This window comes from Mesoplodon densirostris, chromosome 19 (assembly GCF_025265405.1).
Source record: "Mesoplodon densirostris isolate mMesDen1 chromosome 19, mMesDen1 primary haplotype, whole genome shotgun sequence".
Classification (NCBI taxonomy): Eukaryota; Metazoa; Chordata; class Mammalia; order Artiodactyla; family Ziphiidae; genus Mesoplodon; species Mesoplodon densirostris.
This window is the reverse complement of record NC_082679.1, coordinates 46,193,731-46,258,026: the sequence shown is the minus strand read 5'-3', so window position 1 is coordinate 46,258,026 and position 64,296 is coordinate 46,193,731. Positions and strand designations below refer to the sequence as shown.

General features: G+C 49.7%; 1 protein-coding gene across 1 annotated transcript; it reads right to left on the bottom strand.

Moving 5' to 3' along the window:
• Positions 1 to 10,427: 10,427 nt before the first annotated feature.
• CDH5 (cadherin 5) lies at positions 10,428 to 37,209 on the bottom strand. Its single transcript, XM_060084483.1, has 12 exons — positions 37,190 to 37,209; positions 33,051 to 33,294; positions 26,470 to 26,758; positions 25,415 to 25,531; positions 24,361 to 24,525; positions 23,118 to 23,305; positions 21,142 to 21,392; positions 17,501 to 17,643; positions 15,811 to 15,935; positions 15,345 to 15,453; positions 13,046 to 13,291; positions 10,428 to 10,942 (listed from the first exon to the last, which is right to left on the bottom strand). The coding sequence occupies exons 2-12, from the start codon at positions 33,249 to 33,251 to the stop codon at positions 10,428 to 10,430; spliced, it is 2,349 nt and encodes a 782-aa protein (XP_059940466.1). The 5' UTR covers positions 33,252 to 33,294; positions 37,190 to 37,209.
• Between the last annotated feature and the right edge of the window lie 27,087 nt (positions 37,210 to 64,296).

Below are 64,296 nucleotides of genomic sequence, written 5' to 3'. Positions count from 1 at the left end.
CTGAAGGAATAGAAAACTCTCCACACCTTTACTCCTTCATTTATTCGTCCACTCATTTGTTCTGGGCCAGGCTCTGCTGAGAACAGGGCCACCAAGGTGAGGCAGACCTGGCCCTGCCTAAGGGTCTCATGGTCGGGGGCGGGGAGTCATACAGTTATCATGAGAGCAGAGATATACATAGATGCCTTAGGAAGGATAGAGAGATGGGCAGGCAAGCTTTCTTTGAGGAGGGTATCTCTGAGGTTTGATTTGAGGAGTAGCTGGGCAAGTGAAGAAGCAGAGATGGTCATTTTTTACAGAGAGTAGCATGTGCAAAGGCCCAGGGGTCATCTGTTGATTCATTCACTTATTATATTTGTTCATTCTACAGATATGTATTGAGTGCCAGCCCTGTGTCTGTACTATGCATAGAGGTTCCAGAGTGAACAATTATGAAGCTTACATGGAGAGTTTTAGTCACCTTAGGCTAAATTATGCTTTGGTGACAACCTGAAAATCTCAGTGGCTTACAACAGTGAAGGTTTATTTTTCACTCAAGTTATGTGTTCATCGCTGGTGGAAGAGAGAAGAGAGGTGGTGGAACCATGAGCTGGCTCTTAAAGTTTCTGCTCCAAAGCGTCAAGTGTCTCTTGCATTCATATTTTATTTGAGAAAGTGCATCACCTGGCCGTTTGACATCAATGGGTTAGGGAATGTGTAATCCTCCCACAGAGAAGGGCTGTGCATATTTTGACCAGTAAGACAACCTACCAAATGTCTGAGGAAAGGTAGCTTAATATGACTGGAGGCTGGAGACAGGAAGAGCAATTGGGAAATTTTGGAAATACCATCATAGAGAGAATGAAGAAGGCCCCAACTAAGGTTGGAACAGTAAGAGGAGAGGAGGCGAGGGCTTCAAGAAATGTCAGGAGTAGAATGAAGGGAATTTGGCACATTGTTCAACAGATAACTTAGAGAGAAAGAAGGAACGAGTAAGTGTGTGTACCTGGACCTTGCACACCAGTGAAGTAACCAATAAATCGATCACTTATAAAGTGAGACAGACCTTGATCAAATGTCTCTCCATTAAAAAAATTGTTGATAATTAAAATTTTTTTAATATTTACATACAGTAACGTTCACTTTTTTGGAGTATAGTTCTATGATTTTGACAAATGCACATTGTGTAGCCCCTACCACAATTAAGATACTGAAAAGTCTCTCTCATGCAGCTTCTCTTTGTTAATCAAACCATCCCTCCTCCCCAACTCCTGGAAACCCTGATCTGTTTTCTGCTGCTGTAGTTTTGCCTTTTTCAGAATGTTGTATAAATGGAATCATACAGTATGTAGTCTTTTAAATCTATTCTCTTCCACTTAGTGTTATGCATTTGAGATTCACTCAAGTTGTTGCATGTATCAGTATTTCTATTACTCAATAGTATTTAATTGTATGGCTGTACCACGTGCATGGTTTAAAAAAAAAAAGCCCCTGGTCACATTTTGTTATTCTCTACACTCTGCAAAATGTTGGCTGCTTTATGTGATGCCCCAGGCAGGGTTTTTTCTGTTTCTTGCCGAGCACCCTATGCCTGTAGGTCTCCCTCTGCTCAGTCAGGAAAAGCCTTCTCTGGTTCCCTGGGCTCAAAGGTAGAGTTTCAGTTTTCTTCCTTTGATGTAAAGACTCACTTCCTGCTCAGAGTCCCATATGAAAACAAAACCCCTTTGCGCAGCTTCCTGTGTAACATCATCAAACATCCCACCAGCAGCCGTTACTCAGGAGCATCAGAGGTTAACGGCACTTCCTACACCTTATGCTACAAAAGCACATTGCAAAGTTCTGTGAAGTCCCTGAGAGTTGGTGGACACTCAGCTTTCTGAGACATCCCCAGATGGTCTCTGGATGGACTGTGGGAAATTGGTCTCAGCTTTTTCTCTTATATCTTTGAGTAATGTAGTATAAGAGTAATGTAGGATATTTTTCTTTTTAAAATTAATTAATTAATTAATTAATTTTGGCTGCATTGGGTCTTGGTTGCTGAGCACGGGCTTTTCTCTAGTGGTGAGTGGGGCTACTCTTTGTTGCGGTGCGTGGGCTTCTCATTGCAGTGGCTTCTCTTGTTGCAGAGCACAGGCTCTAGGCGCGTGGGCTTCAGTAGTTGTGGCACGTGGCCTCAGTAGTTGTGGCTCATGGGCTCTAGAGCACAGGTTCAGTAGTTGTGGTGTACGGGTGGGCTTAGTTGTTCCATGGCATGTAGAATCTTCCTGGACCAGGGCTTGAACTCGTGTCTGCTGCATTGGCAGGTGGATTCTTAAGTACTGCGCCATCAGGGAAGTCCCTTGGATATTTCTATGCATTGCAGAATCCTATGGGGTCACTTGGCTGGAAAACCAGGTTTTCCTCATCCCATGGACTATAATAGTTCTGATCCAGAAAGTTGCTGGAAATCTGGGGTTAAAAAACTCCAAAGGCTAAGAGATGAAGATCCCACAGGACCAAGTTCAAAGGAATGATTTTTTAAAAAGATCAACAACTTGTTTTGCTGGGTTCAAAAGCAATTAGTTAGTTTTAAAAAAAGTATCTGTTGCATTAATAGATAGTAAACCAAAAACCTTTTTTTTTTAAAAAAAAACAAATACTTTAAATGATAGGTGGGGACAAACTTTGCTTATCAAATTTACTGTTTTTCAATGAGAAGGAAGTATTTACAAGTTAACATTAAAATAACATTCTTTTCTGATTATAAACATAATGCATGCTGATTATAGAAAATTTGGAAAACACAGAATTAAAAAGAAAAATTATTCATAATTCCCAAGCCTGGAGATGGATATCTGCTAGAAAAAGTTGAGATCTGACTGTAAATAATGCATTGAGTTCAGCTTTTTTGTTTGACCTTGAGTTCAACTCAAGATCACCATGTCACATGACTTAATGGCTGCCAGTATTGTTTTATGGATCCTTCCATATTTTACCTTACGAGTCTTTTATTATTGGGCATTTCTGTTGTTTCCTATTTTTTGATTTGTATATATCTGAAATTAACACTGTGGCAGATACATGCTGTACTTGTCTCTTAGGCTATGTCCTTAGAAGGGGAATTACTGGGTGGTCTGGAGTTTTGGTTGTGAAGATCAGAGATTCAACCTATCATTTCGAGGACAGTAGAATTTATGGTAAGGATTCTTGACCTGGGCGATGCCTGGAACCAGGGTGCTCAAGCATGGCTGCTCTTTCTGGCCCAGAGTCAATGCTCCAGGATTGGCTTGGTGAAAGCAGGGTGTAGCAGAGCAGGAGGGCTGAGTGTGGACACTGAGGCAGGGACCCCTGGTGCAGGAAAGGATAATGGGGTGCACATGCCCAAGGATCCCACAGCCAGGACCAGCTGCTTCCTCTAGTTGAGATTCTGTTTGTCATCAGTGCTGCTGGAGGCCGCAGGTTCCTATGGGGAACTAGGTACCTGCCTTTCTTTTCCCTGTCAGAGACTGGCAGGAGGGGAGGTGCAGAGTGAGTTGTGGGGCCAGACCCCATGGTTGCCTCTCTGATCTGGGTTCTGCCAAGGTCCAGGCCCCTTGGAACCGGAGGTCTGTGTCAGGCTACCGTGGTGTTCCATCCCCGGGATGCTATCAAGTCCTGAGCATGTGTTGAGGCCGCGCACCCCCTAGTGGTCATTTTCTCCATGACTAACACTGGGCATGGATGATGTTTCCTGGTCCAGCCTCCAAGCCCCCAGGTCCCAGGAAGTCTCCCGCAGATGCACATTTTCCTGGGAGCCAGGAGGCGGGTGCTACTCCCAACTCTCTCTTTAACTTGCTGTGCGACTCTGGCCACTTTTTATTGCACAGAGCCTCAAGGTCACCCAGAGAAGAGAGCTTAGGGCCTTCCCAGAAAGGCAGAGTTCTAGAAAGATCCCTTTCTGGGTCTCACTTTAGTCATCTGTGAAATGAGGAAGGTCATGCTGGCTTCATAGGTTTGAACTGGGGAAGGGCTCAGAGCCTTTGCAGCTCCTGCCCACTTTGGCCAGGTCGGGGGCCCATGGAGCGAGCAGGTATGTGCAGTGTGGTAAGCAGATTCCAGGGAGCACTGGGTTTGTGCCCTTTCTCAGTGTCCACTAAAGGTTCCAAACTGAGAGGGGAGCCCTTAGCTTTCATGAGGATCACTCTTCCTGCCTCAGGGTAAACAGGAGTCAGAGAAGATGTGGCCAGGGTGGCAAAGTGCTCAGAGCTGGGCCCCTCTGGGAGGGTTGGAGGGAGAGGGACTGCCTGGGAGGCTTCTTGGGGGAGGAAGTAGTGAAGGGATCCCATGGGCTCCAGGGATTGGAAAACTGTGAGTTCAGAGGGCAGGCACTTCAGACAAGTAGGAAAATAGAACACAAAATCCAGCCTGAGGGGGTGACATCAGCAGAAATGGCAGAATAAGGAACTCCTCTCTTCCATAAGAGCAATGAGAACGCTGGAAAAAAATTATCAAAATCAACTTTTTCAGAACTCTGGAAATTAACTAAAGCTTGAAACAGTCCAAGGAGTATTCATTAAAAACAAGCAGCTAAATCTTGGTAAGAAGAGTGAACTTTGTAGTGTTTTAACTTTCCATAGTCCTATTCCCCTCTCTCCAGTCCTGTAGTAGCCTTGAAACCCAGTAGCTCCACAATTAACAGTGAAAATCAGCAGCCTGGAAGCCACTGGAAGGGGCAGGACAGAATTGGAACTCCTCCAAAGCTCACTTCCCAGATAACTGCCATCCTTTGACCCATTTGGTGGTTCCCTAGATGACCTCCCTTGAAAGGCTGTGTTTATTTGACCTGGCTTGAAGCTTGCTTAATGCAAGCAAGCCTTTTTACCTGGGGGCATTTGTTGAAAATAATCAATGGCATTCATTTAACATCACAGTTGCCTGAGGCAATGATAACAACTAGGGCAAACAAGAAGCCAACCGAAAGTCTTAAAGGAAAAGTTAGGGAATGAGCCGTCCACAGAAGGCTTTGAAAAACTTTGGCATATTCCTGGGAATCTAAAAGGCCACTCACATGTGCAGGGATGTGCACATTCTCAGAGAAGACCTGGGAAGGCCCTAAGCTCTCACCTCTGACTGACCTGGAGGCTCTGTGCAACAAAAAGTTAAGGCTAAGGCAGATTTGTAGACTGACTGCCTGAGTATCAAAGGAGTTCCCCCAAATACACACAGAACTCCTTGGCAAATGCTGAGAGACTTATTCATTCCAGGCATTTAAGGGACTCTGTCCAATTGCTAACTGACCACTACCAAACAGAGACTTCAGTGACTGCACACAACAAAGAGTACAAACTTTACACCATTAGTTTAGGAAAGTCACTAAACAAACTGCAGAAGCAACAAAACCCAGCAACAACAGACTCTGGGGGTCAGGGATCTGGTTTCTGCAGTTGCCATATTGTATTATTTAAATATCCAATTTTCTATAGAAATTATGAGACATGCCAAGAAATAAGAAAGAATGGCCCATTCACAAGAAAACAAGCAATCAATAGAAATTATCCCTAAAGAAACCCAAAGGTTGGACTTACTAGACAAATACTTTAAGCCAGTTATTTAAAATCTTTTCAAAGAACTAAAGGAAACCATGTCTAAAGAATGAAAGAGAAGTATGAGAATGGTGTGTCAACAAATAGAGAATATCAATAAAGAGGTATAAAAAATAACCAAATAGAAATTCTGGAGTTGAAGTACAATAAGTGAAAGGAAAATACACTAGAAGACCTCAAGAGCAAATGTGAGTTAGCTGAAGAAAGGGTCAGCAAACTTGAAGATAGGTTAACTGAGATAGTCTAGTCTGAGGAGCAGAAAAAAGAAAATTAATAGAGCCTTAGATACCCACTGGACATTAGCAAGCATCTTAATATATGCATAATGAGAGTCCCAGAGGAAAGGAGAGAGAGAAAGAGGCAGAATATTTGAAGAAATAATGGTCCCAAACTTCCCAAATTTGATAAAAATATTAATGTACACATCTAAAAAGTTTAATGAACTCCTAAGATCAACTCTAGACACATCATAATGAGACTGTTGAAAATCACAGACAGAGGGAATATTGAAAGCAGCAAGAGAGAAACAGCTTATCACATAAAACATTTCCTCAATAAGATTAACACTCAATTTCTCATCAGAAGCCAGGGAGGCCAGAAGGCAATGGGATGACATTCAAAGGGCTGAAAGAAAAAGCCTATCGACCAGTAATTCCATATCTAGCAAAACTATCCTGCAAAAAATAAAGGTTAAATCAAGACTTCCCAGATAAAATAGATTCCTCACTAGCAGACCTTCCCTACAAAATATACTAAAGGTCATTCAGGCTAAAATGAAAGAAAATAGACAGTAACTTGAATCCACATGAAAAAATAAAGATCAGCGATAAAGGTAACTGTATAGGTAAATATAAAAGACAGTATAGGGCTTCCCTGGTGGTGCAGTGGTTAAGAATCTGCTTGCCAATGCAGGGGACATGGGTTTGAGCCCTGGTCCAGGAAGATCCCACATGCCGTGGAGCAACTAAGCCCGTGCACCACAGCTACTGAGCCCGTGCTCTAGAGCCCGCGAGCCACAACTACTGAAGCTCGCGCGCCTAGAGCCCATGCTCCGCAACAAGAGAAGCCACCGCAATGAGAAGCCCCCACACTGCAATGAAGAAGAGCCCCCACTCGCCACAACTAGAGAAAGGACACACACAGCAACGAAGACCCAATGCAGCCAAAAATAAATAAATAAAATAAATACATTTATATAAAAAAAGGCAGTATATATATAGTTTGTAACTCTTTTCTTCCCTCCTATATGATTTAAAAGACAACTGCAGGGCCTCCCTGGTGGCGCAGTGGTTGAGAGTCCGCCTGCCGATGCAGGGGATACGGGTTCGTGCCCCGGTCTGAGAGGATCCCATATGCCGCGGAGCGGCTGGGCCCGTGAGCCATGGCCGCTGGGCCTGCGCATCCGGAGCCTGTGCTCCACAACGGGAGAGGCCACAACAGTGAGAGGCCCGCATACCGCAAAAAATAAAAAATAAAAAAATAAAAAAATAAAATAAAAGACAACTGCATAAAGCAATAATTATAAATCTATGTTGATGGGCATACAATGTATAAAAATGTAATATGTACAACAGTGATAGCACAAAGGAGGGGGGAGAGAGTGGATCTATTAAGGGCAAAGTTTTGTACACTACTTAAATTAAGTTGGTACAAATTCTAGCTGGATTGTTATAAGTTAAGATTTTAAGTATAATCCTTAGGAGAACCACTAAGAAAAAAACATAAAATATAGTAAAAGAAACGTCAAGAGAATTAAAATGGTACACTATAAAATATCTATTTTATTTAACATAAAAACGGCAATAAGGGGGTAATAGAGGAACAAAAAAAGACATAAGACAAAGAATACAAATAGGAAAATGACAGGCATAAACCCTCCCTTGTTGGTAATTACATTAAATGTAAAAGGATTAAACATTTCAATCAAAGAGAGATTGGTAGAATGGATAAACTGCCCTGATCCAACTATATTTTGTTCACAGAGGACACTCTTTATATTAAAAGACACAAATAGGTTGAAAAGAAAAGGATAGAAAAAGATGTACCATGTAAACAGTAACCAAAAGAGAGCTGGAGTGACTATACTAATATCAGACAAAATAGTCTTTAAGATAAAAATTGTGACTAAATGTAAAGAGGTACATTTTATAATGCTAAAAGGGTCAATCCATCAAGAAGATATAACAATTATAAGATGATATGCCCGTAACAACAGAGACTCAAAATATATGAAGCAAAATCTGACAAGAGTTGAAGGGAGAAATATACAATTCAGCAGTAATAGCTGGGGATTTTAGCATTAGACTTTCAATAATTGATAGACTAACTAGACAGAAGATCAGTGTGGAAATAAAAGTCTTGAACAACACTAACCACTATAGAACACTCCGTCACAACAGTAGAATACATATTCCTCTCTAGTGCACATGGAACATTCTTCAGGATAAAACATACGTTAGGGTATAAAACTAGTATCAGTAAAGTTACAAGGATTTAAATCATAAAACTTATGTTCTCTGACCACAATGGAATGAAATTAGAAATCAATAATGGAAGGAAATTTGGAAAATTCACAAATGTTTGGAAATTAAACAATATACTTCAAATAACCAATGGATCAAAAAAGAAATCCCAATGAAATTAGAGCAAAATTGGAATTAAGACAAATTGCCCCCTGAGAGCTCCAGGAAATAGTGTTTATCCAGAGCACAGTTTGCAAAATATCATCCCTAGGAGACACGCTGCCCAGGAAATCCTGCAGGAAATCAGGGAGCAGGGGCCTTGCTGAAGTGAGCTTCATCTCCCACCTACCCAATTCAAGTCCTAAGTCTGGCAAAGAGGCTTCCTGTTCTCATTTTTGATTGTGAGGTTTTCCAGGCAGGACCCCAATGCTGGGGTCCACACACCCCACTAAAGTGCCAGCTGCTCAATCACTGTTGGCAACCAGCTAATTAGATTGATTTCCTCCCTCACTGCTGATGTATATCACTCATCTGGTTCATTTGTCAGTTGGAAAAGGTGTGGCAGCTCCAGCTTCCAGAGGCCCTGTGTGCTGTGTAGAGTCGGGGTGGGATTGGGGGCCATGTACAGAGGCTGAGGGAAGGCATGGGGCTCTGAGAGGAGACCGGGATGGACTAGGTGTCCCTTGTTATTCTCTGCTGCAATCACTTTCCTGCAGTGTGTTTCTGAAATCCTGACTGCAAATGTTGCCTTGCACCCTGGGTTCCTCTGATGATAGTGGTGGTGTATGTGCTTGTGTTTCACATGAGCTCGCTCAGCTCTAGAAAGAGAGGTATTTCAAGATTTTTCTTTATTTAGTTATAAAAAAATACAGTATGTCCCATGCACCAGTGTAGCCAATATATATATAGTCATTATCACTAGAGCAATTACTACAATGATAGGAAATAGGAGGTTACAGGAATTTGTTTATCCAACTAAAAAACCTGAATTAAAATTGTTAACCTAAATAGCAACCTGCTTATTATGCAGAAACCCTTATTCTATATGTTTGTGAGAGCTAGAAATGTATAAGTATTATTAGTAAAAAAAAAAAAATGAAAAGCTCGTTATTGGTTAAAAATAAAAAGTCAGTGTTATCTACAATCCCCTGAATTGAGGGGCCTTGCCCAGAGCAGAAACCTTGGTCCATGACAAATGGTGAGTCAGAGAGTTTGCCTCCTTCCCCGCACCCACGTTGAGTGATGCCACTTCCCCAAGGTGTGTTTGCAGTGGAAAGTTCCGTACGTGGCTGAAAGTGGAAGAGGAACAGGTGACCGCTGGGCCTGAGCAGGGGCCTTGGCTTCTGTAGGGATGGGGCCCTGCTGGGGTTCCCTGAGATGTGGCAACAACGAGGTGTAAAGGCAAATGGCACAGCTGTGTTGCGCAGTCATGTTTGAGTTTGGACTTTGGCCAGAGTTGATGTGGGTCACACCTTAAGTGCCTCTAAGTCAAGAGATCAAGAGTAGATGGGGAGAAAGAAGAAAGAAAGAGACGGCATGAATGAGTGACCGGGCGAGGCAGGGAGAGGTCTCCTGCTCCGGGAACATCTGACCCGCTTCCCAGGCAAAACTGGAGGGGTGTCATGAGTCTCAAATTGGGGTCACAGCGACTCCTGGCCCTCTCTGGAGGGAGTGGGTGTGGAGGTGGCCCTCACCCTATGATCTGTGGTCTCGTTTGGTCTCCACTGTCCCTCCAGGATGAATTCACAGTTGCTTTAAAGTTCAACAAGCCATTTCCCTGACCTTGGATGAATTTTCAGTACACAGTACAGCATAGTTACAGGCATGGCAGGCCATCAAGGTCACCTCAAGACCCAAGGTTGGGAGATGTCAAGAGGCCCTTCCTCCCTTTTGACAGGCCTGGGGAGAGGCTGCAGAATGCTGGGGGTCTTGGGAGGGTGTGAGGAAGCTAAAGCAGGGCAGGCCTGGTGGGCGGTCCCAGTCTCCTGTGGGACTGGGCTACGGAGAGTCTTGTCCCACAGTCATGCCATCCAGCCCCTTGCCTCCAGGTGACAGGCACCAGGATCCCCCACCCCAGGGGTTCAGGGACCTCAGGGGAAGACCTCCCCCTGGCAGTTGAGCATAATCTGCTTTGAGAAGCCAGAGAAAGTCTTTGAGTTGGACCCGTAGTCGCAGGTGACAGGGTTATGTGGATGTCTCAGCCCAGACAGTACACCAGCCTGGTGTTTTCCAGTGTGTTGGGAGTAACCATCACTGAAATACATTCCTGGACATTTCAGGGACTTGGATTTTGCCATCCAAGGTGGTGAGGTCTCTGGGACCCAGGAGGAAGGGCTGTTAGGCTGGGACATGAGTGCTACGATTGGAGGGCTCAGTGCCCGTGTCCGACTAGCCTGAGCTACCCAGGCCCAGAGGCCCGCGGTCCCTAATACAACAGCTCCTCCCGGGGGTCCGAGCCGTACAGCTCGGCCAGCATCTTAAACCTGGGCCCCCAGTCATTGAGAAAGTCATAGTCGATGTCCGAGTCAGATGAATCGGTGCCCAGGGAGCTGAGGGACTCGGCGATGGACTCGGCACCCTCGTAGCCGTAGATGTGCAGCGTGTCGTAGGGTGGGCCGCCGCCGTCGTGGTCCGCCTCGTCCTTCTTCACCTCGATCATCGCGGCCATCTCCCCGGGCCCGTGCGCCCCGGGCGCGTGCCGCGGCGGCTTCTGCACCTGTGCGTAGAGGGACGGCCGCGTGTCCAGCGCCGGCCGTGGGGGCTTGGTCCCACCGTGGCGCACCGAGTTGAGCACCGACACGTCGTAGCTGGTGGTGTCCATCTCGCCGCCGCCCTCCTCGTCATAGGTGACCAGCTGCTCGTGGATCTCCGGCACGCTCTTGCCGTGGGCGCGGGCCTGCTTCCGGAGCCGTCGCCGCAGGATGATGAGGAGGGTGATCACTGCGAACGAGCGAGCCAGAGCTGGTCAGCCATGGCCCAGCAGACCGGGGGGACTCCCCCCAACCCACCCCCACCCCCGCCTTGAGGTTTACCTGCACCCTCCCCTCCTCCCTGGGAATCCCTGGGCCAGCCCAGCTCCCAGTGACAGCTGGGCCAACACAGAAGTTTTGGTTTGGTCTAGACACCTGGTGGGTCCACCCTCACTCCCACTCCAGAGTCATCTCCACCCCACCCCCACCCAGGATCCATCCTGTTGGTGTCCTGGCCACAGGAGGGGTGGGGGGAGAGCAACAGAGCGGGCCTCCCTCAAGTTCATTCTGTCCTGCCACCCTCCTCCCCATCTCCCCGCATCCTCAATTCCTCCCTCCTCTTAACCACTGTGGCAAATCCTTCTGTGTCTTGTCCAAAGGCCAGGAGGCCAGAGATTGGGGCAGAAATGGGGAAAGGGGTGGAGTTGGAATTTGCAGTGCAAAGATTCTGAGCCGTGATGATGATGATGATGATGGGTCATGGTGGTGCTGGTAGACATGGCACCCGTTGCAGTAGCAGCAGCTACTCTTGAGCACCTACTGCATACATGCTGGCATGGTATTGGCCCATTTTCATGTTCTTTTACTCAAAGTAGGTATTAATATCCCATTTTACATGAGCAAACCGAGCTCACAGAAGCTGAGTGACATGCCCAGAGTCCCATGATCAGGCAGCAGTGTGATGTTGGCCCTGCTCAAAGCTCTGAGGTGTGTGACTGCATGACGGTCGCCAGCCCCTAGGAGGGATGGACCATGTGGGGCAGGGAGCTCCTAGAAGTAGGCTCAGAGCATCCCTAGACTCCGTCCTTCTAGCCTCCAGTTACTTAACGAACTGTTCCATCCATAAGAAAAGCCGGGATGCCCTCTCTGAGCCTCTGTTTCCTTGCCTGTAAGATGGAAGTGATGACCCCTCTGCTCTGTTTATACTGGATAAGGTGGCTGTGAGGTTAAGTGCAATTCTGTGTGTGGTGGTGATGCCAATACATCATTATTATTAATTTTTATTGAGAGGAAAATCTGGGTCTGGACTCTTTGCCACGGAAGCCCCAGAAGTGGGGGCACTGCTAGGGGGCCTCTCAGGGAAGCCACTGGCAGGAAAGGCCTGGAGCAGATAATGAGGGTCCCTCACTGTGTCCCCCGGTCCTGTCATTGTAGTGCACAGGGTGACCTCTAACCACCCAAGGGCTTCCTCTGGAGGGCTAGCCCCTGCCCCAAGTGAAACGCAGAACTTACACCTCTGGGACGAGCCCCACCATCAGCTGGTGGGCATCGTTGGAAAAACATGGGCTGTGAGTGCCGCCACCCAGTCTCCAGTGAGAAGAAGCTCCAGTGTCCCATGGTGGCAGATGGTGTGACAACTCGCCCTTGATTGGCTGCCTACCTTTCCAGTCTCACTCCCCCTCTTCCTTCTGGGGCTTCTTGGGAGTGCCTCTCAAATAAACCATGTGCACCCCAATCCTGGTCCCAAGGTCTGCTTCCTGGGGAACCCAAACTAAGGCAAGGCCTAAAATGCTCCTAAAATTTCTGAGGCCCAAACAAGAAGAAAAGAGATATCAAGGCTGGAGAAATCCTAAAAATAGAAAGAAAACCACTGGCAATCTAAACTAGAAATTTTAAACTTTCCATTTCTCTCCAAAAGAAGAACTGGATCGTCTTTTTTCAAAACAGGTGCAACTTGTGGGATCTTAGTTCCCTGACCAGGGATTGAACCCCGCCCCTTTGCAGTGAGAGCGAAGAGTCCTAACCATTGGACTGCCAGGGAATTCCCTCAGAAGAGGTTTTATATAAATAAATACCTAGAACAGTGCCTGGCACACAATAAGTGCTCAAAATATGTCAGTTGAATGAGTGAATGTTATATATAAAGTATTTTAAACTGGGGAAAGCGCCTTGAGTCCCCCCTTCTCCCCCCCTCCCCCCGCCATCCCCACAGTTAGGCATCCAAGGAGGTGAAGCTTACACCTAGCACAGGCCTGCTCTAGGGCCTGGAGGCAGGGCTGGGCCTGGATCCCTGGCCTCTTCCTTCTCCTGTGCAGCCCCCTCAATGTCCCCTCCCATCCTCCTGGGCACTGACCTGTGATGGTAAGGATGCAGAGGAAGATAGCTACCAGCGCCTGGATGCTGACGCCCACCTGGGCGGCCACCTCCTCACACAAGGTGAACTCGCCGCGTTCGTTGCACTTGCACACGGTCACATCCAGCATGCTGGTGCCTGTGAGGCTTGGCCTCCCGTTGTCCGAGATGAGCACGGGCAGGTGGTGGACCTTGGCGCGCTCTCGGTCAAAATACCCGTACTTGACTGTGATGTTGGCTGTGTTATCTGGAAACACCAAGGCCTCGGAGTCAGGCTCTGCTGCCTGGAGTGCCCATCCTCTCATCCACACTGACGGTGTGGCCTGCCACCTCCAGGAAGCCCTTGGTAACTGCACCAGCCCACGTGCTGCCTGGGCTGTGTCTCTGCCCTTTGCACCCCCTGCCTCAGGTTTTAGCCATTTGAGCGCAGGTCTGTTCCTCCAGAGAGGGGATGTTTTGGGCAGCTGCTTCGACCTAGCCTCTAAGAAGGACTTGGCCAGAATGTAAAACCCTTGCTTTCTGTTTCTGTGGGCCAATGATATGCCTGACCCCTAACTCTACTTCAATAAAAGGTGACTGTCAACTAATTAACACATTGTTTCAAGCTTTGATGAGCAATCGGGGAAATAAAGTCTTAAAAAGTCTTTTAGCGTCGGGCTAACTTCTAAGGCTGTTTTTGCTATCCCTGAAAATCCATTAGAAAGTAAAAACAATGCACAGTTCCCTGGGGCACTGAGGGAATGATTGCATATGTAATTGAGGATTCCCTGGTCAGGCTGGAATTGAGAATGTGCTTTGGCCCAAATATTGGCTCTCCCTCTCAGCTCCAATCAAATCCATGTACAGAATTGCCCAGGGAGATTTTTAAACATGCTGGTTTTTCAGAACCACCCCCCTCCACTCCTCCTTCCTTTTCCCCCCTCCCCTCTCCCGCATTTCTGATTCAGTGGCTGGATAATCTGCCCTTTGTTGGCTCCTAGGAGATGATGATGGTTAGAGGGTCCAGGGACTCCCTGTTCCAGGGTTTACCTAGCCGTGCGGGGTTGGCACACTCAGGAAGCCAAAAGCAAAGGCCATCTTTTAGATTTCACATGGAAGCCAATTACATTTCATTATTAAGTAGCCACGTCTATTATAATTGAAAATGATAACAATATGGCCACTGACACTGTATGAGGGAAATTAGAGATTTCTCACTATACTCATTTAATATTGTAGCAGGACATTCATGTTCTAAGTGAATCTGAGATCAATAAGCTAGTCTCCTGGTCACATATGGGGTGTCTTTGGGTTGGCGCTTAAGCTTTCTTCTCCACTGCAGACCTCCTCTGAGGCAGGATTGAGGTGGGCACTGGGGATGGGGTGACAGGTATTTTTTCCATATTATTTACTACTAAAGACAGCGTAATGTTGAATGGTCTGTCACTGACTGTCCACGCATCATAGCCACCATCCCCATCCCGTAGGAGGCTCCTTAAGGTCGAGCCTGTGGCTGATCCCCTGGGTCTGCCCCTCACTCTCAGGGACCCCACTCCCTGGCCTTCCTCAAGGGTGGCAATGGCTGTTTCTATACAGGGAACCTCACCAACCACAGCGTTGCCAGTTAGGGACGGGCAGGGATTCCACCCCATTCTGGGTGAAGGATTGTTCTATTTAGACCCAAGGGGGATTTTTTGTGTTTTTCTGAGGAAGGAGCAGAAGCCATGGAAGCCTGTCTGCTTTGGGCTGGACTTCAGTCAACTCAGCATCGACACTCTCGGAAGCACACACTCATGAGAAACTCTGATTGGCCGCTACTGACATCACAGGGCCCTCTAGGCTGTGATTGGTGGACCAGATCCTGTCCCGAGGACACCTGGTGGTAAGTAGTCATTGTAGCCAAATTAAAACACTGTATCCTTGGCATTTGGGGTTTCAAATGTCCAGTTTTGCCTCTTTGGAAGCAACCTCAGAGTTCCATGTCAGAGAGCAATGTGCAGTTGTGCTGAGCGCAGGAGGGAGTCTGGCTAGTTTGTGAACCAAGCTGTCTACACCGCGTATCTGTTCTGTGCTCCTCAGTAACCTGAGCATCTTATGGGGAAGGGCAGGCCATGTGGACTCAGCAGTGTGCCAGGGTGGCTCTGACCATTGCACAGACCAGTTAGGTATGTGGTGGGAATTGTACAAAACCTCCTGTAACTTGAAAGCCCCACTGAGGGGCTGCCCCCAGTTCACTGGCTTGGTCCTTGACCCTGGCTCTTCAAGACTCAACCCCATCCCCAAGCCCCCCCAAGAGCCAGGCTGACTGCCTTGAGGCGCACCGTGATTATCCGTGAGGGTGAAGTTGCTGTCCTCAGTGCTCAGGGAAAACTTGAACTTCACATCTCGTGGCGTTATATCCTTGTCAATTGCCGAGATTTGCACGACCAGCTAGAGGGTGGAAGATGGGGGCCGGTCATTAGCGGTGTTGGGTTGGCCGGGGTTTCAGTGATGGGGAGGGACTTTGGGTTTAGACCTGACCGTGGCGGCCTCTCACCTGTAACACTAACCTAAGTGGTCTCCACAGAGCCACTCTTTCTACCACCACCTCCCCGCCAATCTACTCACTACACATTCTCTCTGAGCCTCAGTTTCACCCTCTGTAGGGATAATGTCACCTTTCCTTAAGGCTGTTGTACAAGTTACAGTAAACTTAGTGAAATGCCAGCTGACCGTGGCTGGAAGGTGCTGCCCCACGGCCTGCCCCAGGCGGACGCTGCCTTGCCCTCCCACCTGAGCTAGACTCACCTTGCCCTGGGCAGCGTTCTCACACACTTTGGGCTCGTAGGGCTTGGCAAACTCTGGGGCATTGTCGTTCTCATCCATAACTTCGATGTGGACCTGCACAATGGATTCTTTGCCCGTGGGGGTCCCTGCAGGGGAAAGGACTCATCACTACAGTGGGCTCAGCAGGTGCCAGCCCTGGGATTAGAATGTATATGGATGGGAGTCCTGGAGGGGTGCTCTCTTTGCAGGAGGAGGGGCTTATAGACATCTGGAAGGGAGGCCAGGGATGGCGTTCTGGTCGAAGGGAGTGGAAGAGGAAGGGGGGTAAAGCTTCAAGCACAAGGATATTTGCTAAAGAATTATTTGTAAGAATCGAAAAGGTAAACAACAGAAGTGTATTTTTTAAGGTTTTAATTAAATCAATTGAGTAATTATTAAATCAATTCAGCAATTTAATTGAGCAATCAAACTAATTTAAATAAATTAATTATAAAATAATTGAAAAGGTAAACGATCTAAGTGAGATTGCATTAATAAATTACGTCAGTTTAAAAGAATGGACTATGTGGCTGTTTGCAATGCCCAGGTAAATTACATTTTAAAAATTACAGTCTTTTTAAAAAAGATATTTTAGTACCATGAGAAAATGATTCTGGAATAAGGTTCAGTAAAAATGCAGGATATGATATTTATACAAGTATTATGATCTCACTTGTATAAAAATACATATAGTAAAAAGACCAGAGGAAATACACTACGGTGCTAACAGTAATTATCTGTGTACGGTGGGAATATGAGGGTATAAATTTCTTCTCCTTTTTTGCATTTTCCATATTTTAAAATGGACAGCAAACTATTACTATAAGATTTAAAAATTGTATGAGTGAGATTAGATGGGGAAGAAAGGGGCAAAGACTGATCTGGACAGTACGCGGGAGTCCATTGAAGCTGACCTGGCTGCCATGTGGGGGACGTGCTGCCAGCAGAAAGCAGGGCCCCCTTAGGGTAGCACCGGTGGGGCCCTGGCCAAGTCACCCCCTTTCTGGGCCCTGGTGGTCTCTGTGTAAGGTGGGAATATTGATCCTTCTCCCAGAGGACAGTTGTGATTTTCTCATAGAGGCTAAGAGTGTAGAACTCCGATACTTGCCTTTCCCTTTGGCAGCAGTTACCCTAATTTCTGGAGAATCTAACAATCTTGGAGTTGGAAACTGCTTCAGATTTTGAATTCAGCCCACGAACTGGCACATAAACACCCTCCAAAGCAGCCTTTTCCAAACGTCCACTATAATAAGAATCACACGGCACTCATTCAGTACACATTCCTTGGCCCCATTTCTGACTCACTGGACCAAAACCTCCAGGGAGGCATCTGAGAAGCTCTGTGGTTAAGAGGTGCCTCAGGTGATCCTCATCACAGGGACATCTGGCAGCCTGTTTTGGAACAGTGCTTCTTAAACTGTAGTGTGCATGAGATTCTGAATCAGTCTGGGGTTGGGGCCTGATGTTTTGCTCGTCTAACAAAGTCTCAGATGACGTGGATGCAGCTGGTCCATCCACACTTGGGGATGGAGGCGTTATAGCATCCCAACCAAGTGGTGCATCAGCAGGTGCTTATAGTACCTCTGGAGACCCAAAATGATAGATTTTGCCGATTTAAAAAGGATGACAAAAGGAGAGGAGCCCAGGTCCCCTGGCAAATGGGGCCACTCACCACTAGAATCCAGCTCTTTGGCCTCCACTGTCAGGTTACACCAGGGGTAGACTTCTCTGTCCAGCTCCTTCTCATTGTAAATATTCCCCTGCTTGGTTATTCCAAAGAACTGGCCCTTGTCACTTGTCCTGCGGATGGAGTATCTGCCCACGGGAGAGAGTTTCAAGGTTTTCCGTTGTTCTTTGCTGAGTCCAAACTCCCCAGCAGGACAGATGAGACCCTTCAGGATCTGTCCCTTGCATCCACCCCCCATCCTCCTCTCACTGCTCATTGCACTTGACCACCCAGAGGGAGTCAGAGTCGTGAGATAATCCCTTTGATGTTGGCAGTGTTGCCATCACTGGACTGAGGGTGGTACTTGAGACTCCATCAATAGCACTTTCAGCGTTGAGGCAGGTGGCACTATAGTCAACTATACCACAGCTTGGATCAGATTTTGTGATTAATGAAAAGATAGTTGGGCAGGAGCCAGGAAGAAATAAAAAAAGGGGCTGGAAGAGGTATGAAGTGATTGAAAGAAAGTTAAATTTGTGAAGTAAAAATTGGAAAAGTTCTTAAGGAAAAAGGCATGAAGAGAAGAAAAGAGAGATGAAAAAATATATAACATTCCAAATATATATATTTCTAATACTGAGGAAAATTCCAGAACAAAGAGAACAGAAGAAATAACAAAAGATATAATACAAGAAAACTTCCTGATCTGAAGAAAGGCCCAAGTTTATAGAAGAGGTCACTGATATCAGGCATAATTTTAAAAAGAGATCAATATTTAGCTATATCCTGATGACACTTTTGAATTTCAGAGCTATATAAGGAAACCAAGAAGAGTCCAGACAGAAAAGGTACGTCCTTATAAAGAAAGAGAGATCAGACCCACCCCAGACATTCTCACAAAGTTAAATGCTAGAACACATTGATAATATTTTTGATTTGTAAATATGCAAGGATTCAGGAAGTATATCATCCACAAGATGGGTCCTGAAAAAAATTTTTTTTGAAAACTCACTCATCTAACAAGTGTCTTAAAATAAAGTAAAAAAAATCTGGTTTGGGTGGAATTAAAATTAAACTATTGATATCTTTATCATATATAGGAAGGCAATGGTGTGTGTGTGTGTGTGTGTGTGTGTGTGTGTGTGTGTGTGAGAGAGAGAGAGAGAGACAGAGAGACAGAGAGACAGAGAGACAGAGAGAGAGACAGAGATTTTTAACTAGAAAATATTGGTCCAGGAAAACATTTAAAATTTTACAGATAGAAGTAAATCTCACTGGTAGAAGTAAAAATGCATATACTCCATCCAAGTATCTATGAGAAAATAACATGAAAAAATAGACTCTACAACAAAGATGGGGGAAGAGAAAAAAGTAATTAAGTTTGAGAAACAGCAAATGTAAAACAAGATAAAAGAAGTAAGATCAAACATATCATTTACAATGAAAAATGTAAATAGGTTAAACAGAAAGCATCTCAGTTTAGATTAAAAAGCAAAGCCATGAGGACATGGCGGGGGAAGGGGAAGCTGGGATGAAGAGAGAGTGGCATGGACATATATACACTACCAAATGTAAAATGGATGGCTAGTGGGAAGCAGCCGCATAGCACAGGGAGATCAGCTCGCTGCTTTGTGATGACCTAGAGGCGTGGGATAGGCGGGGTGGGAGGGAGGCTCAAGAGGGAGGGGATATAAGGATATATGTATACATATAGCTGATTCACTTTGTTGTACAGCAGAAACTAACACAACATTGTAAAGCAATTATACTCCAATAAAGATGGAAAAAAAAAAAGCAAAGCCAATTACATTCCAGTTTCAAGAGACAACTTACTGCCAATGACCTAGAAAAAATTAAAAGTAAAGGTCGGAAAATTTATTTCAGGCAAACATGAGTAACATGAAAACAGGACTGACAAACTTTACATCAGGCAACGTGGAATTGAGGACAAACTGTTTAAGCCGAACAAACTAGGTAACGTCATAAGGGTGAAAGTGACAAGTCATAATGAAGGTAAAATAGTTATAAACCTTTGTTAACTGAATGGAAAAATTAAAATACATAAAGCAAAAGCTTAGATATTCCAGAAAAAAATGGACAAAAAGACACACAAAGACCATTGCATTGCATCACAGAACAAGTTAAAGCAAAGCCAAAAAATGCCCTACCAATTGTAAATGAAAAAAGAAGTCTGTTAAATAAACCATTGGATCAATGGAGAAATAAAAATTATCATTACAGACCATTTAGAATAGAATGGCCATGAAAAGAGTCGTCCTAAAACTTATGAGATGTGATCAAAATGGAGGTACACATTTGTCTTTAACAGGAAGACCTGATAACAGAGAAACATTAACTCTCTCCAAATTGATATATAAACACAATTCTCATTAGAATTCTGATGCTTTTTTAAAAACTGAAAAATTTTATGGTTCACATGAAAGAATGAATGTTTGAGAATGCATTAAAGATATATAAAGTGAAAAAACACTTGAGGGAGGGACTTGCCTTATGCATACCAAGTTTTAGTATCAAGCTGCTACAATAAACCAGAATGGCTTTGCCACAGAACAAAGGATTCAGAAATAGATTCAGGGATATACAGGAACTTAGTGTGTAACAAAGGTAGAAAACGATGACTTATTATTATTATTATTATTTTTGCGGTAGGCGAGCCTCTCACTGTTGTGGCCTCTCCCCTTGCGGAGCACAGGCTCCGGACGCGCAGGCTCAGCGGCCATGGCTCACGGGCCCAGCCGCTCCACAGCATGTGGGACCTTCCTGGACCGGGGCCCGAACCCGTGTCCCCTGCATCGGCAGGCGAACTGTCAACCACTGCGCCACCAGGGAAGCCCACGATGACTTATTTGATTAATGGTGCTAGCACAGTTGGCTACCCCTTCAGAAAAAAATGGGATTGATGGAACTGCACACTCATATGTTGTGTGGCTCCTGAAAGTGTGAGTTGGAACTACATCTTTGTCACAGAGGGTAGAGGAGAGGAGTCTCGTTCAGACAGAAGAACAAGTAGTGATGAAATGGGTATAGTATGATCCAAAAAAATTGTAAAACAATCAAATCCCCCAAACAAAGGACAAATCCACCATAAATGTATGTAGATGTTTGTGTGGTCACGAAGAAAGGCATGATAGGTCCACCGCACACCATGAACATGAGTTGTCTGGAAATCAGGGTTACTGATGTTTTCTTTATAGATCCTTGTGTTGTTTCATTGTGTGAAGTAACACTTTTTCCTTTTGTGGTTTTGGGAAGACAAATGTAATAAATCATGTTTAGCGAAGGGGTTTCATGGATGTCAAGTTGGTTGCTCTCTTGACTGTCACATCTCCCCAGATGGGACCTGTGGGAGCCCATGCCTCCCCTTCAAGGTAGAGCAGACAACGGGAAGCTCTGATGGCCAGGACCATGCTAGGTGTGTGCCTGGGCAGAACAAGATTCCACCTGGCCACGTGGGTTAGTGGAAGAGCTTGGGCTTCTTGTCCTGCCTCTGTGCGTGTCCCATGTACCTCCTGGGAGAAGCCAGTTTGCCCCTCTGAGTCCTGGGCTCAGACCAGCAGGCCTAAGAACCTCAGTGCCTGGGTGGTGTTGTGATCATCACCATCCTCACGCCTTCCCACCCCCCTTACCTGATGCTCCGCTTAGCGGCATCGGGGTCCACGGCCAGCACTGAGCCGATCAGAGGTTTCTTCTGGTTCTCCCGCAGTTGGAAGTGGTAAAAGGGCTGCTGGAAGTTGGGGGGCTCATCCACGTCTGTGACGTTGATGATGACACGGGCGATGTTCTTGGTGGAGGTGCTGCTCAGGTAGCGGAGGTCGATGGTGGGGTCCGTGGCCTCGATGGTGAAGCTGTATTGCCGGATGTGTTCATAGTCCAGGGGCTGCGGAAGGAAAAACTATGGTGAGCACTTGCTCTGAGCCAAGCACATGGTTGTGATCTTCACAGCAACCCTGCAAGGTCATACTGGGATGACCCCCTTTTTACAGATGAGGGGCCTGTGGCCTGGCTGTCCTCAGCTGTCTCCCGTGTATCCTGACCATGGCTCAATTCCAAGTATTGAGGACAACCAGTGGATCAGCCACAGTCTTGCTATCAAGGGGATCACAGGCTAGTGGTTCTATCCACAGCTCCTTAAAGACATTCCTTTTCTTTGTGCCTTTGCTCAAGTCTCTTCTCCTGCCCTTGCCTGCTTGGCATACTCCTATTCACCCCTCAGGAAGCCAATCTGAAGGTAATCAGATGTCCTCTCAGAATCCATTCCTGCCCCTCCCAACACAGGTAATTGCTCCCTGCCTGGGTACCCTTTATGTCTGTGTGTCTGTCCTCCCTACTGGCCGAGAGCTTTGGTACCGTGGAGGCCGTCTGACTCCCCTGGGTATATCTAGTCCCCAACACAGGGCTGGACCAGAGAAGGACTCGGGAGAGGTCTGCTGGAGGAATGGCCTGGCTCAGGCAGAGGGGTTCTGGAGTGTCCCCTTTGAGGCAGGTCATCACTGGCCTTGGCCTCCCAGTCCTCTGCATGGCCATTCTGAAGAAGTTTGTGCCCCTGGCAGACCTTCCCTCCTCTTCTAGATTCAGCCAGTCCAACTGCTTTCTCAGCAGCAGCCACTGCCAATGGCCACCCCCTCCCCACTGCATTCACTATTTCCTTACATGCTGATGGCTTTCAGCTACAAGCACTTGTAATCTTCCAGGGCTTTCCTGGCCCTTGCCCAGGGCAGATCAGAAAGTGCCAGGGAGGGGACGGTGGTCCAGTGGTTAAGAATCCGCCTTCCAATGCAGGGGATGCAGGTTCGATCCCTGGTCAGGGAACTAAGATCCCACATGCCACGGGGCAACTAAGCCCACGTGCCACAACTACTGATCTCCCATGCTTCAACTAGAGAGCCTGTGTGCCGCAAACTACAGAGCCCACGCGCTTAGGAACCCTCCCGCCACAACTACAGAGCCCACGTGCCCTGGAGCCTGCACGCCACAGCTAGAGAAGAGAAAACCCACACACCACAACTAGAGAGAAGCCCGCGGGCCACAATGAAGAGTCTGCATGCTGCAACAAAAGATCCTGCATGCTGCAACTAAGACCTGATGTGGCCAAAAATAAATGAAATAAATAAATAAATCTTTAAAAAAAAAAAGAGGAAGAAAGTGCCAGGGGGTGAGCCCCCCAGAAGCCTCAGTCAGCCCACAGCTGCTGTGACTCTGAGGCATATTCCACACTGTCCCCCCGATGTCCCCAGCGGGACTGCACCCCACTCGCCCATGGTGTTCACCTGCTCATTGCGGAGCCTGTATTAGCTCTCCTCCTGTTCACATCTTGCTGCTCCTGGGACTTCCTGAGATCACTCCCCAAGTAAACTATTTACGCCCAAATCCTTGCCTCAAGGTCTGCTTCCGGGGTAGCCCAGCCTAAGGCACTGACCCTTCCGTCCTGGCTTCCCTTCCCAGCGCCAGGGTCACAGTGTCCACGAGCACACGGCCAGCTCCAAACTGACCCAGAACGTGCACCTTGGGTGGCCTCTGATCTGGGAGCAGCCCCTGGCTGAGTCCTGAGGAAGCCGGGAGCTCCCAACCCCACATCTGATGTCACTGCCACAGGTCTGCGAACCTTCATGGGCTTGATGATGCCCTCGTTGCGGGTGGGGTCAGGCTCGATGGTGAAGGTGTCCCTGTACTCGCCCTGCACGATGCTGTACTTTGTCTTCCGGTTCTGGGGCTCATCTGGGTCCTCCACAAACAGAGAGCCCAGGGGGCTGCCCACGCGGATGTCTTCGGGCACAGAAAATACGTACCTGGCTGATGCAAAGAGGCGCCCCAAAGGGCACTGGGTTAATGAGATAGATGAGGCGATTGTCCCCCATACTATCCCAATACATTTTGTTACAGGAAACGGGCACAATAAAATAGTAGTCGTAGTAATTCCTCTGGAGTTTTGGGTCCCAAGGCAAAGAGGTTCTGCTCCATCTGTCCTTCCATCCACCTGACAAGTAGTTATTAAGCATCTGCTGTATGTCAGGCACCTTGCTAGGGGACCTATTAATTGACAATTGAGAGAATCTCTGCCTTCGCCGTACACAACGAGGCCATTTCAGGAAAACCCGCCTGTCCTTGGGGTGGCTGAACCTCTGCATGAGCCGTCAGCATTGGAGTTGCAAGTGATGAGTCATCTGACTTTCCTCCCCAGCCCACCCAGGGTGTGTCAAAAGCTCTTGTCAGGGCTTCCCTGGTGGTGCAGTGGTTGAGAGTCCGCCTGCCAATGCAGGGGACACGGGTTTGTGCCCCGGTCCGGGAAGATCCCACATGCCGTGGAGCGGCTGGGCCCGTGAGCCATGGCCGCTGAGCCTGCGCGTCTGGAGCCTGTGCTCCGCGACGGGAGAGGCCACAACAGTGAGAGGCTCGTGTACCGCAAAAAAAAAAAAAAAAAAAAAAAAAAGCTCTTGTCAGACATTTTTCTCAGAGGAGAATCAGTCTGTGGGTGGGTCAGAGCCCAGCCCTGGCTCTGGCTCTGGAACTTTGCTGAACCCCTGCTCCCCAGCTCATGGGGATTTTCTAGCTGGGGTCTGGGTTTTCCTGAGCTCATGGGATCTGGGTGAAAGTGGTCCTATCTGGAAGTGGGACTCTGGGCACACGGTGGCACACAGCAGGGAGTGTGACTTCCTGCTGGGCAGTTGGACAGCCTTGGGAACGTGTTCAGAGATGGGGAGCACCAGAAAGACATCCCTGACGTAGGCCCGCCCTGGCTCGGAGGGAGAGGTAGACGGGTGCCAGGATCCTCTCTGAGAGCTCCCAGGTCACCGAGTCTGGAGTATCCCAACCCTCGCCCTGCCCAGGGCCCTAGGGGAGGGGCTCACACTGTGTGAAGATGGGGAAGTTGTCATTGACATCTTGCAGAGAGATCAGCACGGTGGCCGTGCCTGATTCCCCCCGGAGGCCCTGGGCATCTCGTGCTTCCACCACGATCTCGTACTTGGCCTGCTTCTCTCGGTCCAGGTTTTTGTTCGCTGTGACAATTAGTCCTGCAAAAAGTGTCACATCAGGAGCCGTGTTACTTGGGGAGCTTTTAAAAAATAGTGATGCCCGGCTGCTACCCATAGGGCACCTGGCTTCAGAGCTCCCCAGGTGATTTCACTGTGCAGCCAGGACTGAGAGCCAGGGGTGAACCACCTTCCACCTCCATGCCCCGCACTGCTAGGCCAAATGCTTTGGTCCAATATTGGTCCCAGACACCTGGAGCACTGGGTTGAGCAAGAACCTGAGGCCATGTCTAGGCTCAGAGTGGGAAGAGTGCTGTGACGGGTTAGTGATGGCTGCCTTGGTGCAGCATAGGTTGTGCTGTGTATTTGCCATCACTCTGAAAGAGGGCTTGCCTCAGGCCTGACCATCTGGACTTCTGTCTTGCTCCCAAGCCTCAGTCCTTACCGTTTTCCGGGTCACGTGGAGTGGATAATGACGATGGGCCACGTGCTCATTATACGTTACCTAATTCAGACTTCACAGCTACCATACAAGGTGATATAAGCTTCCCCATTTTTGAGATTAGGGCCCTAGCGCTCACAGAGGTCAGTTGACTTGCCCAAGGTCCTCAGAAGCAGTGAGGAGCAGAACTGGGCTCGGAAACCAGATCCGTTTGATTCCATAGCTAGAGCTGCTAACCAGCATTCTCTTCCACCTCTCGTGTCAATGCTTGGGTCCTGACTTTGTCCCCTGGACTTGAGTTCACGTCTTGGGCACCTGTCTGCCTCCTTCTGCCCTCACTAGCCACCTTGTCTTGACGTAGGGTACCGACTGCCTCCAAAGGGTGGTGTAGGTCAGTGGTCAGTGACACCTGACAGACTGGGCTTCCCTCGTGCCTGCACCTCCACCCCCTCCAAGCCAGTGCCGCCCAGGGGGGTTAGTCACACAGACCAGAACCACGGATGCTGAAATGTTCTTCTCCCTTCAGGAGTTGGTACATGACAGAGGCGTGGTCTGCCACAGTGGGGTCATCTGCATCCATCGCTGTCACCTGGATGACCGAGGTCCCTGTGGGGAGAGAATCCAGGGTTGCTGCTTTGTGATGGCCAGCCCCTCACCCCATTCCCAGATGAGGGCAGGTGGGGCTCAGGCTGTTCCCTGAACCCCCCTCCCCCAGGTCCTGAGGGAGAAAAGACTGCTTAGTTTTCTGAGGAGCCTGCCTGGGGGCAAAGTGCTGGCAGTGGTGGAGGCCCAGCTCCGTCAAACATGACGGCAAAGAGAACAGGTGGTTTTCATTTATGGGGGAAATGAGGGAAGAGGTGAGTGGCTGAGGTCATGGGGAGAAACAGTAAGGGCTGCTGCTTCTTTCTGGAAGCATGAGAACAAGAGAATAGGAAGGGCCCCCAAAGGGCTGGGTTCACATCTCTGTCCCCTTGAACTCCAGGCTCCCCATACTTAACAGGAAGGTCTGGTCCTGAGTCCTGGCAAGAGAGCCTGGACTAAGGGCTGGGGAAGGGAGCCCTTTTCTGGCATCCCCTGGAGGCTGGGGGTAGAATTGAGGAAGGAATAGTCTCCTCTGGAGGCCTGGGGTTCAGGCTGCTGACACACCTTGGGATGAGGTGTGTCCCTCTCCCGGCCGCCTCCGCTCCTGTATGGACCCTAAAGGTGACTCCTTGTCTTGGTGGAAGAGTTGGCCTCCTTCATGTGCAAAGGCTACGCTCTTGGCATGCCAGCCCTAAGAGTCAGAGCAGTGGGTGGCGTTAGCTCCAAAGAGTAACAGGACGTGTGTGTGTGTGACGGTCAGGACTCCGTCTGGGGCCAGGTCAGAGCTTAGTCTGTAGGGACCAGAGTTCCTTTCGAGTCATATAAAGTGGCAATATGGGCATCCCCATAGCTGCCCGGAACTCACTGAATCCTGCCCCAGGCAGTGAAGCTGCCGATGGGAGAGGTGCCTCCATGCCAGGGATGAGTGAGGGGAGAGGGAGACAGACAGACCGGGTACGTACCTATCCCTGACATCTCGGGCACGGAGGCATTGAACACCCGGTGCGTGAACACAGGCCAGTTGTCATTGATATCGTGAACTTTGATGGTGAAGCTGGAAGGAGACTCCAGGTTCTTCTCAGTGTCCTTGTCCACCACGAGGGCGATGAGGTGGTACTCAGAGATCTTCTCCCTGTCCAGCCTCTCAAAGGCATACACGTCCCCTGTGCTCTCATCAACCTGGAAGACCTTGCCGGCAGACTCTCCTTTGAGCTGGTACTTGGTGTTCTTGCGGTTCACGCTTGATTTAATCTAGGAAAGGAGAGGTGCCGTGAACTGGAAATAGCAGTGGTGGCTGTGTGCGTGTGAGTGTGTGCCCGTGTGAGTGTGCCAGGGTATGGCATTATTTAAAAAATCAATTATAGAAACTTACAATTAAATGAATCATATTAAAAACAAAGGTAACGTACTATAAATCTATTGCTTCCTAATACTGTAATTTTACTACATTTTACTATGTTCTCTTGAGTTTTTTAAAAAACTTTTTTATTTTTTACATCTTTATTGGAGTATAATTGCTTTACAGTGATGTGTTAGTTTCTGCTTTATAACAAAGTGAATCAGCTATACATAAACATATATCCCCATATCTCCTCCCTCTTGCGTCTCCCTCCCTCCCTCCGTATCCCACCCCTGTGCTTGAGTTTTTATGTTGATCGTATTGAATGATGGAAATACTGGATAATGCTGTGTTAACGCGCATCTGTTCCCATCTCTGCCTTCAGGGGCATCAAGTTGGTAGCTTGCAACAGACATGGTGAAAGTATTTACACCAAGGAAATTGGCAAATGCTACAAACAGGATCTTTTCCCCTCAAAAGCCAGTTGTCAGCTATTTATCAGCACATCACTAGTCTCAGTCATTTAGTTTTGGAATGGTACATAAAATGTTCTCTTTTTGGAGATTTACACCATATAGTCCTGCAGAAAAGAACTCCACTGAGCTTTGTTTAACTCAGGATTTCCTGTACTTGTTAGACCACTGAATCCTTTTTCTTTGTTACACATACTATTAGTATCCTTAGGAATAAGACTTGGAAAATAATGTGTGTAAAGCAATTTGCACAGGCTCTCAATAAATGCTAGCTGTTATTCACACTAGATGCCTACATTAAAGGATATTAGAAGTTTAGAATTGCTGAACATTTCATTTATGGAATCTTGGAAACAGAGGCTATTAGGAACATAAGCTAATCATACTTCATACATGTCGAATGGTCCTCCCATAGGTGGTTAGGATGTTCAAAAAATAGAGTTCAATTCAGTAAAAGAAAAAAATCAGATGCCTACAAGGTGCCAGCCTGGGAGCGTAAAGATAGTCCAGACCCCATTCTTTCTCTCAGGGCCTGGTTTGAAGCAGCAGAGGCTGAGATTTTGAGGAAGGGCGGCATTTAAGGGTCAGTTGGAACAAGAGCCTTGAGTGAAGGTGTTGCATCAGAAAGGCTGGAGGAGAACCCGAGAGAGAGTGGGGTCTCAAGACAGAAGAGGGAGCATCAAGATGGGTGTGGTCAAATCCCACGAGGTCTGGAAAGCTCCCTAGGCTTAGCAGCGGTGCAGTCATCAGAGCCCTTGGTGAGAGCAGCGTTAGGGGGTGGTGGATTGAGCAGCCAGATGACAGGGCTTTAGAGAAGAGTCTGGGAGGTGAGGAAGTGGGGACAGGGAGTGAGGCTCCTCCCCCTTGGTGGGCGGGGAGGAGAGAGGTGGGGCTGTAGCTGGAGGTAGTGAAGAAGCATCCTGGAGCAGGGCTGCGGGTGTGCAGGGGCAGATGGTTCGTGGGGAGGTCCCGAAGCCCAGTGGCCGGGACATATGATGAACAGATGGGCAGGAGGCAAGAAGTGATGCGCCAGCTCTGGAACCTGTGACTTGGGCGGGAGGACAGTGGGGGTCAAGAAGGAGGGACAGTCTGGGGCCCTGTATGAGTTACTCAGGGTTAGGATAGGATGGTCATTCCAAACCTGGTTCCGGAGGGTGCATTAGGATCCATGTGGGCAGGGCTAGCAAGGGGGCGTGAGTCAGCTTTGATCTGTTACTGGAATTCTGCCTGAGATTGCATCTGACTCACACCTAAACAGCTTTGATAAAAATTTCTCAATATCATCAAATAAATAGTGTTAAAAAGACTTCATTTGGATATGAGTTTCTGTTTTCCTTCCCTCCAACTTTTCTTAAATAGACTTTATATTTTAGAACAGTTCTAGATTTATAGAAAACTTGAGGTGATAGTACAGAGAGTTCCCATACATCCTGTGCCCAATTGCCCTGTTATTAACATCTTACATTAGTGTGGTACATTTGTTGTAATTAATGCACCAATATTAATATATTATTATTAACTAAAGTTCATATTTTGTGCAGATTTCCTTAGTTTTTACCTAATGTCCTTTTTCTGTTTGAGGATACCACCCAGGATACCACATTACATCTAGTTGTCATGTTTCTTTAAGTTACTCTTGGCTGGGACAGTTTCTCAGATTCTCCATGTTTTTTTTTTTTTTTTTTTAAATTTACTTTATTTACAATGTTGTGTTAGTTTCAAGTGTACAGCAAAGTGATTCAGTTATATATATATGTATATATATACAAATATACATATATATACTTTTTTAAGAAGATGTTGGGGGTAGGAGTTTATTAATTTATTTATTTTTGCTGTGTTGGGTCTTTGTTTCTGTGCGAGGGTTTTCTCTAGTTGTGGCAAGTGGGGGCTACTCTTCATCGCGATGCACGGGCCTCTCACTATCGTGGCCTCTCTTGTTGCACAGCACAGGCTTCAGATGCGCAGGCTCAGCAGCATGTGGGATCTTCCCAGACTGGGGCATGAACCCGCATCCCCTGCATTGGCAGGCGAATTCCCAACCACTGCGCCACCAGGGAAGCCTGACTCTGCTTGTTTTTGATGACCCTGAGAGTTTTGAGGAGTGCTGGTTGGGTGTTTTGTAGGATGCCGCCTATTGGAATTTGTCTGATGTTTTCCTCACGACTAGACAGACTGAGGTTATAGGTTTGGGGGGGCCTCCCCTTTTAAAAATTATCCCTATATTTGGATATAACATCTTAATGCCAAAAGCTATGCTGACCCATGTTTGTGGATTCAGAAGGCCACTCAGCTCCCATTGTCCAGCAAACAGCTCTGTAAACAAAGGCTCCTGGCTCTGATCTTGGTAAACAGGGACTTCCTTCCCTCCGATGACGTCTTTGGAGCCAGAAGGTGATCCTTGGAGCCCTGTCCTTGCCTCTCCCAGACACCATTGCTTCTTCCTAGGGTGGGGACTGCATGGGACCCTCTGTCCCCACGCCAGGTGCCAAGTGCACACTGTTGGCAGGTGACAGCAGGCCTGACACTCTTCCTGCTGCGCAGAGGACTTCGGGTGAGCCGTCCAAAGTCTGCCGTGTCCGGGCTGGGCGGCATGACGGTGGCCCTGCTTGCTGCCGACTGTCCCTGACTCAGCCCATGGATATTCGTTGGGGGGCAGCCATTCTCTTTGGAGGTTGATTCACGGCACACTCATCCCCTTGGGAAGGAGTAGATAGGCTGATGGCATTTTCCTCTAGGGCACAGAGTTCACATCGGTGTTGGGAGTCAGGAACCCTGTGCTTTCCTAGGGCTCTATCCTGGTTTCACTGTGTGACCCTGGGCAAGCGCCTTCCCCTCTGAGTGGCCAGACTGAAGGATCCGAATTTCCCAGCCATTCTTGGTGGCCAGAGGAGGCCTGGGCACAGTGAGCAGTGGAGAGGGCCGTGGGCAGGGCTGTGAGTGTAGATTCCCCAGCTGGCTCCACCGCCAGCTGCCATGACATTTCTGGTGCTGAGGCCAGACTTGACCCTTCCCCATCTAGGGGTCCTTTCTGGCCTGTTTCTCTATGACCATAGGGCTCCCCCATCTCCAGCATGTGTGGGGTTCTTTGTCTGATACATGCTGCCCTTCTAGACCAGGGTGGGCAAACTATTTCTTTAAAGGGCCAGATAGTAAAAATTTTCGACTTTGTGGGTCATATGGTCTTTGGGACAATTACTCAAATCTGCCATTGTAGCATGAAAGCAACCATGACCATTTGTTAAGTGCACGGCATGGCTCTGTTCCAATGAAACTTTATTTACAAAACCACATGGTGGGGCAGTTCTACCAGCCCCTATTTATGTATTTATTTATTTAATTGAAGTATAGTTGATTTACAGTATTGTGTTAGTTTCTTGTGTACAGCAAAGTGATATATGTGTGTGTGTGTATACATCTTTTCCATTATAGGTTATTACAACCTATGGATTATAGATCCCTGTGCTATGCAGTAGGTCCTTGTTGATGATCTGTTTTATATATAGTAGTATGTATACATTAATCCCAAACTCCTAATTTATCCCTCCCCCACTTTCCCCTTTGATAATCATAAGTTTGTTTTCTATGTCTGTGAGTCTGTTTCTGTTTTGTAAATAAGTTCATTTGTATCATGTTTTTAGATTTGACATATAAGAGGTATCATATGATATTTGTCTTTCTCTGTCTGACTTACTTCACTTAGTATGATAACCTCTATGTCCATCCATGTTGCTCTAAATGGCAAGATTTCATTCTTTTTTATGGCTGAGTAATATTCCATTATTTATAGGTACCACATCTTCTTTATGCATCCATCTGTTGATGGACACTTAGGTTGCTTCCACGTCTTGGCTATTGTAAATAGTGCTGCTGTGAACATTGGGGTTCATGTACCTTTTTGAATTAGAATTTTCATATTTTCTGGATATATGCCCAGGAGTGGGATAGCTGGCTCATATTGTAACTCTATTTTTAGTTTTTTAAGGAACCTCCATACTGTTTTCCATAGTGGCTGCACAAATTTACATCCCCACCAACAGTGTAGAAGGGTTCCCTTTTTTCCACTCCCTCTCCAGCATTTATTATTGGTAGACTTTTTGATGACAGTCATTCTGACTGCTGTGAGGTGGTACCTCATTGTGGTTTTGATTTGCATTTCTCTAATAATTAACGATGTGGAGCATCTTTTCATGTGCTTGTTAGCCATCTGTATGGCTTCTTTGGAGAAATGTCTGTTTAGGTCTTCTGCCCATTTTTGATTGGGTTGTTTGTTTTTTTGATACTGAGCTGTATGAGCTGTTTATATATTTTGGAAATTAAGCCCTTGTCAGTCGCATCATTTGCAGATATTTTCTCCCAGTCTATAGGTTGTCTTTTTATTTGGTTTATGGTTTCCTTTGCTGTGCAAAAGCTTATAAGTTTGATTAGGTCCCGTTTGTTTCTTTTTGCTTTTATTTCTTTTGCCTTGGGAGACTGACCTAAGAAAACATTGCTGTGATTAATGTCAGAGAATGTTTTGCCTATGTTCTCTTCTAGGAGTTTTATGGTATCATGTCCTATATTTAAGTCTTTAAACCATTTTGAGTTTGTTTTTGTGTATGGTGTGAGGGAGTGTGCTAACTTCACTGATGTACATGTGGCCAGCCCCTGTTTTAGACCACAACCTCCATGAGGGTGTGGACCATGTCTGTCTTTGCCCCCTGACCATGTCCCAGAGCCCAGCCTTGTACTTGGGACCATAATTCCTCTCACCAGCACACTGATCTTTCTTTAGCTGACCCTGCTTAGCTTCCAAGAAACTGACGTGGTGAGATTTTAAAGCAGTGGAAAGGAATTTCTCTCCTTACTGAAAACTCTTGAAATACCTAATCCATCTCCCTGTCGTTGTGTGTGAAATTCCACCACTAGAGCCATTCCTTTCAATTAGAGTGGATGGTTTTGACCTCAGCGACCTTTTGACACAGGAAGATAGTTCATTAGTCCCTCAGATTAGCTCCAAGCTCTAGGAAGGTGACTGAGGATGGACACGTTTTAAATGGGATGAAATGAGGGTTTAGAGTCGTAGGCACCGCCCTGGAGGGCAGGCTTGGGTCAAGTGCCTTGTTATGGGTGTCCTAGAATCTGGAGCTCATAACACCCTAGATGCTAGGACAAAACACCCTGAGAGACAGGGCTTTTTGAGGAGGTTCAAAGGCCTCCACTAGAGATGGCAAACTGTGGCCTGGATGATGAGCTTTGTCACCAGCACAATTCTGTAGAAGTCTGCTCAGGTCTTCCAGACCTCTCAGATGCGCAAAGTTAGTGGCAGCCTTGGCTGGTCCTGCCCTGAGCCCGGAGCCCCCACACTAGGCTGCCCTCCTTAGCTTGTGCACGGGGTGGCCCTCCTGCCAGTGATACTCACTCCGTAGACCAAAGTCTGGGAGAAAGATGAACCATTGTGCCCACCATTACTTCCACCACCACCACCTCCACGATCATCATCATCATCACCCCACCACCGCCTGCCCCTCCCCCATCACCACCACCACTGCTGTTACCACCACCACCTTCTCCTTGGCTATCACCATAGTCACCACCACCATGACATCGACCACCTCCACCACCTCTCCCACTATTACCATCACCCTCGCAACGATCATCCCCATCCCTGCAACCGCCACAGCACCTATCTCTGTCTTTATCGTCACCACCGCCACGGCGCGCCTCTCCCACTCTGGGGCCTGAGCCTTACCTTGCCCACATAGTGGGGCAGTGAGCCGTTTTTCTCTTCATCGATGTGCATCTGGTTCCAGATCCAGTCTCTCTTCTGGCGCCGGTGAATGGGCAGCGAGCTGGGGGTGTTGGGTCGGCCAGGGTTGACGGCCGCTGCAGCTGCTGCCAGCAGGCCCAGGCAGGTGCCCCCTGCAGCCAGCAGCATCACGAACATCTGCATCTTCCCGGGAGGGACGGCTCTGAGGGACGAGGAGAGAGACCATCAGGGAATGTGGGGTGCGAGCATCTCCCAGGGAGCACGGAACTGTTTAACCCTTCATCCTTCACTCTCTGCTCAGACTAGCAGAACCACACCCTCTTCCTGCCCCCACGGAGCTCCTAGTCTGGGAGGGGAAGCCAGACACAGAAACAATTCCTACTTAAGGGTCACATGTGCTATTGGGCAAGCAAGCATGGGCGACAGGGGAGGCTAGAGGAGAGCTGTAGGGAAGGTTTCCTGGAGGAGGGAGCAATGCTGACGTGGATGGTAGCTCCCAAAGCCTTGTGCGGTGGACACCCAGCTTGGATTTGACAAACGGGGAAACTGAGGCACAGAGAAGTTAAGTTCACGGTGGAGTAAATGGTGGGGCTGAGAATAAAGCCCAGGTGCCTGACCTCAACAGCTGACATTTATCAATAAGTGTCATCAATAAGTATAATAAGTACCAAAAAATAAATATCAATAACGATTGAATGCCTGACACTCTTCCAAGCACTTTATATGTGTTATCGCCCTTAATCCTCCCAGTAAGCCTCAAGGTGGGTATAATTTTAGCCCTCACTTTATAGATGAGCGGAGGAAGAGAGAGGTTTAGTAAAGTTTCTGAGATCACCCAGACGGGAAGCCTCAGAGTCAAACTCAAACCAAGTCGGCCTGGCCCCAAAGTTCATGCTTCCTCCTACTGCCCTCTCTTGACCTAGCAGCTGCTGTGTGGTGGTATTTAAAGACTCCTCTGAACAAACATGCCCCCCGGCTAGTCCGAGAGCCCCTGTGGCAGTGTTGCTTTGATGTTGTCTTTAGAAGGCTCTTAAGAAACCCAAATGTCGTGACCTAGAGGGCCAGGCCCTCACCAGACGCAGAGCTCACAGTTGGTGATTAGCTTAGGAGCTGTCACGAGAACAGGGGTGGGATGGGGTGGTGGGTAGAGAGGCCGGGCTCGCAGGACCAGCTTCGTAGTTTGTGGGGCGTAGTATAGAATGGAAACATGGGGTCCTTTTCTCAAAAGTTACTAAGAATTTCAGGACAGAGAGAGAAGAACATGAAACCCAACATGGGGTCCTTTTAAGCGCAAGACCCCATGTGATTGCCCCCATGAAGGCAGCCCTTGGGACGTGGGATCAACCTGGATGGGGATCTGGGGTCACCCAGAGATCAGGGCCCGGCTTCATCCTGAATTCCAGAAGGAAGAGGGCTTGTCTCACTGCCCCAGGGTGGGTAGAGGCTGGGACCTCGGCTGTCGCTGCGCCCTCTCAGCCCTTGACCCCCTCAGTCTACCCTTGCTGGTCCCTGTGTCACTGACCTGTGGCTCCTGGGATGGTTCAGAGGAAGAAGGCTGGTGGGTGGGAGTGGGAATGAGAATCAGGGCTCCTGCCTGGAGAGAGGCAAGGACCCACTGGGTGCTGGATGGGAGGCCATCTCCCTGGCTGTCCCCAGCCCTGGCTGCAGGGAGAAGCTGGATTCTGCACAGCACAGGAGGTTTCTAAACTCTAGTAACATTTCCTCTGAGACACTGGCGCCAGGCTGTCCTCAGTGAGGGCCCAGGGTGTGTGCGCAGACTGGCCTCTGGGCCTGCTGAGCTTAGCATCCAGCATCCCTGTGGCCCCCTGCTGCTGGCCCAGGCAGAAGTGGGCTCGCAGGGTTTGCTGGGACAGAGCATTCCAGCAGGGCCCGGAACGCAGGTGCCATGTGCCTGGGAAGGCTTCCGGTCCCAGTTCCCTCAGTCCTCAATGAGGTGGTCAGACCGGAGGAGACCTGGTGCCCTTTGAGGTGGGCTGTGAAAAGGGCAGCTGCTCTGAGCAGGAGGAAGGCAGTGAACAAAGGCTCAGGGAGCAGAGAGTTCTGCCAGGAAGCTGGTCCTGACTCAGGGGAGGCAGCAGCTGTGGCCCCTGGCCAGCCTCGCTGGGCTCAGGCCCGGTGGGTCATTTCCTTCTTTGCCTCGAAAGGAACTGCATGTCTTGCTCCCTTCTTCCTCCCTCAAGTGAGAAGTGACTCAAAAAATGAAAAAGTAAAACAAATAGAAGTGAAACTGAGAAATGGGGAGAGAGAAGTTCTCAGGCCCCTGGGCAGGACAAGATATGAGGCCGTGCCCTGAGCGGATGCGTATTGAGCATCTACTGTGTGCTAGGCTTTGGGGTGCAGCAGTGAGCGGGACAGACAGGACCTGTCCTCGGGGAGTGCACGCTGTCGTGGGAATTCCAGGAAAATAAGTACATGAGGAAAAGCATCAGCTGCTGATCAGAGGCTCTCAGGGAATTACACTGGGGGACACAGCAGAGGGCGAGGGGGCAGCTGGCTGAGACTTCAAGGCCAAGGGAGGCCTTTCAGAGAGATGATACTCATGCCAACATCGGAGTGTCAGCCCTAAGAATGGCAGGGGAAGGGAGGGAATTCCAGACAGAAGGATCAGCACGTGCAAAGTCCCTGAGGTAGAAAAATGGTTCGTTTGTTTGAAGAACCAAAAGAAGGCCCTTGGGTCAGATGAACAATGGGGGCTCCAGAAGAGGTGACCAGGTCGGGGTGGTAGGCTGAATGATAGCCCCCCAAAGATGTCCACATCTTCATCCCTGGAACCTGTGAATATTACCTTCCATGGCAAAGGACTTTTAGCAGATAGGATTAATTTAAGTTAAGGATCTTGAAATAGGGAGATTATCCTGGACTTTGTGGATAGACCCAGTACAATCACAGGGTCCTTAAAAGATGAAGGCAGGAGGGTCAGAATCAGGAAAAAGGAGATGTGATGATGGAAACAGAGGTTGGAGTGCTGCGGGGCCCCAGGCCAAGGAATGGGGGCGGCCTCTGGAAGTCAAAAAAGGCACGGAAATAGATTCTCCCCTAGAGGCTCCAGAAGGAAACAGTCCTGATTCTCACCCACCGAAACCCATTTTGGACTTCAGACCTCCAGAACTATAATAAATAAATAACTTTGTGTTGTTTCAAGCCAACCACCTTTGGGGTGGTTTGTTACAGCAGCTGGAGGAAACTAATGCAGTTGGGTTGTACAGGGCAGCCTAGAGAGAGCTTTTTCCTAAGCACGAGGGAAGGTGATGTGATCTGATTTGAAGAGATCCCTGGCTGAGGTGAGGAGACGGGCTGGGAGAGGGGAGACCAGCAGGGGAGGTCACTGTCATCCAGGCGAGAGTTGATGGTGGCCCAGACCAGGTGTAGAGGTGCGTGGCCATGGGATGTGTTTTCGAGGTGGAGTTAACAGGACTTGCTGTGAATGGAATGTAGGGGGTGAGGGATGGAGAGGAATCTAGGCTGGCTCTCGAGTCTTCGGCCTGAGCAGTTGGCGGGGGCAGGGCTTTGCTGAGATTCGGAAGACGGATAGTGGTACCAAAAGGTCTGTGTGAGCTGTGTCAGGTTGGAGTTGCTATGAAACATCTCTGTGGCCATGGCCAGCAGCTGCCGGAGACCTGGCCTGGAGTGCGGGAGAAGGTGGGGCTGGAGCAGCTTACAGACGGTCCCTTCACATGGCTGGTGCTCAAACTGTGAGGCTGGAACATGAAGGAGGGCAGGTAGCGAGGGAGGAGAAGTGGCCCAGGACAGCCCCATAGGTCTTTCTTCTTTCTCTGTCTCGTGAACTTGTCATCCAGGGTTGAGCCCAAATGTCCTCCTCTGGGGAGCCGTCCCTGGTCCTCACCTTGCATCCCATGCATCCCTGGGCATCTTCCACTGCAGCACTGCCTGGGGCTGGTCCCAGGGCTGACACCCAGGTCCCATGGCTGGGCTCAAATCACAGCTTCCTTCCCTTCCCGGGGAACGGCTTTCTACCTGCCCTGTCTACATCTTCCCTTTTCCCCGAGGCCCAGCCACATCTGACACATGGCTCTCTCCTCTTTGGGTTCACACAGAGCTGGGTGACGGTCGTGATCGCAGGCTCTGTGGTTTAGAGAATGTCAGTTGTGCTGCTTTGCTGCTCTGTGACCGTGTGCGAGACTCTTTACCTCTCTGAGCCTCAGTCTCATCATCTGTACAATGGGAACACTAGTGTCTACCTCTCAGGGTTGTTTTCAGGCCTGAATTAAAAAAAACATTTGTAACATGGCCAAAAAAGTAGCTAAGAATAAAACCAAGCACGTATGAATCCTCGCGTTGAGCCAGGATTTGAACTTAGGCTGCCTTTCACCCCGAATAGTGCCTTTCCATCATGCCACTCTCTCTCTATTTCTGCGGTGACATTAACATGTAATAATAATAATAATGGTAGTAATAATAGTAATAATAAGCAGCTGTTCTCCATGTTTGGCTTTCATAGGTGAAATCTCATTTAGTTTTCACACTGTCCTCAGGATGTAGGAATTATCATCCCCATTTCACAGAGGAAGAAACTGAGGCTCAGACACAAACACCTCGTAAGTGGTAGATCTGGAACCCTCACCCAGATTTATCTTTTTCTAAATCCTGGGCTCCTTCTACACCCAATCTCAGAGGGTCCTGAGGGACTTTTTCATCTGCAAAGCCATGTTTATTTGTGTCTTTTGCCTTTTGTGTTAGAAATTTGTCCTCATAAATGGGGGCCGAGAGGAAGGGTTTTGTCGAAAAATCATTCCTCCTCCTGCTGTTGGAGAGGAAGTCAGCCGGCAGGATTTGCTGGACCCACAGCTGGAAACAGAATTTCCCTTGGCCACACCTCTGGAGGTGTGGTCAGAGCACAGTTGGGGTCAGGTTTATTTTAGCCCTTTACTTTCCTATAAGTAGGAGTCACGTCTCTTGGTTGCTCTCACCAAGTTTTTGGAGAGATCAGGCCGCTGCTGGGTGGGTTTGTGGTACCACAGTTGTGTAGTGGGCCTGAGGATCTTGGAATTGATTTCTGTGCTCAGAAATGCCCAGCTGAGTAGCCCCGGGGCCTTTCCTGACAACAGACGTGGGGGAGAGGGGATTCGCTCGGCAGCTCAGACGTGCCTGCTGGGCACCCAGAGGCCAGGTGCTGGCCCGTGTCCCTGTTACCCAGGATCCGTGATGATGCTCGGTCCCTGGAGCTTTGTTAGAGGCTTTTGGGGGCAGCTCCCAATGGACTGATGGATGAGGGTGGGCCCTCTGTGCCCTTGGTCAGTCTGGGAAGGTCCAGGGGGCCCAAAATGAGAGGACAGAGTGTGTGGCCCGGGCCCCTGGTCATGGGCATGGAGCCCAGGAGGAGGGGCGGAGGAACCTCGGAGCACCTGGGGGATGGCTGGGCTCAGTCATGCCGGCTCAGACGGCAAGGCCTTGGAGGACTCCTGGGTTTGGGTCTGTGTCCACAGTGGGTGGGACCACTGAGCTCAGAACCTAGATGCCTGGGTTGGGCCTGACGACTGAGGGTGGCCCTGAAGGCTGAGCCACGCTGGCGGGGGCTGGAGAGGTTGTGTGCCTCCGCTCCTCTCCAGTTCCCTGTCTGGGTCTCAAGGGTGCTGTCCAGTGGTTGGGACTCCGCGCTTCCACTGCAGGGGGCGCCGGTTCAGTCCCTGGTTGGGGGAACTAGGATCCCGCATGCTGTGCAGTGCAGCCAAAATAAATAAATTTAAAAATTAAAAAAAAAAATGGAGGGGTGTTGCTTGGTGAGCCTCGAAGAGGAGCCCCAGCCTGTGGGATGGTAACACCCACCAGGCCTGGTCACAGCCTCTGGCCTTTGCACTTGCCGTTCTCTCACCTCTCCCTGGACTTAGGTCACATGTCACCACTTCTCTGAAGCCCTCTCTAGAGCCTGGAGGTTATACAGTCATTCAACAAACATTTATTGAGCACCTACTGTGTGCCAGGTACTGAACTACAAGTGGGGAGCCTACACAGGCTGCACCCTTGTGTAGAGACATTAACCACTTGATAAAAAACACAGTTTCAAATTGTGGTGCTTTGATGGAGGCGTAGAGGAAGGTGTGAGAGGGCAGAGAGGGGAGGGCCCTGATTTCTCAGGGGGGTCTCAGCCCAGCAGTGAATCCTGCCTCTCTCTGATCTGCTGTGAGACAGTAGGCAAAGCTCCCTTTGGTCTGTTTCTCTTTGTGACCCCCCTCTGTCACTGGCGTTTGGCCTCAAAGGGGCTGTGAGGTCCGCTCAGCCCTGTGCTCTTTAAAAGAAGGAGCCGGGCGACCCAGAAGGAGATGGAAGGGCAGTGGGTTGGGGCTCCTCCTTTTGTAGTTAAATGGACCCTCGGAAGCCTGGACCAGCTGGGAGCTGCTCAGCGGGCAGCCTGGCAAACGCCCCCGGCCAGGATGGTTCTGCCCCGACCCTGTTCAAGCCTCAGGTTTCAGGGGCTAAGTCTGGGCGTTTATTGAGCAGACTGGAGGGCCCTTGGGGGTGGGGTAGAGGAAGACTCCAGGTAAGGGATACACACATGACATCCTCAGGCTACATGGACACACAAACATGCTGCCTACACAAGCACACACCCCTGTCCCCCGAAGAGTCTCCTCTCTGCGGGGCTGGCCCCTCTCCCGCCCAGCACGCCCGCCAGCAGCTAGAACAAGACCTGAGAGCAGAGCCCAGCCCCAGGCAAAGCCGCGGAGGGTGGACTGGACGCTCAGTCCCAGCCCAGCCTCCTGCAGGCTCTGGGCTGCAGCCCAGAGGCCCTGGGTCAGGGATGAGGGGCCAGGAGGTGGGAGGAGAGGCCCAGAACCTGCAGGGGTCGGGGTGAGGGCGCTAGAGCCCCTGCCCGCTGTGTGGCCCTGGGCGGCTCTCCCACCGCCCTCCCACTCCACACCTCGAGCCTCACTCTGGGGTCGAGGTTGGAGCCAGTGACCCCCAAACTCGTTCAGGGATCACCGCACTGGGAGGAGGAAGGGTGAGTCCCTGGGAGCCTTGGGGCCGGGCAGCTATGAGCTGGCCCCTTGGGGCTTTATCCTGGTTTGGGGCTCCGTTCAGCCCTGTGACCTGCTCTTGCGGGTCCCAGACCCGATCCTCTCCCCTCGGGTTCTGCCAACAGCCTCCCTCCCTCGGCTCCCCTTAGAGCTGCCCATGCTGCTCCCCTGCTGACCACTCCTCCCTGGCTCCCCACACCCTGCAGGATGAAGCCTAGCTCCTGAGCCAGCATTCAAGACCCAGCACGGAGTGTCCCTGCCCACCCCTCTGGCTCTCCTCTCCCTCACCTCCCTGCCCCACCCAGCCTCGAGGAGAACTGGACGTTTATGGAATGCACAGGCTGTTCCCTCTGCCCGAATGCCCTTCCTTGCTGTGGCCCCTGGGTGAAGGCTCTGCCCCAGTCCGTACCCCCCACAAGGTCTTCTGATTGGTTCCCGCTCCAGCCCAGCCTCTGCCTGCGGGCTTGAGTGTCTCTGACCAGGCATCCACTTCATCCCGGCATCCAGCTGCGTGAACTCAAGGCCCGGAGGACCTTGAGGTGTCGGTGTCCCTACTGCTGTCTGTCAGCCTGCCTCGGTCTCCAGCTGTGATCTTGCACTCCTTCCCACCTTCCTCAGAGGATTTAAAACAAATCTGCACAAATCTGCCTACAACACCTTGGGTGGTCAGAACACATACAGTGGTTGATATAACTCAGAGAAGCTCCTCCTGTCACCATACAGCGTCTCTAATGGCCCATCACTTTGTCAGACACACCACCATTAGGATTTTGATCCTTTGAGGACAGTCAGATTATCCTTCTTATGGGCCCCTGTGAACATACACCCGTGTGCAGGGGGCTTCTGAAGGTAGGGCTGGCAAAACAGAGATCATGGGTTGCCATTCACATACTCATGGCAGACATCACTAATCAGTTACAGTGTTTGTTCCCACTGAACTTGAACTCAGCCCCTGAATCCTCGATACAGTCTTTGAGCTAGATACAACCAATTCACCAGACCTAGTGTGCGATTCGAAACAAATTTGTCCTGGGGTCTCTGGGTCATTCCCTTATCTCCTAATGTGGCAGCTCAAAGCTTGAAGGAGAGAAAACCCACCCTTGGGAGAGCCTTTTCCAGCCTCCTCTGGGCTTTCTGACTTTGCCTGGGGCTCTGAGGCAGTCATTGGCGGCAACAAGTCTCACACACTTGCCTGTTTGTTCATGAACTGTGTGGCCTTAGGCCCATTCCTTGCCCTCTCTGAGCTCTAGCTTCCTCATCTCTAATGGAGGATTGAATGAGATCATGGGTACAAAGCCCAGCACACAGTAGGTGCTTAGTAAATGTGTGGGTGTCTCAACCCTCACCTACACACTCAGCCTGGCCTGGCAGCTGTGAGCTTGACTGGCCGACTCACACCTGACCTCATTTCCTGGTTCTGCCCTGGGCCCACCTCCTGCTCCTGTCTGTTCTCCTCTAGAAGGAAATCTCATTCACTGCCTTCCTGGCCCAGCCCCATGGGCCCTACTTCCCCCTCCTCCCAGTGTCTGCACCTGCCAGAATCTGATCGTTATGCTGTGGCAGACAATCTGGAGGTCCCTGAATGAGTTTAGAGACCATGTGGTCCATCCCTTGCCCTAGAGAAATTAGAAGACTGAAGCTCAGAGAGCAGACCCAAGACCTCCCAGCATCCTCTGGGGCTCCTGCTCTTCCTCCAGGGAGTCTTCCGTGATTTCTCCACCCAACATCAGCTTGGATCTGGGTTACGATGGGCTTGTCAGTATCTCTCCAGCCAGAAGCCAAGCCACTGAGGGCAGCAGTTGTCTCCTAGAACATTCCTCCCCCAGGATCACTGGGTTCCTGGCTCATCCTGGTGCCTGTTTCTGTGGCTTGAACTGTCAGGTTCAATCCTCCCCGGCTTCTCCCCTCTCCAGGCTTCCCTATGGAGCGTGACAGGGCAGTGGGGTCAGAAGGGGCTGGCCTTATTCACATCCTGCTTTCACCTCATAGTAGCTGTGTGACCTTGGACTGGCTGCTCAGCTTCTCTCAGACTCTGTGGTCCTGTCTGTCAAATGGGAGTTCTTTTAGTAGCTTCAAGGGTGCCGAGGGGGTGCAGAGAGGAGATGGAAGTAGTAAGGGATGGATCCCATGGGCGAGGGGCTCAAGATTTTTTTCCCTGAGCTAGTGGTCAGTGTGTCCACTGTGTATCCCCGACGCAGCAGCAGAGCTGTGAGTCATCCAGCTATGGGAGAAAATAAGCATGGCCCCTCCAGCTTCCTGCTCCCATGTCCGGCCCTTGTTCAGCAGCACAATCGCTCAGGTCTAGACTGCAGGGTGGGCAGCTTAACCCCTGCAAGGCCAGTGGGCCCCTCGCCTACCCCCTCACCACTGGAAGCCAGAATTAGCAGGGCTGCCTGGCGGCGCAGAAACTCCTGGGCCCCTTGATCACCTGCTGCCCTCCAGGCTGGCACCCACACATGGCTGGACCCAGGCCACATGGGAGGGTCCCGCTGTTCCCCATCACCTGAAGATGAACCAAAATTCTCGGTCCTGGTTCTTACTCATGGCCTTCAGCATCACTGGCCCTCCTGCCACTCCCTGCTCTGAAAACCTTCTGGCTGCACTGGCCTCTCCAGGTCCAATGAGCTGCCCAGGCTCCCTGCCTCCCCTGGAATGCCCTTTGTCTCCTGTCAGGATCCTGTCTGCCCACCACCCATGGCAGAAATGTCCATGGGGTGGGGGTGAGGAACAAGCATAGTGCTTGGCGTGGAGTAGCTGCCCAGAGCGCTCGCTGGAGGATGAGCTGACGCATCTCTCACCTGCTGGGGACTGACCGACCTCAGGGGTCAAAACCTTTGTGACACTCAAGCCATGGTCAGCTCTGGGTGCCAGGTAAATTCAGCTGTGATTTCTTAAAGCTCCCCTCCTACGATCCGTTCCCGGTACCAAGTGTGTATATCGCTTCCTTTAATTGCCTCATGAAAAGACCCTTTTTTCCAGTTTACAGATGAGGAGGCTGCCACGTGAGAAGCTGCATGGTTCTGGAAAGAGCCTGGGCTTTGGGGTACGAGTTCTTGCTCCAAATCTCAGTTGCCTCAACTGAGAAATGGAGAAAGGCTGTATCTAATTCATCGGCTTGCTGGTAATATAAAGTAATGAGCTCCGGTGCTTCAGAGCCTTCTGTAGACATCATGTCCAGCTCTCATGATGAACTACAAAAAGAATCGCCATCTCCATTGTTCAGACAAGCAAACTGAGTTTTGGAGACACTGAGTAATTTTCCCAAAGTCATGCGGGAAGTGAGTGGTAGAGCTGGGATTTGTATCCAGGACGGCTCTCATCCTAGACCGCCTGCCTTCAGGTCTTTGGAGGGAACTTCTCTAAAATATGAGGGCTGCTGGGTTGCTTGGGCTCCAATCTACGGGTACCTCAGTTTTGGGGGAGAAAAACTACAGCTTCCGCAGCTCGTAACCGGCCCCTACGGTGTCTGGGGAAGGAGGGGAGGGGATTCCACAGGTAGGGCCTCAGGTGCCCAGAGTCAAGCCTCAGCTTGCCTGTACTGAAAGTGGGGGCAGTGGCTGACAGGGAGGGGTGAGGCTCCATGCGCCCCTTCCGGGGCTCCTCTCCCAATCCCAGCACAGAGCCTTTGAGGGGAGGGGATGATGTCATCCGTGGTAAATCCTCTCTCGTGGGGGAAGGGGCACCACTTGGGTGCCAGTCCTCTGCCCCTGGCATGCTGGGCGACTCAGGCGGAATCCTGCCCTCTGAGCATCTGAGCCCAGCACCCACGGAAGCCAGTGGGCCCTTGAGTCTGGGAGTCTACCTGTGGGAGAGCCGAGCTTACCCCTTCCCCGAGAACATCCCTCCGTGTCCGCGGCACCACCCCTGGGCGCACCTACCCAGCTCTGTTGTGAGCCAGGAGACCCAGTCTACCCCAAGGAGTGGCGCGTCCCTGGGAGCCGATGATGACCATTCTACATATGGGGAAGTCAAGGACCCTCACTCACCTTGCCTGTGGGCTGAGAGGTGTGTCCGTTCTGTCTGGCTGTCCGGCCGGGGCTGAGCGTGCCGTGGAACTGTGCAGAGCTCGGCCAACGGCCTCTGGAGGGGAGCCCCACCCGGCGGTGAGGGAGGCCTGGCCGCCGCCCCTTCAGGTTTTCCAGCTGGCCCTGGCCCATGTGCAGCCCCCCCGCCCCCACCAAGGATGGTTTCCTGTTATTGTTCGTTTGTGAGGGCCAGGCTGGCTGCAGAGAGGCAGGCCCCGTGGTGGGCGGCCTCCTCGGCCCAGCTGGGCTGTCCCCATGGAGGCCTAGCCCTGGACTTGGCCGGGATGCTTAACCCGGGCCCCAACCCCAGGCCTCAGCTCTGGGGCTTCGTTCATCTTCCTTGTAACCTCGAAGGCAGGTGCCGTCACCCCCACTTTATAGCTCAGGACACTGAAACTCAGCAAGTTTAAGGTGCTTGTCTACTCAGCTGGGGCATAGCACAGCCAGAAATCCAGCCTGGGTCACCCTGGGCCCAGAGCCAGATTTTCCCTGGTGACTCCATGACATGCTGGGGGAGGGGCAGACTTTGCAGTGGCTGGGGAGGCCTCAGGAGCCTCTGCGGTGGGGTGGGTAGGAGATGGGAACAGGCCGCAGCTCCTGGGTCTGTGAACTGGATTGACTTCCGGTGGGCGTGGGCCTGCGTTCCAGCTGTAAGGTGCCAGCCTGGGTGTTGGGGATTAGGGGTGTGCCGTCTGGGTTTAGGAATATCAGGTGGAGCCAGGTGCCTGATAGGCCAGTCATGTACCTCCACCCCAGCCTCAGTTTCCTCTTCTGTAAAATGGGGATAATATAACCTCAGCCTAACATGGCTGTTGAGATAAACAAGAGTCCAAGAGGGGCATGGAAGATGGGGAAGCTGAAGGCAGGACCAGGGACCGTTAGAACCAAGAAGCTGCGGGCAGAAGGCGCTCAGATTCTGTTAATCATGAGACTTACAAGAGGAGGTTTTACAAACCGCAGATACCGGGGCCCCACCCCAGTCCAACTGATTTGGAATCTCCCAGGGCAGGTAGTGGGAATCTTTGACTAGTTGCCCCTGTTTTTCCATGGATGGATGAATGGCTGGGAAGTCCCGAACTGGTTCTCTTATACAGCTGGGCAAACAGAGACCTGAGAGGGAGAGAGCCTTGCCCAGGGGCACTAAGTCAGTGGACACTGGTGTGGAGATGGGGAATGGAGTGGGAGGGTATTTTGGGGGAGGGGAAGATAAAGATTTCCCTGTTCCAGGCATGTTGAGTTTGAGTTGGCTTTTAGACACCCAAGTGGCCATGTCAGATTGGCAGTTGGAGATAGAGGTAGATAGTTGGATACAGCTGGGGACAGGGGTAGATTTAGTGGATACAGTTGGAGACAGCGGGAGACAAGGGTGGATACAGTTGGAGACAGTCAGCCTGGAGGTGAGTTTTGGAAGCCCTGAGCGTATGGCTGGCACCTGAGGCCATGGCAGTGGACGAGCTTACAGGCAGGGAGGCCCCGGGCCTCTGAGATTTGTAGATTCCTTAGGAGAGAGCCCAGGGAGGAAGGAGGGAAGCCAGGGGTGTTGGCTGGGTCAGCCTGGGAAAGGTGAGGACTGAGACTTGACCACTGGATCTGGAAGTCGGTCATTGATGGCTGTGACCAGAGCAGGTTAACGGGAAAGGAGTAGACATGAGGGACTGAGGGGGGTGGCGGCTGGTGCAGGGGGGTCAGGAAGTGAAGGCGTGTGATCCTGGCTCCTTCCCCCAGACTTGCAGTGAATGGAGCAGAGAGATGGGCGGCTTTTAGGTTTTGTTTTAAAGCAGTGCTGGCATGTTTGTGTGCTGAGGGGACTCCAGCAGCAGGGAAGGCAGACCATGCTGGAGGGAGGATGGTCCTGAGGCGGGCCTCTGCGCGGGAAGCCGCACATCACTGGCTGTTCGTGGAATGAACAAACAAAAGCTCAGCACTTTTTTCTCCAACAGGATTAACTCTGCCTTCTCCTGCCAGGGGGTGGGGTGGCCACCAAGAAGCCAGGACCGGCCAGGGCTCCGTCCCTCGTGCCTCAGCCTGACTTCTCACACCCGCCTGTGCCGACTGCCTGCCCTTGGGGTCTGTGTGCCCGTGAGGTTGGTCCAGGCCCGGGCATCACCTCCTGCTGGGTCTCAGACTCAGCTCTGGTGGCAGACAGGGATGGGGTTTGTCCTGGCACCATCTGCCAGTTCCCTTTGTGATCTCAGCCTGGGAGGAAGTTGACTCTGCCCTGAAACCCGCTGTTCCTGTCATTAGTAAACAAAGGACTGGCCATCGGGGCGTGTGCCCCGGGGGTGGGGATGGGGCCTCCACAGAGAGGTAGTCCAGGCCACGGAGGGAAGCTCGTGCCCCTGAGGGTCCCCTCAGGGTCTCCTGCCCGATTTCTGCCACTGCCCAGCCTCGATTCCAACCCCTCTGGAGGCAAAGGAGGTGACGGGAGGACACAAGGCCAGGAAGGTGCCATCAGGAGCAACGGAGGCAACCAGAGGGCCAGCAGGAAACGAGATGGTCTGCGGGACCTGATTAGTAGCTGGAGGGCGGTGTGGGTGGGCTGGGGAGTGTGATAACAAGGCCTCTGCCAGGACATAAGTTGACCAGGGAGGGGGCCCTATGACATCTTGCTTGGAGAGGTTCAGGCTTGGGGGTTGACAGACCCGGTGCAGATCCTGTGCCAGCTCATCACTGGCTGTGTGACCTGGAGCTTCCTCTCTGAGCCCCTTTCCTCACCTGTGAAATGAGTTACCAGTTCAGACTTTGCAGGGCTGTCAGAGCAGCAGATGAGACAATGAAAATAAATGATTGTAACAGCACACATGCGCTGAACAGGTATTTCTCAAAGTGTGGTCCTCTGGCCACCTGTCTCAGAATCACCTGGGGAGCGTGTGTTGAAAATGCAGATTCCTAGGCCCCAGCAGGGCGGCAGAGGCAGAATGGCTGGCAATGGAACCCTGAGACCTACACGTATGTAGCTCCTAGGCCACGTGTTTGCACACTCACATTGGAGGACCCTGGCCTGGGAGCTCTCCCTCCATGGGACACCCCTTTCAATCCTGAGGACAACCCTGGGGGAGGGTTCTATTGTTATTCCCATTATACAGATGGGGAAACATAGCCTGGGAACTAAGTGCTCCCAAGATTACAGAGCTTGTCAGTGGTGGACTGGAAATTCCCAGCCAGGCCTCTGTGTCCAGAGGCCATCTCCTCACCCACCAAGCTTTCCTGCCTGGCTGAGTCTGGTGCACAGAAGGGGCTTATCAGCAAGCGATCCCGTTCCTTCTTCCCCACAGTGTGGGAGGCCCAAGGATGGCACAGGGAAGACGGGCCACCGGGTCTTTGCCCGCACTCTTCCGCTCACTGGGCTGCTTCCTATGCCCCCCTCACCTGCCTGCCGAGCCCCCATCCCCTGCTCCCCCCAGAGCTTGTCTCCTCTGCCCTCTCCTCTGCCACTCCGCTCCCTCCTCCGGGCCCCTGAAGCCTTTTACACAGACCCCCTTCATGGCCCCCCACCTGGCACATCTGCTTCTCTCTCTTCCCTGCACCGGGATTGTGTCTCCTTTGCGTGTCTGTTCCTGGTGGGTGCACAGCACGGGGTGAGCGCTCCATAAACGTGGGCTCTTAGAAGGGCAGCCAGCCCACTGTGGATCAGATCTGCAGCTTGTGCATGTGTGGGTGTGTAGGGCTCTTCACCCCGGCACGGGGTGGCCCCGCACCTGTAGGCAGAGCCCTGGCAGAGAGCGTGAGCACAGCACACAGCGTCACAGAACATGTGGGGAGGGATAGAGTTAGGATGCGCCTGTGAAAGCGCCTGGGATGTACTCCATGGTTCTGTCCACAGCTTGATTTGGTGGCTGAAATATTTTTCATTTCCTTCCTCTTTTCTCCAGATAATTGCTTGAAACCTGCAGTTGATGAGGAGTGTGGGTACCTGAGGCTCAGACTTTCCCTGGGCTGGGGGGACAGAGGGGACAGTTGAGTGCCCTGGGCTCCCAGGCTGCCCACTGGGGACGGGCGTGGGGTGAGCAGGAGAGGGCTGTGTTACCCGTGAGCCTGAGCGCAGGGCGCTGTGTGAACAGCCTGCTGAGTTTTAGATGAAATAGCACTTTGGCCTTTGGTGCAGCAGGGATTTGGGGAAGGCCCCCTGGCTGTGGAGAGGGCAGTGAACACAACCTTCCGAGGAAACAGAAGGGGAGGTCGGTGTAGGGTAGCCTGCAGGGGCTCAGGAGGGAGGAGGGGCAGGGGAGGAGTCTCACCCTCAGCTGTGGCTCCGCAAGGAACAGGGAGCGCTGCTCCAAGCAGGGGCTGGGCTGGGCTCACCTCTGGGCGCTCAGAGCTGAGCTCAGGGTGGGCCCAGAGCCGGGGTCATTGAACGAATGAATGCGCGAATGAGAGCATGGATGAGTGGGTGCATGAGTCGCCGGCACGTTGAGACAGACCCGGGCGTGGGGCGAGTGTAGCTGTGGTCCGTGGTATATTCCAGCACATAGTGGGTCCTTTTCTCAAAGGCTTCAAGGAGGCACTGATTCAGTCAGTCAGCCTCTCAGCCCTGCTGGGGGCCCAACTCTGTGCCGGCTGGGGGTGGGGAGCCAGGGAGGTGAAAGAGGCTGTCCCTTGATAAACTCTGAGACTGGGGTGGACTTAATTACAGTCACCAACCTATTATGTGTCTTTCCTGGCCCAGGCTCTGAGCCTTATTTTTAAAATTTTTTTATTTTTATTTTTTTTGCGGTACGCAGGCCTCTCACTGTTGTGGCCTCTCCCGTTGCGGAGCACAGGCTCCGGATGCGCAGGCTCAGCGGCCATGGCTCACGGGCCCAGCCGCTGCACGGCACGTGGGATCCTCCCGGACCGGGGCACGAACCCGTGTCCCCTGCATCGGCAGGCAGGACTCTCAACCACTGCACCACCAGGGAAGCCCCCTGAGCCTTATTTTTAATACGCAGGGCGACCCTGAGAGGGCGTATGGCTCTGCCCCTTTTACAGCACTGAGTAGCTAGCCCAGGGCGGCACTGCCCACCTCAAGCCAGGGCTCCTGCGAACGTGCTGAGCCCTGCTGAACACTTAGGCTGAGCTGCTGCAGCCACCTGCCTCCGGGCCTTTGCCTATGCCGTCCTTGTGAAACAGGAGGGAAGGGGCCAGGGCACAATCTTTGAAAGAATGACATAGCCCAAGGACACAACATAAACTGTTTAGAACCAAATAGGTCCAAGATGGCGGACAAGTTGACTTCCACTGACCTTGAGCCTCAGTATATGCTCATTGTAACACATCCACAGGCGCCATGGCAGTTCCATCCAAGGCTGACCATAAAGGTCAAAAAGTGGGCGGTGACCTAATTCCTGGAAATCCCCAACCCTTCCCCAAAATAGCTGCAATACTCCTCCCACTCATTAACCTAGGAAAGTACCCACCCCTATAAAACCCGAGATGGCCCACACTCTGTCTGTGGAGTGTGTTTCTCTCTAAAGAAATCCACTTCTTACCTACCACTTTGTCTCTCACTGAATTCTTTCTGCAATGAGACATCAAGAACCTGAGCTTCATTAAGTCCTGAGACCAGGTGGTGTGTGATCTCAGTTCAAAGAGCATGGGTTCAAGTCCTAGTCTGGGGTTTGGTTGGGTTCGAGTCCCCGCCCTTGGGGCTCAAGTCCCAACCTGAGTTGCATGGTTTCCCTTGGACGCAGCATGCTCTTCCTTCCTACCTCTGTTAGCCCAACCCAGCACCACCCCTCCATCCAGCCCTGCTAAACTCCCATTCTGGAAAGCATCTTGCCCCTTGGAAAGATCCCATCTCACCTGTACCCCACTCATTCAGTTCCAAAGCCTACTGGGCTCCTCCCCTCTTATATAACGATTCCTCACTACAGCCCTGAGAAGTGTAGGTACTATTCATATTCCCATTTCCCTGATGAGGGAGCTGAGGCTCAGAGAAGCTGAGTAACTTGCCCAAGGTCACACAGCTCCTGAGCAGCGGAGCCAGGATTCCAACCCTCGTCTTCCAGTTCCCAGTTGAGGGTTCACTCTACATCATCATCCTACTCCAGTCAACATGTCATTGTTCGACAGTGTTTTGTGCTTGTTTATTATTTAAAAAATACATTGCATGATGCGCAGGCTTTGTCTAGCTCTGAGGTGGGCATGGGGGATGCAGAGGTGACCCAGGCTGGGTCCCTGCTTTTGATGTGTCAGACCAGTGTGAGCAGCACTGGTGGAGCCAGGTTGGTGACAGAGGTGTGTGCCTTGTGCTGGGGGTGCTTGGAGGAGGTAGCCTGGGGAGCTGCCAGAAGATGGGCAGGGCAAGAGGAAGGACTGGCCAGGCAGAGAGAACAGCAAGGTTAAAGGCACAGAGGCCTCTTTGGGAAGGAGAGGCCATTCCCTGGGTGGAAGCTTTGAGCTGCTGGGAGGGGGAGATCAGGGACTGGCTGGGGTGAAGCCAGGCGGCCGGGGCCCTTCAAGCCACACTGGGGAGCTCAGGCAGGGGGACCCCGGGGGACCTCTCATGGGGCGGGCCCCAAGGAGCCCTGAATTTTAGGTGATTCGCCCCGTCCAGTCTGGTGGTCTGTGGCCAGGCTGGGGAGCCACAAGCTGTGGCTGTTGAGTGTACAGTTGCTGGAGCTGGACTAAGTGAGGCCATTCCTTGGCCAGGAAGGGACTGATTGAACAGGGATTGAATTCCCGACAGTGAGAACAATACCTTATCTGCACAGCACTTTCCCAGATGTTTCTCACTTTTCTCCCACCACATCCGGGCAGGCTGTTAGGAAGCGGTGTTTGAGCTCGGGGCTGAGGGGTACCCAGGAGCAGCCTGACGCGAGGGTTGAGGTCCTGGGCACGCCTGCTGCTTACCGTCCCGCTGATCCTGGACACACCTTTGATGCCTCAGTTTCCCGTTCTGTAAAATGGGAGTGATCGTGCCTTCCTCGTGGGGTTGCTGGAAGGAGTCATTGAGAAGGTTCAAGTAAAGTGCACAGAGCTGTCTCTGTCATACAGTAGCCACTCGATAAACGTTAGTCATGACAGTGACGCCACAGAGAGGTTGATGGTGGGGGGCGCACGTGTGAGTGTGAGCGTGGCCTCTGCATGTGCACGGCGTTTCTTTGGCAGCCGTGTGGCTACATGTGCACGTGCCTGAGCTTGCGTGGACCATGTAAGACGCCCACATTGATGTGACCATGTATGTTTATGGGTGCCCAAGTGGGCTGAGGGGTACAGCTGGGCCAGAGGAGGGCCAGGCCTGGGGGCAGCCCCTTTCTCCTCCATGATCTGGAATCATCTGCCTCTGTTACCCTGTTGACCAAGCCTTGTGCACCCTCATCTCCTGCAGAAGCCCAGAGAGGTCAAGGCCTTGCTCCAGGGTGGCCCAGCGAGCCGGGAGTGGCAGGATGGGACCAAGGGTCCTTCCTCCCTGATTGGAGGGCAAGCCTGAGTCTGGCAGAGAGCTTGCTACACGGAAGCCAGGACTTCCTACCTCTGGGCCCCGCGTTGCTCGCGTCCTGCATCAAGTGTCCCAGAGAACAATGGATGGGAGGCTTTGCCATCTGTGGGGCAGGAAGGTGGGTCAGGAGCCGCTTGATCCTGCCTCCTGATGGGGCAAACAGGGCTCTGGCCCTTCTCCAGGCCCCTCAGCTGTCTCCAGACCCTGCCCCCTGTGGCCTGTGAGGCAGATCTTCTGGGCACCGTCCAGCTAGGTGGTGGGAGTCTGAGCTGGTCTTGGGGAAGGAAGCTGCCAGGGAGAACTCAAGGCAGACTGGGGGGAACTGATCACAGCTGGTGGAGGTCTTGGGGGTCCCCCAGCTTCATCTACCTGCCATGCCACTGAGAACCAGGAGGGAAACGAGAGACTCTGCCCAGCCCCTGGGCTCATGCTCACATGCACAGGGCTGTCTCGGAGCCTGTTAACTCAGTTTACGTACAGTTCTAACAAGCCTGCGGGCAGGGAGGGCAGGGTGGTGCTGTGGCAATCCTGCCAGCGGAGAGGAGGAAACTGGGGGTCTGTCTGTCTGTGTGGACGACTCTTCAAAGGCTTGGGCTGTTTCTCTACCCCCTTGTGTCTGAGAATCTGGCCATCATCAGGGATTCCCCTGCCTTGGGCTGAAGGACCACTTCTGTGAGCAGGTCCTCCCACTCTGTTTGTACTTCTGGGAAAGTTTCCTTCTGCTTTTGAGTCCTGGCTCTGGTCACTCACAGGAAACACATGGTGGTCGTTGGCTGGAGTGAGGGAAGACTGGGGTTAGGGTGGTGGGGTTTCGAGGGTCTAGACTCCTGGTGACAAGGGAGGCTGGATGGGGATGGTTTGCCACCCTTCCCCACCCTGTAGGCCAGCGCTGCAGGGCCTCAGCTCTGGGACTCTCACTATGGCCCTCCCTCACTCTGGGAGGGTCATACATAGTCTCACCCCACCGCACCTCTGTTTTCACTAGTCTCCTGTTTGGTGCCAGTTCCTGCCTGATGACCACCATCTTTTGCTCTTTGGGACAAGGTCCAAGTTCCTCAGCTGGGTATTCAAGGCCCTGCTGCCCGCTGCAGTCCTGCTTCTCACCCTTCAGCTCCAGCTATGCTGGGGGAGTGAGTTCCCTACAAGCACGGTGCTCTGTCAGGCCACAGGGCCCTTGCATGTGCCATCCTACTGCCTGGAATTCCACCTCCCAGAGAACCTCTAGTCCTTCCAACTTCCTGAAATTCAATCCAAATATCATCTTCTCCATGACAAACAACAACAATAGTTACCCCTCTTAAAAAAAAAGAAAAAGCTTTATTGAGCTTATTTATTTTTTAAAAGTTTTGTTGAGGAATAATTGGTATACAGTAAATTGCATATGTTTAAGGTATACAGTTTGACAGTATTTGACATATGTATACATTTGTGAAAACATCACCACAATCAAAATATTGACCGTATTTATCACCCCCCAAACTTGTCTTATGCCCCTTTGTATCCCCTGCCTATCTCCCCTCCCCAGGCAACTGACAATCTGGATTCTGTCAGTATAGATTTGTTGGGATTTTTCTAGAATTTTATATATGTAAGAACCTTTATTTAGTGTTTCTTTTTTTTTTTAGTATATTCACAAAGGTGTGCATCAATCACCATTATCTAATTCCAGAACATTTGCATCACCCCAAAAGAAACCCAGTACCCCATTAGCAGTCACTCCCGGTTCTCTTCGGCACCCAGCCCCTGGCAACCAGGAATCTACTTTCTGTCTCTATGGATTTGCCTTTTCTGGACATCTTCTGTAAATGGAATCATACAATATTTGGTCTTTTGTGACTGGATTCTTTCACTTAGCATAATGTTTTCAAGGTTCATCCATGCTGTGTATCTATCAGTACTTCCTTATTCTTTTACGGCTGAGTAATATTCTAATGTGTAGATATTCCACACTTGTTTATCCATTCATCAGCTGATGGACATTTGGGTTGTTTCTGCTTTTTGGCTATTATGAATAAGACTGCTTGAACACTTGTTACAAACTTTTGTGTAAAGATTAAAAAATTGAAGTACAGTTGATTTGCAGTATTGTGTTAGTTTCAGGTGTACAGCAAAGTGATTTGGATATATATATACACACACACACACACACACACACGCGCACACACACACACCTTCTTTTTTTATCTGTTAATCCCATACTCCTAGTTTATCCTCCCCCCTTCCCCTTTGGTAACCAGAAATTTGTTTCCTATGTCTGTGAGTTTGTTTCTGTTTTGTAAATACGTTCATTTGTACCATTTTTTAGATTCCACATATAAGTGATATCATATAATATTTGTCTTTCTCTGTCTGACTTACTTTACTTAGTATGATAATCTCTAGGTCCATCCATGTCACTGCAAATGGCATTTCAGTCTTTTTTATGGCTGAGTAATATTCCATTGTGTATGGGTACCACATCTTCTTTATCCATCTATTGATGGACACTTAGGTTGCTTCCATGTCTTGGCTATTGTAAATAGTGCTGCTATGAACATTGGGGTGCATGTATCTTTTCAAATTAGAGTTTTGGTCTTTTCTGGATATATGCCCAGGAGTGGGATTGCTGGCTTATGTTGTAACTCTATTTTTAGTTTTTTAAGGAACCTCCATACTGTTTTCCATAGTGGCTGTACCAATTTACGTTCCCACCAACAGTGTAGGAGGGTTCCCTTTTCTCCAGACCCTCTCTAGCCTTTATTACATGTAGACTTTTTTTTTTTTTTTTGCGGTACGCAGGCCTCTCACTGTTGTGGCCTCTCCCGTTGCAGAGCACAGGCTCCGGACGTGCAGGCTCAGCAGCCATGGCTCACGGGCCCAGCCGCTCTGCGGCATGTGGGATCTTCCCGGACCGGGGCACAAACCTGTGTCCCCTGCATCGGCAGGCGGACTCTCAACCACTGCGCCACCAGGGAAGCCCACATGTAGACTTTTTGATGACGGCCATTCTGACAGGTGTGAGGTGATACCTCATTGTAGTTTTGATTTGCATTTCTCTAATAATTAGCAATGTTGAGCATCTTTTCATATGCCTGTTGGCCATCTGTATGGCTTCTTTGGAGAAATGTCTATTTAGATCTTCTGCTTATTTTTTGATTGGGTTGTTTTTTTTTTGATATTGAGTTGTATGAGCTGTTTGTATATTTTGGAAATAAAGCCCTTATCAACTGCATTTTTTGCAGATATTTTCTCCCAGTCTGTGGGCTGTCTCTTCCTTTTGTTTATAGTTTCCTTTGTTGTGCAGAAGCTTATAAGTTTGATTAGGTCCTTGTGTGAAGATGTTTTTAATTCTCTTGGGGTATGTATTTGGGAGTAGGATTGTTGGGTCATATGGTAACTGTAGATTTAATCTTTGAGGAATTGTCAAACTGTTTTCCAGAGCCACTCTACCATTCTACCATTCTACATTTTCACCAGCCATATACAAGGGCTCTAATTTCTCCACATTCTCACCAACACTTGTTAATGTTTGTCCTTTTGATTCTAGCCATTGCCGTGAGTGTGAAGTGGTATCTCGTTCTGGTTTTGATTTGCATTTCCCATGACTAATATTGTTGAGCATCTTTTCATTGGCTATTTGTATATCTTCTTTGGACAAGTGTCTATTCAAATCATTTGCCCATTTTTATTTGGGTTATTTGTCCTTTTTTTTTGCTTCTGTTGCAAGTTTTTTATATGTCTAGATATAAGTCCCTTATCAAATATGTGGTTTACAAATGTTCTATCCCACTCTCTGGGTTGTTTTTTTACTTTCTTAATAGTGTCCTTTGAAATATAAAAGCTTTTAGTTATAATGAAGTCCAATTTATATATATATATAGTTTTTTTCCATTTGTCTGTTGTGCTTTTGGTATCAAACCTCAGAAACCATTGCCTAATTCAAGGTCATGAAGATTAGCTGCCAATTCTTGAGACTTACCCTGTGCCATGTATATATTACCTTCCCTCATCACATCCTGGCAAAGCAGGAATTTTCACTCCTATTTTATAGATGTGAAATTAAGGCTCAATTCATTCCTGGGCATATAGCGAGTAGATGGCAGGGTGTCTAACTTCAAAACTGGGTCCAGGTTGGTGCCAGGGTGACCCACAGATAGCCTGGAAGCATGGCAGTGGGTTAAGGAAAAGAGTAACCAACATTCACTGAAGGTTTCCTTTGTGCCAGGCGCGGTGCTTGGCGCTTTATATGCATTAGCTGACTTTCTCTCTCTCTCCATGGCAGAGGCTCTCAAAAGTATGTGATAAAGTGAAAGAGTGGCATGGACATATATACACTACCAAACGTAAAATAGATAGCTAGTGGGAAGCAGCCGCATAGCACAGGGAGATCAGCTCGGTGCTTTGTGACCACCTAGAGGGGTGGGATAGGGAGGGTGGGAGGGAGGGAGACGCAAGAGGGAAGAGATATGGGGACATATGTATATGTATAACTGATTCACTTTGTTATAAAGCAGAAACTAACACACCATTGTAAAGCAATTATACTCCAATAAAGATGTTAAAAAAAAAAAGTATGGTTCTGACGTGCAACATCAGCCGATTCTTGGGCCCCACCCCAAACTTGCTAAATTAGAAACTCTGGGGGTCGGGCCCAGCAATCTGTGGTATTTAAGAGCATCAAGTGATTCTGATGCGCGCAAGCGTGAGAACTGCCGCCCTAGAGCAGTGCTTCTCCCCAGGCTGCACACTGCAATTACCTGGGGAGCTTTTGTTTTGTTTTGCTTCTTTCCTAAGTGCTAGGTTGAGGAGAGGCACACATGGAGATTCTGATTTAATTGGTCTGGGTTGGGGCTAGACTTCGCTGGGTTTTAAAGCGCCCCAGGAGATCCGAATGTGCACCCGGGACTCTAATGACTGCCTTAGGAGCAGCTCCCACCACTAGCTCCATTTTATAGGTGCAGAAGCTCTGGGAGATTAATGGGCGTGATCAAGGTTATACAGCCACGTAGCAGGAGGGGGAGCTGGAATTCAAAGTCCCTGCCTTTCCACTTCCTCTCCTTCCTCCCATTCTTTACTTTTTGCTTAATATAGATCCTGTGTGTTGTTTCCGCAAGCTCCCCTCTTTCGGAAAGTAACTGAGGCACGATATCGCCATCTAGTGGCCATTGATGAGAACTGACGAGCAACTTCAGGACTTCCAATGACTGTGTTCTCAGGGGACACGGGTGGGAGGAGAGAAGGTGACCATTCACGTTGCCTAGACAGACGTTTTTGGGAGACGTGGGCCCATGTCTCCAGATGTCTTTTGAGAGGAGAGTGGCATGATGGCAGGTTTCATGTTTAAGCTCTGCTGATTAGAGATCATTCACAAACCCCAGGAGAGGCTGGAGAGAGAGTCTCTTCTTGATCAAACTTGACCCAGGGTCTGTAACTTTCTCCTGGGCCCATCTGTGTACTTCCTTGAAAAATCTAGTTTTAGCAAGAATGCTGCTAAGTCAGTTTAACCAGAGCCTCGAAATCCGATATGGTTCCTCACCCTCCAGCATCCTCTAGGTGATGTCTGAGCTCCCTGGCCTGTCTTCAGCAAGAATCCTATTAGGTCAGTTTAGCCAGAATTCCCCTTACCCCTGATGTTTCCTCTTAGTAATTTTCCGTCCACTGACCCCCACTCATCCGGATCCTTGGCTATAAATTCCCACTTGCTCATGCTGTTCTCAGAGTTGGGCCCAATCCCCCTACCCCCACCCCAAATCTTATTGCAGTGGTCCCTGTACCTATGGCAGTGGTCCTCAATAGAGTCTGCCCTACCATCTTTAGCAAGTACCATAAATATATTTTTCTTTTAACACGGGGGAGGCTGGGTCCTAGGCAGGGCTGGAAGGGGAGGCAGAAAGGAATCTGAAATGACGGATACTCATTTGGGCAGGAAAGCTCGGCTCACCTCCGTGTGGGCACTGATTCATTCCACAGGCAGCCACTGTGGGTCAGGTCTGAGTGGTGCTGGCTCTCAGACATCGGGGTGGGGGAAGCATAGGATATTTGGGGCACTCAATCCCCTGTGGTCCCATCAGGTCTGTTCTTGGCCCTGGGAGGGGCTCCAGTGGAGGCAGGTGGGGTGGGGCACCTGAGGTGGCTGTGCTGGGGGGCAGCCTCTTGAAGCTGGTGCCTAGGGTCTAAATAGGAGCCCGCAGAGATGAGTCAAACTTGATGGCTGCTGCCCACTCTGCTCGCTCCTGTGGGATCAAACAAGGGCCCCTAGGAAGTGCCTCAGAACCTCTTAGGTTCTGGCATGGCTGGGTTCTCACCAGGGGCAGGGACGTTGAAAGAAATAAAGCATCCGAGGAAGGAGGGAGTGATTGGCTATGGGGAGGGCACTCATAGGAGGTACACATAGCAGAAGATTTACCATCTTAACCATTTTAAACCGTACAGTTCAGTGGCATTCAGTACATTCACATTGCTGTGCACATTTAACCACCACCCATCCACAGAACTCTATCCATCTTGCAAAACAAAGCTCTATACCCATTAAACAGTAGCTCCCCCTTCTCCCCTCACCCAGCCCCTGGCAGCCACCATTCTACTTTCTGTCTTTTTGATTTTGACTACTCCAGGACCTCATGTAAGTGGAATCAAACAGTATTTGTCTTTTTGTGACCAGCTTATTTTGCTTAGCATAATGTCCTCCAGGCTCATCCACGTTGCAGCGTGTGTCAAAATTTCATTCCTCTTTAGGCTGAATAATATTCCATTGTATGCACATACCACATTTTCTTATCTGTTCATCTGTCGATAGACACTTGGGTTGATTCTACCTTTTGGCTATTGTGAGTAGTACTGCTATGAACGTGAGTGTACAAATATCTGTTTGAGTTTCTACTTTTAATTCTTTTGGGTATAAACTCAGAAGTGGAATTCCTGGATCATATGGTAATTATATTTTTAATTTTTTAGGGACCACCGTACTGTTTTCCATACTGGCAGCACCATTTTACATTCCTTCCAATAGTACACAAGTCTTCCAATTTCTCCATGTTCTCAAAAATTTGTTACTTTCTGTTTCTTTTTTTTATAGCAGCCATCTTAATGGGTATGCAGTGAGATATTTCATTGTGGTTTTGATTTGCATGTCTGAAATGATTAGTGACATTGAACATCTTTACATGTAGCTTGGAATTCTTTTATTTATGTATTTATTTTTATTTTTATTTTATTTTATTTTATTTTTTTTATTTTTTTATTTTTTTGCTGTATGCGGGCCTCTCACTGTTGTGGCCTCTCCCATTGTGGAGCACAGGCTCCGGATGCGCAGGCCCAGCGGCCATGGCTCACGGGCCCAGCCGCTCCGCGGCATATGGGATCCTCCCAGACCGGGGCACGAACCCGTATCCCCTGCATCGGCAGGCGGACTCTCAACCACTGCGCCACCAGGGAGGCCCATATGTATTTATTTTTAAAAGGCAGCTGCCATTTTCTTTTTTTAAAACAATTATTTATTTATTTATTTAATTTTTGGCTGTGTCGTGTCTTCATTGCTGCACACGGGCTTTCTCTAGTGGTGGCGAGCAGGGGCTACTCTTCGTTGCTGTGCATGGGCTTCTCATTGCAGTGGATTCTTTTGTTGTGGAGCACGGGCTCTAGGCCTGCGGGCTTCAGTAGTTGTGGCACGTGGGCTCGGTAGTTGTGGCTCACGGGCTCTAGAGCACAGGCTCAGTAGTTGTGGCACGGGCTTAGTTGCTCCGCAGCATGTGGGATCTTCCTGCACCAGGGCTCGAATCTGTGTCCCCTGCATTGGCAGGCGGATTCTTAACCACTGTGCTACCAGGGAAGTCCTGGAATTCTTTTATAAAATTAAATCTTAGTGGACAAAATGGATTTAAATACTACCTCCCATACTATTGGCAGGTAAACCATCTAGCCTGGAAGCTTACCATTAGATGTTATATATTTGCTTTTTCATGCAAATACTGTTCTATTTGTGTGTGTCAACTTCATCTGATAAAAGGCTCCTTTATTCCCAAACACACATTTGTATCTCATGGAAAATAAAGGTTCTGTGGAACACAATTTGGGAAACACTGACCTAGAGGAAGGTCTACAGTGGTATGTCATAGGGCTCCATCCCATGCCCATCTAGATCAGCATTTTTTGTCAGTGCCTTAGAAGAAGACATTGATTGTCTACTGGTCAAATCAGTGAGCTATTCAAACCCTGATGGGATGGAGAACGTGTTGGGCGATAGGGTCAGGAGCCAAAGACGTCTTAACAGGGTAAAGAAATGGTTCAAAGTAACAATATGTGACATTACAAAGATGAGTTCAAGGTCTCGCATCTGGGCTTAAAAAACAAATCAAGGGACTTCCCTCGTGGTCCGTTGGCTAAGATTCCACCCTCCCAATGCAGGGGGCCCAGGTTCGATCTCTGGTCAGGGAACTAGATCCCACATGCTGCAACAAAGATCCTACACGCGGCAATGAAGATCCTGTGTGTGCTGCAACTGAGACCCGGTGCAGCCAAACAAACAAACAAATAAATAAATATTAAAAAACAAAAAAAAAAACAAATCAAGAGCAGCCACCCAAAGACAAGGGAGACACATATGAGAGAAACTGAGGACACTCAGTCAATAGGATAATAATGTTAAAAGTAATGCTAACATGCATTACCTTATTTGGCCTTTACAACAATGTATGATATAGATACTATTAAATCATTCAATGGGGAAATTGAGGCTCACAGAAGTGAAGTAGCTTACCTAGGGTCACACAGCTTGCTGGTGACAGAACATTAATCAAGGACAAGATCCTTGCTAGCCACACCCTGATTGGAGTGCTGTTCTTATTCCTTTCAAGCAACCATAGGATGCTGGGGAACAGCAATGGAAATGTAACCTACAGTAGATTAGGAGGCTGTAAAGGTAGTGAGCTCCCCGTCCCTGGGGGTGTTCAAGTGGAGCCTGGAAGACTCTGTTGTGCTGTTTTGATGGGGATCCCAGCATCAGATGGTAACTAGGATAAATAAAATTTAAGGTCCCTCCTTTCCCTGCTATAGCAGCTCATTACTTTAAAGTCAAGTTTGTGATATGACAGAACTCTATTTTTTTATGCACTGAATGCGTGCATTATTTATAATACTTTAGGGTTTCTCCTGTGACAAATACGCATGCTGTATTTATTCCCAAGTTCTAGGACTTGTGACAAATTTTACATGAACATTTAGGGTTTATGTCTTGGATGATTATTAAGACATTTACAGTTATTGTACATTTATATTTATGATGCGGGGCTAGTCATATTTATGATGTACTGGATGCCCAGCCATTGATCAGGATCCCAAGCTGAATACCTTACATCATTTCTGTGGGGAAATGTGTCCTGCTTTATGACAATTCATTTTATGATGTGGTTTCAGAAACTCAGCAAATTTACTTTGGGGAAAAACCTCCCATCATCACTAGGTTCAGAGAAGTCTCATATACTTAGACGTAGACAAACCTAGTTTGCTATGTGGCTTGGGTGAGTTTCTCAACATTTCTGTGCCTCAGTGGCCTCGTTTAGGAATTGGAGGGGAGGAGACACGCCCTTCCCAGCGTGACTGAGGCAGTATATGTGGCAGTGCCCTGGTCAGTGACACATCTTCCCCTCTTTTGTCTTCCTTGGCGTTGGTGGCGCTGCCTTGGGAACCGTGAGCCTTGAAGGCCGGCAGCTTGCCCATAGGGGCTCCAGCTTTTGGGATTCTTCCCAGGAATCCCCTTGCCAAGCAGTATCTTTTCAGCAAACATGAGGATTTTGCTCAGGGCCTCCAAACTAAACTAGTTTCATCTTAACTAAAAGAAATCAATCCTTGCAGCTGAGCTTTGTTACGACATTGATATGGCATAAATTTTGAGGCAGCCTGGCTAATAAATAAGCGGAAAGGCAATAAACATTAGGGAGAATTATCTGTGAGGCGATCTGGGCAGGCAGCTGGGGAGGGGGGTGATTCTCGCCTCCCTCACCTGCCTCCCTTTCTGCTCCTGGCCTGAGACCTTTGTCAGTGGTAGGGTGGCCTGATGTGTGTGGTGGATTTGGGGAGGTGAGGGAGGGTCTGGGGGACTCCCTAAGACTCTTGGTTTCTCAGACCAGCCCAGCAAGTAAGGAGGGGCTGGTCCTCTTGCCCTTGGTGCCCAGCCACTTAAATATGCATCTTGGTCCCCAAGCTGTGTGACCATGGGCAGGTGAATTAACCTCTCTGTGCCTTGGTTATTTCACCTGGAAAACTGGGAACACTTTGTCAGGCATTGTGTGAGATGCAGGGACAGTGCCACCAACAGTCAGCACGCCAGCATGTGTTAGCCTTGGTTATCACAGAGGGTTCAAGGAGCTCTCTGCCAGGTGCTCAGCGCATAGTAGGCGCTGTGTGAATGGCAGGAATTACTATTCTGGAGGGTACACTAATGAACTTTTGGGCCCCCACCCTTAAGTCCTGGACCCATCCTTCTCCTACCATGCTTGTGTCCTGCTGTGAGCCCCACTGCGGCCCCAGCATGACCCATCACCACCTTCCTGGGTGCCTCTCGAATCACCGGATTCCCAGAATCAGAGTTGAGGGTCCTTGACCTCTGCTGGATGTACCTCCGGCCTCCCCCACCTTCCCCTGCTGGCCTCTCTGGGTTCTCTGGGTCACAGTCCCCACATCGCGGGGGCATAGCGGGGTCTCCAGCCAGCTGTGCAGCCTGGTTTGCCCGTCCTGAAGAGGATGCCCTCACCCGGATAATTGCCTTTTTCATAGTGTGTTAGCAACTTAATTACCGGTTAATAGGAACCTCAAATAAATAACTCTTAGCTACATCTGCTGACTGGTAGGTGATGAGGAAGAAGCAAATGTGCATTTGAAAAGTAATACATTTCCCCCAACGTGATTTCTGTCTCCGGTCATAAATGTCAGAGATAAATGAATCTGTTTTATTAAGAATCTGCACATTTGTGAGGGGAGGCATCTGCTAGGCCGTGAATCATGGAGCCCCCGCCCCCCCCACCCCGCTCTGTATTGTCAGCACCTGCCAGCATCGCCTTCCTGCAGAGTGCTGGGAGCTTTGAGGGGCTGGGTCAGCCACCACCAACCAGGCCCCCTCACCAAACCCAGACCCTTCCAAGTGTCCTACCTGTTGGTGCAGACGGCTTTGATGCCCCAGCATGACCTTCCCCAGGACCCTGACCATAGCTGCCCACCCCATCCCTGACTTCAGAGGGTGGCAATCTCAACTCCAAGCTGTGCAGCCTCTAGTGAATTGCTTGCACTCTCTGAGCCTCAGCTTTCTCAGCTATGGAGTGAGAACACTAATGTGCAGGCCCAATTTATCCATTAGACACAGTACCTAGGGCCCAAGATACTAATTGATGGGCTTTGGTGGACAAAATAATGGTCTCCCAAAGATGTCCACTTCTTAATCCATGGAAACCGTGAAGATGATATGCTGCTACATGGCACAGGGGAATTAAGGTTGCAGATGAATTAGTGTTGCTAATCAGCTGACCTTAAAATAGAGAGATTAGTCTGGATTATCCTGGTAGGCCCAGCGTGATGATAGAGGTCCTTAAATGAGTCAGAGGGAGGCAGAGAGGGAGCATCAGAGTGATGCTACATGAGAAGGACTCGACCAGCTTTGAAGATGGAAGAAGGGGCCACGAGCCAAGGAATGTGGGTGGCCTCCAGAGGCTGGAAAAGGCAGGGAAATGGGTCTCCCCTGTAGCCTCCTGTAAAGGAAGGCAACCCTGCCGACACCTTGAATTTAGCTCAGTGACACCTGTTTCAGATTTCTGACCTCCAGAACTGTAAGGTAATAAGTGTATGTTATTTTAAGCCACTATATTGATGGTAGCTTGTTATAGCAGCAGTAGGAAACAAATACAGGGGCCCACAACAACCTTCTAATTTCTTTTAAAATCAGAAGAAGAATGTAATCCAGGTTGGATTATAATCCTCTTTATACTACTGCAGTCATAAAATATAACTTTTAAGATTTTTTTTTTTTTTTTTTTTTTTTTTTTTTTTTGCTGTACGCGGGCCTCTCACTGCTGTGGCCTCTCCCGTTGCGGAGCACAGGCTCCGGACACACAGGCTCCGCGGCCATGGCTCGCGGGCCCAGCCGCTCCGCGGCATGTGGGATCCTCCGGGATCGGGGCACGAACCCGTGTCCCCTGCATCGGCAGGCGGACTCTCAACCACTGCGCCACCAGGGAAGCCCCCAAGATTTTTTTTTGATGGAGGAAGGTGCCCACAAAGGCAGAAGCGCTGCGGACCCGTGAAAGTCGAATGCAGCCCTGATACTTCTTGCCTCTTTGCCTTGATGGGCTTAAACGAAAGAATGTTGGCAAAGCACCTCCTAGGCTTTGCTCCCACACAGTGGGACCCCAAAAAGCTGGCAGTAGTTGTTTTCCTGTTTGTGGTCAGTTTCTCTTCCGAGCCCTGAGGCTCCCAGTTGGGGGGCTGCACTGTCCTGAGGCTTGAAGCCCCCTGCTGGGACCCCCTCATCTCCTGTCTGGGACCTCATTGACTTAAGAGGCCTGTGAGGGCCCAGCCTTGGCTTGCTGTTTTGTCCTTTCCTCCTGGTCCCCCTGTGCCTGGATCCATTGCTGAGTCTCCTATAGTAATACAGTAGTCTGAGCACCTACTCTGTGCTTGGATTTGAGGGTGGGGGTCTGAAAGCAGCACACCTACACGTATATACCCCACCCCCTGCCGAATAGTAACATCTTGGAGTTTTTGAAACCACCAGATGAGGCAGGTACCAGAATCCCACCTGGAGTCTGCGTGCCCCCATCCTGCCC

Coding starts and splice junctions, on each gene's coding strand:
- CDH5 (XM_060084483.1), bottom strand. CDS start 33,251: ATGCAGATGTTCGTGATGCTGCTGGCTGCAGGGGGCACCTGCCTGGGC. Junction 15,936..17,500: donor CAAAGAGCTGGATTCTAGTG/GTGAGTGGCCCC, acceptor TTTCCCCTGCAG/GGACCCCCACGGGCAAAGAA. Junction 10,943..13,045: donor CTGCATCCTTACCATCACAG/GTCAGTGCCCAG, acceptor GCTCGTTCGCAG/TGATCACCCTCCTCATCATC.